Genomic DNA, 72,089 nt, shown 5'->3' with positions numbered 1-72,089 from the left:
TCAGTCAGAGACATAGATTTTCACTTGCAACTTGCTTTAACATGTTTAACAGTGCATGAAATGTTGTCTAAAACAAAAAAGAATGATGCATTTTATGGCTGGATCTGTTTTCATCACTTTCTAAATTGGACGTTGAAAATGAGCTTATCTCAGCCAGCAGATAGGTCAAATCACAGTAATGCAAACTCAGTCAGAGACATAGATTTTCACTTGCAACTTGCTTTAACATGTTTAACAGTGCATGAAATGTTGTCTAAAACAAAAAAGAAGGATGCATTTTATGGCTGGATCTGGTTTTATTACATTCTGAATTGGACGTTGAAAATGAGCTTATCTCAGCCAGCAGAGAGGTCAAATCACAGTAATGCAAACTCAGTCAGAGACATAGATTTTCACTTGCAACTTGCTTTAACATGTTTAACAGTGCATGAAATGTTGTCTAAAACAAAAAAGAATGATGCATTTTATGGCTGGATCTGGTTTTATTACATTCTGAATTGGACGTTGAAAATGAGCTTATCTCAGCCAGCAGAGAGGTCAAATCACAGTAATGCAAACTCAGTCAGAGACATAGATTTTCACTTGCAACTTGCTTTAACATGTTTAACAGTGCATGAAATGTTGTCTAAAACAAAAAAGAATGATGCATTTTATGGCTGGATCTGGTTTTATTACATTCTGAATTGGACGTTGAAAATGAGCTTATCTCAGCCAGCAGAGAGGTCAAATCACAGTAATGCAAACTCAGTCAGAGACATAGATTTTCACTTGCAACTTGCTTTAACATGTTTAACAGTGCATGAAATGTTGTCTAAAACAAAAAAGAATGATGCATTTTATGGCTGGATCTGTTTTTATCACTTTCTGAATTGGACGTTGAAAATGAGCTTATCTCAGCCAGCAGAGAGGTCAAATCACAGTTATGCAAACTCAGTCAGAGACATAGATTTTCACTTGCAACTTGCTTTAACATGTTTAACAGTGCATGAAATGTTGTCTAAAACAAAAAAGAATGATGCATTTTATAGCTGGATCAAGTTTTATTACATTCTGAATTGGACGTTGAAAATGAGCTTATCTCAGCCAGCAGAGAGGTCAAATCACAGTAATGCAAACTCAGTCAGAGACATAGATTTTCACTTGCAACTTGCTTTAACATGTTTAACAGTGCATGAAATGTTGTCTAAAACAAAAAAGAATTATGCATTTTATGGCTGGATCTGGTTTTATTACATTCTTAATTGGACGTTGAAAATGAGCTTATCTCAGCCAGCAGAGAGGTCAAATCACAGTAATGCAAACTCAGTCAGAGACATAGATTTTCACTTGCAACTTGCTTTAACATGTTTAACAGTGCATGAAATGTTGTCTAAAACAAAAAAGAATGATGCATTTTATGGCTGGATCTGGTTTTATTACATTCTGAATTGGACGTTGAAAATGAGCTTATCTCAGCCAGCAGAGAGGTCAAATCACAGTAATGCAAACTCAGTCAGAGACATAGATTTTCACTTGCAACTTGCTTTAACATGTTTAACAGTGCATGAAATGTTGTCTAAAACAAAAAAGAATGATGCATTTTATAGCTGGATCAGGTTTTATTACATTCTGAATTGGACGTTGAAAATGAGCTTATCTCAGCCAGCAGAGAGGTCAAATCACAGTAATGCAAACTCAGTCAGAGACATAGATTTTCACTTGCAACTTGCTTTAACATGTTTAACAGTGCATGAAATGTTGTCTAAAACAAAAAAGAATGATGCATTTTATGGCTGGATCTGGTTTTATTACATTCTGAATTGGACGTTGAAAATGAGCTTATCTCAGCCAGCAGAGAGGTCAAATCACAGTAATGCAAACTCAGTCAGAGACATAGATTTTCACTTGCAACTTGCTTTAACATGTTTAACAGTGCATGAAATGTTGTCTAAAACAAAAAAGAATGATGCATTTTATGGCTGGATCTGGTTTTATTACATTCTGAATTGGACGTTGAAAATGAGCTTATCTCAGCCAGCAGAGAGGTCAAATCACAGTAATGCAAACTCAGTCAGAGACATAGATTTTCACTTGCAACTTGCTTTAACATGTTTAACAGTGCATGAAATGTTGTCTAAAACAAAAAAGAATGATGCATTTTATGGCTGGATCTGGTTTTATTACATTCTGAATTGGACGTTGAAAATGAGCTTATCTCAGCCAGCAGAGAGGTCAAATCACAGTAATGCAAACTCAGTCAGAGACATAGATTTTCACTTGCAACTTGCTTTAACATGTTTAACAGTGCATGAAATGTTGTCTAAAACAAAAAAGAATGATGCATTTTATGGCTGGATCTGGTTTTATTACATTCTTAATTGGACGTTGAAAATGAGCTTATCTCAGCCAGCAGAGAGGTCAAATCACAGTAATGCAAACTCAGTCAGAGACATAGATTTTCACTTGCAACTTGCTTTAACATGTTTAACAGTGCATGAAATGTTGTCTAAAACAAAAAAGAATGATGCATTTTATGGCTGGATCTGGTTTTATTACATTCTGAATTGGACGTTGAAAATTAGCTTATCTCAGCCAGCAGAGAGGTCAAATCACAGTAATGCAAACTCAGTCAGAGACATAGATTTTCACTTGCAACTTGCTTTAACATGTTTAACAGTGCATGAAATGTTGTCTAAAACAAAAAAGAATGATGCATTTTATGGCTGGATCTGGTTTTATTACATTCTGAATTGGACGTTGAAAATGAGCTTATCTCAGCCAGCAGAGAGGTCAAATCACAGTAATGCAAACTCAGTTAGAGACATAGATTTTCACTTGCAACTTGCTTTAACATGTTTAACAGTGCATGAAATGTTGTCTAAAACAAAAAAGAATGATGCATTTTATAGCTGGATCAGGTTTTATTACATTCTGAATTGGTCGTTGAAAATGAGCTTATCTCAGCCAGCAGAGAGGTCAAATCACAGTAATGCAAACTCAGTCAGAGACATAGATTTTCACTTGCAACTTGCTTTAACATGTTTAACAGTGCATGAAATGTTGTCTAAAACAAAAAAGAATGATGCATTTTATGGCTGGATCTGTTTTCATCACTTTCTAAATTGGACGTTGAAAATGAGCTTATCTCAGCCAGCAGATAGGTCAAATCACAGTTATGCAAACTCAGTCAGAGACATAGATTTTCACTTGCAACTTGCTTTAACATGTTTAACAGTGCATGAAATGTTGTCTAAAACAAAAAAGAATGATGCATTTTATGGCTGGATCTGGTTTTATTACATTCTGAATTGGATGTTGAAAATGAGCTTATCTCAGCCAGCAGAGAGGTCAAATCACAGTAATGCAAACTCAGTCAGAGACATAGATTTTCACTTGCAACTTGCTTTAACATGTTTAACAGTGCATGAAATGTTGTCTAAAACAAAAAAGAATGATGCATTTTATGGCTGGATCTGGTTTTATCACTTTCTAAATTGGACGTTGAAAATGAGCTTATCTCAGCCAGCAGAGAGGTCAAATCACAGTAATGCAAACTCAGTCAGAGACATAGATTTTCACTTGCAACTTGCTTTAACATGTTTAACAGTGCATGAAATGTTGTCTAAAACAAAAAAGAATGATGCATTTTATGGCTGGATCTGTTTTTATCACTTTCTGAATTGGACGTTGAAAATGAGCTTATCTCAGCCAGCAGAGAGGTCAAATCACAGTAATGCAAACTCAGTCAGAGACATAGATTTTCACTTGCAACTTGCTTTAACATGTTTAACAGTGCATGAAATGTTGTCTAAAACAAAAAAGAATGATGCATTTTATGGCTAGATCTGGTTTTATTACATTCTGAATTGGACGTTGAAAATGAGCTTATCTCAGCCAGCAGAGAGGTCAAATCACAGTAATGCAAACTCAGTCAGAGACATAGATTTTCACTTGCAACTTGCTTTAACATGTTTAACAGTGCATGAAATGTTGTCTAAAACAAAAAAGAATGATGCATTTTATGGCTGGATCTGGTTTTATTACATTCTGAATTGGACGTTGAAAATGAGCTTATCTCAGCCAGCAGAGAGGTCAAATCACAGTAATGCAAACTCAGTCAGAGACATAGATTTTCACTTGCAACTTGCTTTAACATGTTTAACAGTGCATGAAATGTTGTCTAAAACAAAAAAGAATGATGCATTTTATGGCTGGATCTGGTTTTATTACATTCTGAATTGGACGTTGAAAATGAGCTTATCTCAGCCAGCAGAGAGGTCAAATCACAGTAATGCAAACTCAGTCAGAGACATAGATTTTCACTTGCAACTTGCTTTAACATGTTTAACAGTGCATGAAATGTTGTCTAAAACAAAAAAGAATGATGCATTTTATGGCTGGATCTGGTTTTATTACATTCTGAATTGGACGTTGAAAATGAGCTTATCTCAGCCAGCAGAGAGGTCAAATCACAGTAATGCAAACTCAGTCAGAGACATAGATTTTCACTTGCAACTTGCTTTAACATGTTTAACAGTGCATGAAATGTTGTCTAAAACAAAAAAGAATGATGCATTTTATAGCTGGATCTGGTTTTATTACATTCTGAATTGGACGTTGAAAATGAGCTTATCTCAGCCAGCAGAGAGGTCAAATCACAATAATGCAAACTCAGTCAGAGACATAGATTTTCACTTGCAACTTGCTTTAACATGTTTAACAGTGCATGAAATGTTGTCTAAAACAAAAAAGAATGATGCATTTTATGGCTGGATCTGTTTTTATCACTTTCTAAATTGGACGTTGAAAATGAGCTTATCTCAGCCAGCAGATAGGTCAAATCACAGTAATGCAAACTCAGTCAGAGACATAGATTTTCACTTGCAACTTGCTTTAACATGTTTAACAGTGCATGAAATGTTGTCTAAAACAAAAAAGAATGATGCATTTTATGGCTGGATCTGGTTTTATTACATTCTGAATTGGACGTTGAAAATGAGCTTATCTCAGCCAGCAGAGAGGTCAAACCACAGTAATGCAAACTCAGTCAGAGACATAGATTTTCACTTGCAACTTGCTTTAACATGTTTAACAGTGCATGAAATGTTGTCTAAAACAAAAAAGAATGATGCATTTTATGGCTGGATCTGGTTTTATTACATTCTGAATTGGACGTTGAAAATGAGCTTATCTCAGCCAGCAGAGAGGTCAAATCACAGTAATGCAAACTCAGTCAGAGACATAGATTTTCACTTGCAACTTGCTTTAACATGTTTAACAGTGCATGAAATGTTGTCTAAAACAAAAAAAAATGATGCATTTTATGGCTGGATCTGGTTTTATTACATTCTTAATTGGACGTTGAAAATGAGCTTATCTCAGCCAGCAGAGAGGTCAAATCACAGTAATGCAAACTCAGTCAGAGACATAGATTTTCACTTGCAACTTGCTTTAACATGTTTAACAGTGCATGAAATGTTGTCTGAAACAAAAAAGAATGATGCATTTTATAGCTAGATCTGGTTTTATTACATTCTGAATTGGACGTTGAAAATGAGCTTATCTCAGCCAGCAGAGAGGTCAAATCACAGTAATGCAAACTCAGTCAGAGACATAGATTTTCACTTGCAACTTGCTTTAACATGTTTAACAGTGCATGAAATGTTGTCTAAAACAAAAAAGAATGATGCATTTTATGGCTGGATCTGGTTTTATTACATTCTGAATTGGACGTTGAAAATGAGCTTATCTCAGCCAGCAGAGAGGTCAAATCACAGTAATGCAAACTCAGTCAGAGACATAGATTTTCACTTGCAACTTGCTTTAACATGTTTAACAGTGCATGAAATGTTGTCTAAAACAAAAAAGAATGATGCATTTTATGGCTGGATCTGGTTTTATTACGTTCTGAATTGGACGTTGAAAATGAGCTTATCTCAGCCAGCAGAGAGGTCAAATCACAGTAATGCAAACTCAGTCAGAGACATAGATTTTCACTTGCAACTTGCTTTAACATGTTTAACAGTGCATGAAATGTTGTCTAAAACAAAAAAGAATGATGCATTTTATGGCTGGATCTCTTTTTATCACTTTCTGAATTGGACGTTGAAAATGAGCTTATCTCAGCCAGCAGAGAGGTCAAATCACAGTAATGCAAACTCAGTCAGAGACATAGATTTTCACTTGCAACTTGCTTTAACATGTTTAACAGTGCATGAAATGTTGTCTAAAACAAAAAAGAATGATGCATTTTATAGCTGGATCAGGTTTTATTACATTCTGAATTGGTCGTTGAAAATGAGCTTATCTCAGCAAGCAGAGAGGTCAAATCACAGTAATGCAAACTCAGTCAGAGACATAGATTTTCACTTGCAACTTGCTTTAACATGTTTAACAGTGCATGAAATGTTGTCTAAAACAAAAAAGAATGATGCATTTTATGGCTGGATCTGGTTTTATTACATTCTGAATTGGACGTTGAAAATGAGCTTATCTCAGCCAGCAGAGAGGTCAAATCACAGTAATGCAAACTCAGTCAGAGACATAGATTTTCACTTGCAACTTGCTTTAACATGTTTAACAGTGCATGAAATGTTGTCTAAAACAAAAAAGAATGATGCATTTTATAGCTGGATCTGGTTTTATTACATTCTGAATTGGACGTTGAAAATGAGCTTATCTCAGCCAGCAGAGAGGTCAAATTACAATAATGCAAACTCAGTCAGAGACATAGATTTTCACTTGCAACTTGCTTTAACATGTTTAACAGTGCATGAAATGTTGTCTAAAACAAAAAAGAATGATGCATTTTATGGCTGGATCTGTTTTTATCACTTTCTAAATTGGACGTTGAAAATGAGCTTATCTCAGCCAGCAGATAGGTCAAATCACAGTAATGCAAACTCAGTCAGAGACATAGATTTTCACTTGCAACTTGCTTTAACATGTTTAACAGTGCATGAAATGTTGTCTAAAACAAAAAAGAATGATGCATTTTATGGCTGGATCTGGTTTTATTACATTCTGAATTGGACGTTGAAAATGAGCTTATCTCAGCCAGCAGAGAGGTCAAACCACAGTAATGCAAACTCAGTCAGAGACATAGATTTTCACTTGCAACTTGCTTTAACATGTTTAACAGTGCATGAAATGTTGTCTAAAACAAAAAAGAATGATGCATTTTATGGCTGGATCTGGTTTTATTACATTCTGCATTGGACGTTAAAAATGAGCTTATCTCAGCCAGCAGATAGGTCAAATCACAGTAATGCAAACTCAGTCAGAGACATAGATTTTCACTTGCAACTTGCTTTAACATGTTTAACAGTGCATGAAATGTTGTCTAAAACAAAAAAGAATGATGCATTTTATGGCTGGATCTGGTTTTATTACATTCTGAATTGGACGTTGAAAATGAGCTTATCTCAGCCAGCAGAGAGGTCAAATCACAGTAATGCAAACTCAGTCAGAGACATAGATTTTCACTTGCAACTTGCTTTAACATGTTTAACAGTGCATGAAATGTTGTCTAAAACAAAAAAGAATGATGCATTTTATGGCTGGATCAGGTTTTATTACATTCTGTATTGGACGTTGAAAATTAGCTTATCTCAGCCAGCAGAGAGGTCAAATCACAGTAATGCAAACTCAGTCAGAGACATAGATTTTCACTTGCAACTTGCTTTAACATGTTTAACAGTGCATGAAATGTTGTCTAAAACAAAAAAGAATGATGCATTTTATGGCTGGATCTGGTTTTATTACATTCTGAATTGGACGTTGAAAATGAGCTTATCTCAGCCAGCAGAGAGGTCAAATCACAGTAATGCAAACTCAGTCAGAGACATAGATTTTCACTTGCAACTTGCTTTAACATGTTTAACAGTGCAAGAAATGTTGTCTAAAACAAAAAAGAATGATGCATTTTATAGCTGGATCTGGTTTTATTACATTCTGAATTGGACGTTAAAAATGAGCTTATCTCAGCCAGCAGAGAGGTCAAATCACAGTAATGCAAACTCAGTCAGAGACATAGATTTTCACTTGCAACTTGCTTTAACATGTTTAACAGTGCATGTAATGTTGTCTAAAACAAAAAAGAATGATGCATTTTATGGCTGGATCTGTTTTTATCACTTTCTGAATTGGACGTTGAAAATGAGCTTATCTCAGCCAGCAGAGAGGTCAAATCACAGTAATGCAAACTCAGTCAGAGACATAGATTTTCACTTGCAACTTGCTTTAACATGTTTAACAGTGCATGAAATGTTGTCTAAAACAAAAAAGAATGATGCATTTTATGGCTGGATCAGGTTTTATTACATTCTGAATTGGACGTTGAAAATGAGCTTATCTCAGCCAGCAGAGAGGTCAAATCACAGTAATGCAAACTCAGTCAGAGACATAGATTTTCACTTGCAACTTGCTTTAACATGTTTAACAGTGCATGAAATGTTGTCTAAAACAAAAAAGAATGATGCATTTTATGGCTGGATCTGGTTTTATTACATTCTGAATTGGACGTTGAAAATGAGCTTATCTCAGCCAGCAGAGAGGTCAAATCACAGTAATGTAAACTCAGTCAGAGACATAGATTTTCACTTGCAACTTGCTTTAACATGTTTAACAGTGCATGAAATGTTGTCTAAAACAAAAAAGAATGATGCATTTTATGGCTGGATCTGGTTTTATTACATTCTGAATTGGACGTTGAAAATGAGCTTATCTCAGCCAGCAGAGAGGTCAAATCACAGTAATGCAAACTCAGTCAGAGACATAGATTTTCACTTGCAACTTGCTTTAACATGTTTAACAGTGCATGAAATGTTGTCTAAAACAAAAAAAAATGATGCATTTTATAGCTGGATCAGGTTTTATTATATTCTGAATTGGACGTTGAAAATGAGCTTATCTCAGCCAGCAGAGAGGTCAAATCACAGTAATGTAAACTCAGTCAGAGACATAGATTTTCACTTGCAACTTGCTTTAACATGTTTAACAGTGCATGAAATGTTGTCTAAAACAAAAAAGAATGATGCATTTTATGGCTGGATCTGGTTTTATTACATTCTGAATTGGACGTTGAAAATGAGCTTATCTCAGCCAGCAGAGAGGTCAAATCACAGTAATGCAAACTCAGTCAGAGACATAGATTTTCACTTGCAACTTGCTTTAACATGTTTAACAGTGCATGAAATGTTGTCTAAAACAAAAAAAAAATGATGCATTTTATAGCTGGATCAGGTTTTATTATATTCTGAATTGGACGTTGAAAATGAGCTTATCTCAGCCAGCAGAGAGGTCAAATCACAGTAATGCAAACTCAGTCAGAGACATAGATTTTCACTTGCAACTTGCTTTAACATGTTTAACAGTGCATGAAATGTTGTCTAAAACAAAAAAGAATGATGCATTTTATGGCTGGATCTGGTTTTATTACATTCTGAATTGGACGTTGAAAATGAGCTTATCTCAGCCAGCAGAGAGGTCAAATCACAGTAATGCAAACTCAGTCAGAGACATAGATTTTCACTTGCAACTTGCTTTAACATGTTTAACAGTGCATGAAATGTTGTCTAAAACAAAAAAGAATGATGCATTTTATGGCTGGATCTGTTTTTATCACTTTCTGAATTGGACGTTGAAAATGAGCTTATCTCAGCCAGCAGAGAGGTCAAATCACAGTAATGCAAACTCAGTCAGAGACATAGATTTTCACTTGCAACTTGCTTTAACATGTTTAACAGTGCATGAAATGTTGTCTAAAACAAAAAAGAATGATGCATTTTATGGCTGGATCTGGTTTTATTACATTCTGAATTGGACGTTGAAAATGAGCTTATCTCAGCCAGCAGAGAGGTCAAATCACAGTAATGCAAACTCAGTCAGAGACATAGATTTTCACTTGCAACTTGCTTTAACATGTTTAACAGTGCATGAAATGTTGTCTAAAACAAAAAAGAATGATGCATTTTATAGCTGGATCAAAAGTTTTATTACATTCTGAATTGGACGTTGAAAATGAGCTTATCTCAGCCAGCAGAGAGGTCAAATCACAGTAATGCAAACTCAGTCAGAGACATAGATTTTCACTTGCAACTTGCTTTAACATGTTTAACAGTGCATGAAATGTTGTCTAAAACAAAAAAAATGATGCATTTTATAGCTGGATCAGGTTTTATTATATTCTGAATTGGACGTTGAAAATGAGCTTATCTCAGCCAGCAGAGAGGTCAAATCACAGTAATGCAAACTCAGTCAGAGACATAGATTTTCACTTGCAACTTGCTTTAACATGTTTAACAGTGCATGAAATGTTGTCTAAAACAAAAAAAATGATGCATTTTATAGCTGGATCAGGTTTTATTATATTCTGAATTGGACGTTGAAAATGAGCTTATCTCAGCCAGCAGAGAGGTCAAATCACAGTAATGCAAACTCAGTCAGAGACATAGATTTTCACTTGCAACTTGCTTTAACATGTTTAACAGTGCATGAAATGTTGTCTAAAACAAAAAAGAATGATGCATTTTATAGCTGGATCAGGTTTTATTACATTCTGAATTGGACGTTGAAAATGAGCTTATCTCAGCCAGCAGAGAGGTCAAATCACAGTAATGCAAACTCAGTCAGAGACATAGATTTTCACTTGCAACTTGCTTTAACATGTTTAACAGTGCATGAAATGTTGTCTAAAACAAAAAAGAATGATGCATTTTATGGCTGGATCTGTTTTTATCACTTTCTGAATTGGACGTTGAAAATGAGCTTATCTCAGCCAGCAGAGAGGTCAAATCACAGTAATGCAAACTCAGTCAGAGACATAGATTTTCACTTGCAACTTGCTTTAACATGTTTAACAGTGCATGAAATGTTGTCTAAAACAAAAAGGAATGATGCATTTTATGGCTGGATCTGTTTTTATCACTTTCTAAATTGGACGTTGAAAATGAGCTTATCTCAGCCAGCAGATAGGTCAAATCACAGTAATGCAAACTCAGTCAGAGACATAGATTTTCACTTGCAACTTGCTTTAACATGTTTAACAGTGCATGAAATGTTGTCTAAAACAAAAAAGAATGATGCATTTTATGGCTGGATCTGGTTTTATTACATTCTGAATTGGACGTTGAAAATGAGCTTATCTCAGCCAGCAGAGAGGTCAAACCACAGTAATGCAAACTCAGTCAGAGACATAGATTTTCACTTGCAACTTGCTTTAACATGTTTAACAGTGCATGAAATGTTGTCTAAAACAAAAAAGAATGATGCATTTTATGGCTGGATCTGGTTTTATTACATTCTGAATTGGACGTTGAAAATGAGCTTATCTCAGCCAGCAGAGAGGTCAAATCACAGTAATGCAAACTCAGTCAGAGACATAGATTTTCACTTGCAACTTGCTTTAACATGTTTAACAGTGCATGAAATGTTGTCTAAAACAAAAAAGAATGATGCATTTTATGGCTGGATCTGGTTTTATTACATTCTTAATTGGACGTTGAAAATGAGCTTATCTCAGCCAGCAGAGAGGTCAAATCACAGTAATGCAAACTCAGTCAGAGACATAGATTTTCACTTGCAACTTGCTTTAACATGTTTAACAGTGCATGAAATGTTGTCTGAAACAAAAAAGAATGATGCATTTTATAGCTAGATCTGGTTTTATTACATTCTGAATTGGACGTTGAAAATGAGCTTATCTCAGCCAGCAGAGAGGTCAAATCACAGTAATGCAAACTCAGTCAGAGACATAGATTTTCACTTGCAACTTGCTTTAACATGTTTAACAGTGCATGAAATGTTGTCTAAAACAAAAAAGAATGATGCATTTTATGGCTGGATCTAGTTTTATCACTTTCTAAATTGGACGTTGAAAATGAGCTTATCTCAGCCAGCAGAGAGGTCAAATCACAGTAATGCAAACTCAGTCAGAGACATAGATTTTCACTTGCAACTTGCTTTAACATGTTTAACAGTGCATGAAATGTTGTCTAAAACAAAAAAGAATGATGCATTTTATGGCTGGATCTGTTTTTATCACTTTCTGAATTGGACGTTGAAAATGAGCTTATCTCAGCCAGCAGAGAGGTCAAATCACAGTAATGCAAACTCAGTCAGAGACATAGATTTTCACTTGCAACTTGCTTTAACATGTTTAACAGTGCATGAAATGTTGTCTAAAACAAAAAAGAATGATGCATTTTATGGCTGGATCTGGTTTTATTACATTCTGAATTGGACGTTGAAAATGAGCTTATCTCAGCCAGCAGAGAGGTCAAATCACAGTAATGCAAACTCAGTCAGAGACATAGATTTTCACTTGCAACTTGCTTTAACATGTTTAACAGTGCATGAAATGTTGTCTAAAACAAAAAAGAATGATGCATTTTATGGCTGGATCTGGTTTTATTACATTCTGAATTGGACGTTGAAAATGAGCTTATCTCAGCCAGCAGAGAGGTCAAATCACAGTAATGCAAACTCAGTCAGAGACATAGATTTTCACTTGCAACTTGCTTTAACATGTTTAACAGTGCATGAAATGTTGTCTAAAACAAAAAAGAATGATGCATTTTATGGCTGGATCTGGTTTTATTACATTCTGAATTGGACGTTGAAAATGAGCTTATCTCAGCCAGCAGAGAGGTCAAATCACAGTAATGCAAACTCAGTCAGAGACATAGATTTTCACTTGCAACTTGCTTTAACATGTTTAACAGTGCATGAAATGTTGTCTAAAACAAAAAAGAATGATGCATTTTATGGCTGGATCTGGTTTTATTACATTCTGAATTGGACGTTGAAAATGAGCTTATCTCAGCCAGCAGAGAGGTCAAATCACAGTAATGCAAACTCAGTCAGAGACATAGATTTTCACTTGCAACTTGCTTTAACATGTTTAACAGTGCATGAAATGTTGTCTAAAACAAAAAAGAATGATGCATTTTATAGCTGGATCTGGTTTTATTACATTCTGAATTGGACGTTGAAAATGAGCTTATCTCAGCCAGCAGAGAGGTCAAATCACAATAATGCAAACTCAGTCAGAGACATAGATTTTCACTTGCAACTTGCTTTAACATGTTTAACAGTGCATGAAATGTTGTCTAAAACAAAAAAGAATGATGCATTTTATGGCTGGATCTGTTTTTATCACTTTCTAAATTGGACGTTGAAAATGAGCTTATCTCAGCCAGCAGAGAGGTCAAATCACAGTAATGCAAACTCAGTCAGAGACATAGATTTTCACTTGCAACTTGCTTTAACATGTTTAACAGTGCATGAAATGTTGTCTAAAACAAAAAAGAATGATGCATTTTATGGCTGGATCTGGTTTTATTACATTCTGAATTGGACGTTGAAAATGAGCTTATCTCAGCCAGCAGAGAGGTCAAATCACAGTAATGCAAACTCAGTCAGAGACATAGATTTTCACTTGCAACTTGCTTTAACATGTTTAACAGTGCATGAAATGTTGTCTAAAACAAAAAAGAATGATGCATTTTATAGCTGGATCAAAAGTTTTATTACATTCTGAATTGGACGTTGAAAATGAGCTTATCTCAGCCAGCAGAGAGGTCAAATCACAGTAATGCAAACTCAGTCAGAGACATAGATTTTCACTTGCAACTTGCTTTAACATGTTTAACAGTGCATGAAATGTTGTCTAAAACAAAAAAGAATGATGCATTTTATAGCTGGATCTGGTTTTATTACATTCTGAAATGGACGTTGAAAATGAGCTTATCTCAGCCAGCAGAGAGGTCAAATCACAGTAATGCAAACTCAGTCAGAGACATAGATTTTCACTTGCAACTTGCTTTAACATGTTTAACAGTGCATGAAATGTTGTCTAAAACAAAAAAAATGATGCATTTTATAGCTGGATCAGGTTTTATTATATTCTGAATTGGACGTTGAAAATGAGCTTATCTCAGCCAGCAGAGAGGTCAAATCACAGTAATGCAAACTCAGTCAGAGACATAGATTTTCACTTGCAACTTGCTTTAACATGTTTAACAGTGCATGAAATGTTGTCTAAAACAAAAAAGAATGATGCATTTTATAGCTGGATCAGGTTTTATTACATTCTGAATTGGACGTTGAAAATGAGCTTATCTCAGCCAGCAGAGAGGTCAAATCACAGTAATGCAAACTCAGTCAGAGACATAGATTTTCACTTGCAACTTGCTTTAACATGTTTAACAGTGCATGAAATGTTGTCTAAAACAAAAAAGAATGATGCATTTTATGGCTGGATCTGTTTTTATCACTTTCTGAATTGGACGTTGAAAATGAGCTTATCTCAGCCAGCAGAGAGGTCAAATCACAGTAATGCAAACTCAGTCAGAGACATAGATTTTCACTTGCAACTTGCTTTAACATGTTTAACAGTGCATGAAATGTTGTCTAAAACAAAAAGGAATGATGCATTTTATGGCTGGATCTGTTTTTATCACTTTCTAAATTGGACGTTGAAAATGAGCTTATCTCAGCCAGCAGATAGGTCAAATCACAGTAATGCAAACTCAGTCAGAGACATAGATTTTCACTTGCAACTTGCTTTAACATGTTTAACAGTGCATGAAATGTTGTCTAAAACAAAAAAGAATGATGCATTTTATGGCTGGATCTGGTTTTATTACATTCTGAATTGGACGTTGAAAATGAGCTTATCTCAGCCAGCAGAGAGGTCAAACCACAGTAATGCAAACTCAGTCAGAGACATAGATTTTCACTTGCAACTTGCTTTAACATGTTTAACAGTGCATGAAATGTTGTCTAAAACAAAAAAGAATGATGCATTTTATGGCTGGATCTGGTTTTATTACATTCTGAATTGGACGTTGAAAATGAGCTTATCTCAGCCAGCAGAGAGGTCAAATCACAGTAATGCAAACTCAGTCAGAGACATAGATTTTCACTTGCAACTTGCTTTAACATGTTTAACAGTGCATGAAATGTTGTCTAAAACAAAAAAGAATGATGCATTTTATGGCTGGATCTGGTTTTATTACATTCTTAATTGGACGTTGAAAATGAGCTTATCTCAGCCAGCAGAGAGGTCAAATCACAGTAATGCAAACTCAGTCAGAGACATAGATTTTCACTTGCAACTTGCTTTAACATGTTTAACAGTGCATGAAATGTTGTCTGAAACAAAAAAGAATGATGCATTTTATAGCTAGATCTGGTTTTATTACATTCTGAATTGGACGTTGAAAATGAGCTTATCTCAGCCAGCAGAGAGGTCAAATCACAGTAATGCAAACTCAGTCAGAGACATAGATTTTCACTTGCAACTTGCTTTAACATGTTTAACAGTGCATGAAATGTTGTCTAAAACAAAAAAGAATGATGCATTTTATGGCTGGATCTAGTTTTATCACTTTCTAAATTGGACGTTGAAAATGAGCTTATCTCAGCCAGCAGAGAGGTCAAATCACAGTAATGCAAACTCAGTCAGAGACATAGATTTTCACTTGCAACTTGCTTTAACATGTTTAACAGTGCATGAAATGTTGTCTAAAACAAAAAAGAATGATGCATTTTATGGCTGGATCTGTTTTTATCACTTTCTGAATTGGACGTTGAAAATGAGCTTATCTCAGCCAGCAGAGAGGTCAAATCACAGTAATGCAAACTCAGTCAGAGACATAGATTTTCACTTGCAACTTGCTTTAACATGTTTAACAGTGCATGAAATGTTGTCTAAAACAAAAAAGAATGATGCATTTTATGGCTGGATCTGGTTTTATTACATTCTGAATTGGACGTTGAAAATGAGCTTATCTCAGCCAGCAGAGAGGTCAAATCACAGTAATGCAAACTCAGTCAGAGACATAGATTTTCACTTGCAACTTGCTTTAACATGTTTAACAGTGCATGAAATGTTGTCTAAAACAAAAAAGAATGATGCATTTTATGGCTGGATCTGGTTTTATTACATTCTGAATTGGACGTTGAAAATGAGCTTATCTCAGCCAGCAGAGAGGTCAAATCACAGTAATGCAAACTCAGTCAGAGACATAGATTTTCACTTGCAACTTGCTTTAACATGTTTAACAGTGCATGAAATGTTGTCTAAAACAAAAAAGAATGATGCATTTTATGGCTGGATCTGGTTTTATTACATTCTGAATTGGACGTTGAAAATGAGCTTATCTCAGCCAGCAGAGAGGTCAAATCACAGTAATGCAAACTCAGTCAGAGACATAGATTTTCACTTGCAACTTGCTTTAACATGTTTAACAGTGCATGAAATGTTGTCTAAAACAAAAAAGAATGATGCATTTTATGGCTGGATCTGGTTTTATTACATTCTGAATTGGACGTTGAAAATGAGCTTATCTCAGCCAGCAGAGAGGTCAAATCACAGTAATGCAAACTCAGTCAGAGACATAGATTTTCACTTGCAACTTGCTTTAACATGTTTAACAGTGCATGAAATGTTGTCTAAAACAAAAAAGAATGATGCATTTTATAGCTGGATCTGGTTTTATTACATTCTGAATTGGACGTTGAAAATGAGCTTATCTCAGCCAGCAGAGAGGTCAAATCACAATAATGCAAACTCAGTCAGAGACATAGATTTTCACTTGCAACTTGCTTTAACATGTTTAACAGTGCATGAAATGTTGTCTAAAACAAAAAAGAATGATGCATTTTATGGCTGGATCTGTTTTTATCACTTTCTAAATTGGACGTTGAAAATGAGCTTATCTCAGCCAGCAGATAGGTCAAATCACAGTAATGCAAACTCAGTCAGAGACATAGATTTTCACTTGCAACTTGCTTTAACATGTTTAACAGTGCATGAAATGTTGTCTAAAACAAAAAAGAATGATGCATTTTATGGCTGGATCTGGTTTTATTACATTCTGAATTGGACGTTGAAAATGAGCTTATCTCAGCCAGCAGAGAGGTCAAACCACAGTAATGCAAACTCAGTCAGAGACATAGATTTTCACTTGCAACTTGCTTTAACATGTTTAACAGTGCATGAAATGTTGTCTGAAACAAAAAAGAATGATGCATTTTATGGCTGGATCTGGTTTTATTACATTCTGAATTGGACGTTGAAAATGAGCTTATCTCAGCCAGCAGAGAGGTCAAATCACAGTAATGCAAACTCAGTCAGAGACATAGATTTTCACTTGCAACTTGCTTTAACATGTTTAACAGTGCATGAAATGTTGTCTAAAACAAAAAAGAATGATGCATTTTATGGCTGGATCTGGTTTTATTACATTCTGAATTGGACGTTGAAAATGAGCTTATCTCAGCCAGCAGAGAGGTCAAATCACAGTAATGCAAACTCAGTCAGAGACATAGATTTTCACTTGCAACTTGCTTTAACATGTTTAACAGTGCATGAAATGTTGTCTGAAACAAAAAAGAATGATGCATTTTATAGCTAGATCTGGTTTTATTACATTCTGAATTGGACGTTGAAAATGAGCTTATCTCAGCCAGCAGAGAGGTCAAATCACAGTAATGCAAACTCAGTCAGAGACATAGATTTTCACTTGCAACTTGCTTTAACATGTTTAACAGTGCATGAAATGTTGTCTAAAACAAAAAAGAATGATGCATTTTATGGCTGGATCTGGTTTTATTACATTCTGAATTGGACGTTGAAAATGAGCTTATCTCAGCCAGCAGAGAGGTCAAATCACAGTAATGCAAACTCAGTCAGAGACATAGATTTTCACTTGCAACTTGCTTTAACATGTTTAACAGTGCATGAAATGTTGTCTAAAACAAAAAAGAATGATGCATTTTATGGCTGGATCTGGTTTTATTACGTTCTGAATTGGACGTTGAAAATGAGCTTATCTCAGCCAGCAGAGAGGTCAAATCACAGTAATGCAAACTCAGTCAGAGACATAGATTTTCACTTGCAACTTGCTTTAACATGTTTAACAGTGCATGAAATGTTGTCTAAAACAAAAAAGAATGATGCATTTTATGGCTGGATCTCTTTTTATCACTTTCTGAATTGGACGTTGAAAATGAGCTTATCTCAGCCAGCAGAGAGGTCAAATCACAGTAATGCAAACTCAGTCAGAGACATAGATTTTCACTTGCAACTTGCTTTAACATGTTTAACAGTGCATGAAATGTTATCTAAAACAAAAAAGAATGATGCATTTTATGGCTGGATCTGGTTTTATTACATTTTGAATTGGACGTTTAAAATGAGCTTATCTCAGCCAGCAGAGAGGTCAAATCACAGTAATGCAAACTCAGTCAGAGACATAGATTTTCACTTGCAACTTGCTTTAACATGTTTAACAGTGCATGAAATGTTGTCTAAAACAAAAAAGAATGATGCATTTTATGGCTGGATCTGGTTTTATTACATTCTGAATTGGACGTTGAAAATGAGCTTATCTCAGCCAGCAGAGAGGTCAAATCACAGTAATGCAAACTCAGTCAGAGACATAGATTTTCACTTGCAACTTGCTTTAACATGTTTAACAGTGCATGAAATGTTGTCTAAAACAAAAAAGAATGATGCATTTTATAGCTGGATCAGGTTTTATTACATTCTGAATTGGTCGTTGAAAATGAGCTTATCTCAGCAAGCAGAGAGGTCAAATCACAGTAATGCAAACTCAGTCAGAGACATAGATTTTCACTTGCAACTTGCTTTAACATGTTTAACAGTGCATGAAATGTTGTCTAAAACAAAAAAGAATGATGCATTTTATGGCTGGATCTGGTTTTATTACATTCTGAATTGGACGTTGAAAATGAGCTTATCTCAGCCAGCAGAGAGGTCAAATCACAGTAATGCAAACTCAGTCAGAGACATAGATTTTCACTTGCAACTTGCTTTAACATGTTTAACAGTGCATGAAATGTTGTCTAAAACAAAAAAGAATGATGCATTTTATAGCTGGATCTGGTTTTATTGCATTCTGAATTGGACGTTGAAAATGAGCTTATCTCAGCCAGCAGAGAGGTCAAATTACAATAATGCAAACTCAGTCAGAGACATAGATTTTCACTTGCAACTTGCTTTAACATGTTTAACAGTGCATGAAATGTTGTCTAAAACAAAAAAGAATGATGCATTTTATGGCTGGATCTGTTTTTATCACTTTCTAAATTGGACGTTGAAAATGAGCTTATCTCAGCCAGCAGATAGGTCAAATCACAGTAATGCAAACTCAGTCAGAGACATAGATTTTCACTTGCAACTTGCTTTAACATGTTTAACAGTGCATGAAATGTTGTCTAAAACAAAAAAGAATGATGCATTTTATGGCTGGATCTGGTTTTATTACATTCTGAATTGGACGTTGAAAATGAGCTTATCTCAGCCAGCAGAGAGGTCAAACCACAGTAATGCAAACTCAGTCAGAGACATAGATTTTCACTTGCAACTTGCTTTAACATGTTTAACAGTGCATGAAATGTTGTCTAAAACAAAAAAGAATGATGCATTTTATGGCTGGATCTGGTTTTATTACATTCTGCATTGGACGTTAAAAATGAGCTTATCTCAGCCAGCAGATAGGTCAAATCACAGTAATGCAAACTCAGTCAGAGACATAGATTTTCACTTGCAACTTGCTTTAACATGTTTAACAGTGCATGAAATGTTGTCTAAAACAAAAAAGAATGATGCATTTTATGGCTGGATCTGGTTTTATTACATTCTGAATTGGACGTTGAAAATGAGCTTATCTCAGCCAGCAGAGAGGTCAAATCACAGTAATGCAAACTCAGTCAGAGACATAGATTTTCACTTGCAACTTGCTTTAACATGTTTAACAGTGCATGAAATGTTGTCTAAAACAAAAAAGAATGATGCATTTTATGGCTGGATCAGGTTTTATTACATTCTGAATTGGACGTTGAAAATTAGCTTATCTCAGCCAGCAGAGAGGTCAAATCACAGTAATGCAAACTCAGTCAGAGACATAGATTTTCACTTGCAACTTGCTTTAACATGTTTAACAGTGCATGAAATGTTGTCTAAAACAAAAAAGAATGATGCATTTTATGGCTGGATCTGGTTTTATTACATTCTGAATTGGACGTTGAAAATGAGCTTATCTCAGCCAGCAGAGAGGTCAAATCACAGTAATGCAAACTCAGTCAGAGACATAGATTTTCACTTGCAACTTGCTTTAACATGTTTAACAGTGCATGAAATGTTGTCTAAAACAAAAAAGAATGATGCATTTTATGGCTGGATCTGTTTTTATCACTTTCTGAATTGGACGTTGAAAATGAGCTTATCTCAGCCAGCAGAGAGGTCAAATCACAGTAATGCAAACTCAGTCAGAGACATAGATTTTCACTTGCAACTTGCTTTAACATGTTTAACAGTGCATGAAATGTTGTCTAAAACAAAAAAGAATGATGCATTTTATGGCTGGATCAGGTTTTATTACATTCTGAATTGGACGTTGAAAATGAGCTTATCTCAGCCAGCAGAGAGGTCAAATCACAGTAATGCAAACTCAGTCAGAGACATAGATTTTCACTTGCAACTTGCTTTAACATGTTTAACAGTGCATGAAATGTTGTCTAAAACAAAAAAGAATGATGCATTTTATGGCTGGATCTGGTTTTATTACATTCTGAATTGGACGTTGAAAATGAGCTTATCTCAGCCAGCAGAGAGGTCAAATCACAGTAATGTAAACTCAGTCAGAGACATAGATTTTCACTTGCAACTTGCTTTAACATGTTTAACAGTGCATGAAATGTTGTCTAAAACAAAAAAGAATGATGCATTTTATGGCTGGATCTGGTTTTATTACATTCTGAATTGGACGTTGAAAATGAGCTTATCTCAGCCAGCAGAGAGGTCAAATCACAGTAATGCAAACTCAGTCAGAGACATAGATTTTCACTTGCAACTTGCTTTAACATGTTTAACAGTGCATGAAATGTTGTCTAAAACAAAAAAAAATGATGCATTTTATAGCTGGATCAGGTTTTATTATATTCTGAATTGGACGTTGAAAATGAGCTTATCTCAGCCAGCAGAGAGGTCAAATCACAGTAATGCAAACTCAGTCAGAGACATAGATTTTCACTTGCAACTTGCTTTAACATGTTTAACAGTGCATGAAATGTTGTCTAAAACAAAAAAGAATGATGCATTTTATGGCTGGATCTGGTTTTATAACATTCTGAATTGGACGTTGAAAATGAGCTTATCTCAGCCAGCAGAGAGGTCAAATCACAGTAATGCAAACTCAGTCAGAGACATAGATTTTCACTTGCAACTTGCTTTAACATGTTTAACAGTGCATGAAATGTTGTCTAAAACAAAAAAGAATGATGCATTTTATGGCTGGATCTGTTTTTATCACTTTCTGAATTGGACGTTGAAAATGAGCTTATCTCAGCCAGCAGAGAGGTCAAATCACAGTAATGCAAACTCAGTCAGAGACATAGATTTTCACTTGCAACTTGCTTTAACATGTTTAACAGTGCATGAAATGTTGTCTAAAACAAAAAAGAATGATGCATTTTATGGCTGGATCTGGTTTTATTACATTCTGAATTGGACGTTGAAAATGAGCTTATCTCAGCCAGCAGAGAGGTCAAATCACAGTAATGCAAACTCAGTCAGAGACATAGATTTTCACTTGCAACTTGCTTTAACATGTTTAACAGTGCATGAAATGTTGTCTAAAACAAAAAAGAATGATGCATTTTATAGCTGGATCAAAAGTTTTATTACATTCTGAATTGGACGTTGAAAATGAGCTTATCTCAGCCAGCAGAGAGGTCAAATCACAGTAATGCAAACTCAGTCAGAGACATAGATTTTCACTTGCAACTTGCTTTAACATGTTTAACAGTGCATGAAATGTTGTCTAAAACAAAAAAGAATGATGCATTTTATAGCTGGATCTGGTTTTATTACATTCTGAAATGGACGTTGAAAATGAGCTTATCTCAGCCAGCAGAGAGGTCAAATCACAGTAATGCAAACTCAGTCAGAGACATAGATTTTCACTTGCAACTTGCTTTAACATGTTTAACAGTGCATGAAATGTTGTCTAAAACAAAAAAAATGATGCATTTTATAGCTGGATCAGGTTTTATTATATTCTGAATTGGACGTTGAAAATGAGCTTATCTCAGCCAGCAGAGAGGTCAAATCACAGTAATGCAAACTCAGTCAGAGACATAGATTTTCACTTGCAACTTGCTTTAACATGTTTAACAGTGCATGAAATGTTGTCTAAAACAAAAAAGAATGATGCATTTTATAGCTGGATCAGGTTTTATTACATTCTGAATTGGACGTTGAAAATGAGCTTATCTCAGCCAGCAGAGAGGTCAAATCACAGTAATGCAAACTCAGTCAGAGACATAGATTTTCACTTGCAACTTGCTTTAACATGTTTAACAGTGCATGAAATGTTGTCTAAAACAAAAAAGAATGATGCATTTTATGGCTGGATCTGGTTTTATCACTTTCTGAATTGGACGTTGAAAATGAGCTTATCTCAGCCAGCAGAGAGGTCAAATCACAGTAATGCAAACTCAGTCAGAGAGATAGATTTTCACTTGCAACTTGCTTTAACATGTTTAACAGTGCATGAAATGTTGTCTAAAACAAAAAGGAATGATGCATTTTATGGCTGGATCTGTTTTTATCACTTTCTAAATTGGACGTTGAAAATGAGCTTATCTCAGCCAGCAGATAGGTCAAATCACAGTAATGCAAACTCAGTCAGAGACATAGATTTTCACTTGCAACTTGCTTTAACATGTTTAACAGTGCATGAAATGTTGTCTAAAACAAAAAAGAATGATGCATTTTATGGCTGGATCTGGTTTTATTACATTCTGAATTGGACGTTGAAAATGAGCTTATCTCAGCCAGCAGAGAGGTCAAACCACAGTAATGCAAACTCAGTCAGAGACATAGATTTTCACTTGCAACTTGCTTTAACATGTTTAACAGTGCATGAAATGTTGTCTAAAACAAAAAAGAATGATGCATTTTATGGCTGGATCTGGTTTTATTACATTCTGAATTGGACGTTGAAAATGAGCTTATCTCAGCCAGCAGAGAGGTCAAATCACAGTAATGCAAACTCAGTCAGAGACATAGATTTTCACTTGCAACTTGCTTTAACATGTTTAACAGTGCATGAAATGTTGTCTAAAACAAAAAAGAATGATGCATTTTATGGCTGGATCTGGTTTTATTACATTCTTAATTGGACGTTGAAAATGAGCTTATCTCAGCCAGCAGAGAGGTCAAATCACAGTAATGCAAACTCAGTCAGAGACATAGATTTTCACTTGCAACTTGCTTTAACATGTTTAACAGTGCATGAAATGTTGTCTGAAACAAAAAAGAATGATGCATTTTATAGCTAGATCTGGTTTTATTACATTCTGAATTGGACGTTGAAAATGAGCTTATCTCAGCCAGCAGAGAGGTCAAATCACAGTAATGCAAACTCAGTCAGAGACATAGATTTTCACTTGCAACTTGCTTTAACATGTTTAACAGTGCATGAAATGTTGTCTAAAACAAAAAAGAATGATGCATTTTATGGCTGGATCTGGTTTTATTACATTCTGAATTGGACGTTGAAAATGAGCTTATCTCAGCCAGCAGAGAGGTCAAATCACAGTAATGCAAACTCAGTCAGAGACATAGATTTTCACTTGCAACTTGCTTTAACATGTTTAACAGTGCATGAAATGTTGTCTAAAACAAAAAAGAATGATGCATTTTATGGCTGGATCTGGTTTTATTACGTTCTGAATTGGACGTTGAAAATGAGCTTATCTCAGCCAGCAGAGAGGTCAAATCACAGTAATGCAAACTCAGTCAGAGACATAGATTTTCACTTGCAACTTGCTTTAACATGTTTAACAGTGCATGAAATGTTGTCTAAAACAAAAAAGAATGATGCATTTTATGGCTGGATCTGTTTTTATCACTTTCTGAATTGGACGTTGAAAATGAGCTTATCTCAGCCAGCAGAGAGGTCAAATCACAGTAATGCAAACTCAGTCAGAGACATAGATTTTCACTTGCAACTTGCTTTAACATGTTTAACAGTGCATGAAATGTTGTCTAAAACAAAAAAGAATGATGCATTTTATGGCTGGATCTGGTTTTATTACATTTTGAATTGGACGTTGAAAATGAGCTTATCTCAGCCAGCAGAGAGGTCAAATCACAGTAATGCAAACTCAGTCAGAGACATAGATTTTCACTTGCAACTTGCTTTAACATGTTTAACAGTGCATGAAATGTTGTCTAAAACAAAAAAGAATGATGCATTTTATGGCTGGATCTGGTTTTATTACATTCTGAATTGGACGTTGAAAATGAGCTTATCTCAGCCAGCAGAGAGGTCAAATCACAGTAATGCAAACTCAGTCAGAGACATAGATTTTCACTTGCAACTTGCTTTAACATGTTTAACAGTGCATGAAATGTTGTCTAAAACAAAAAAGAATGATGCATTTTATGGCTGGATCTGGTTTTATTACATTCTGAATTGGACGTTGAAAATGAGCTTATCTCAGCCAGCAGAGAGGTCAAATCACAGTAATGCAAACTCAGTCAGAGACATAGATTTTCACTTGCAACTTGCTTTAACATGTTTAACAGTGCATGAAATGTTGTCTAAAACAAAAAAGAATGATGCATTTTATAGCTGGATCAGGTTTTATTACATTCTGAATTGGACGTTGAAAATGAGCTTATCTCAGCCAGCAGAGAGGTCAAATCACAGTAATGCAAACTCAGTCAGAGACATAGATTTTCACTTGCAACTTGCTTTAACATGTTTAACAGTGCATGAAATGTTGTCTAAAACAAAAAAGAATGATGCATTTTATGGCTGGATCTGTTTTTATCACTTTCTGAATTGGACGTTGAAAATGAGCTTATCTCAGCCAGCAGAGAGGTCAAATCACAGTAATGCAAACTCAGTCAGAGACATAGATTTTCACTTGCAACTTGCTTTAACATGTTTAACAGTGCATGAAATTTTGTCTAAAACAAAAAGGAATGATGCATTTTATGGCTGGATCTGTTTTTATCACTTTCTAAATTGGACGTTGAAAATGAGCTTATCTCAGCCAGCAGATAGGTCAAATCACAGTAATGCAAACTCAGTCAGAGACATAGATTTTCACTTGCAACTTGCTTTAACATGTTTAACAGTGCATGAAATGTTGTCTAAAACAAAAAAGAATGATGCATTTTATGGCTGGATCTGGTTTTATTACATTCTGAATTGGACGTTGAAAATGAGCTTATCTCAGCCAGCAGAGAGGTCAAACCACAGTAATGCAAACTCAGTCAGAGACATAGATTTTCACTTGCAACTTGCTTTAACATGTTTAACAGTGCATGAAATGTTGTCTAAAACAAAAAAGAATGATGCATTTTATGGCTGGATCTGGTTTTATTACATTCTGAATTGGACGTTGAAAATGAGCTTATCTCAGCCAGCAGAGAGGTCAAATCACAGTAATGCAAACTCAGTCAGAGACATAGATTTTCACTTGCAACTTGCTTTAACATGTTTAACAGTGCATGAAATGTTGTCTAAAACAAAAAAGAATGATGCATTTTATGGCTGGATCTGGTTTTATTACATTCTTAATTGGACGTTGAAAATGAGCTTATCTCAGCCAGCAGAGAGGTCAAATCACAGTAATGCAAACTCAGTCAGAGACATAGATTTTCACTTGCAACTTGCTTTAACATGTTTAACAGTGCATGAAATGTTGTCTGAAACAAAAAAGAATGATGCATTTTATAGCTAGATCTGGTTTTATTACATTCTGAATTGGACGTTGAAAATGAGCTTATCTCAGCCAGCAGAGAGGTCAAATCACAGTAATGCAAACTCAGTCAGAGACATAGATTTTCACTTGCAACTTGCTTTAACATGTTTAACAGTGCATGAAATGTTGTCTAAAACAAAAAAGAATGATGCATTTTATGGCTGGATCTGGTTTTATTACATTCTGAATTGGACGTTGAAAATGAGCTTATCTCAGCCAGCAGAGAGGTCAAATCACAGTAATGCAAACTCAGTCAGAGACATAGATTTTCACTTGCAACTTGCTTTAACATGTTTAACAGTGCATGAAATGTTGTCTAAAACAAAAAAGAATGATGCATTTTATGGCTGGATCTGGTTTTATTACGTTCTGAATTGGACGTTGAAAATGAGCTTATCTCAGCCAGCAGAGAGGTCAAATCACAGTAATGCAAACTCAGTCAGAGACATAGATTTTCACTTGCAACTTGCTTTAACATGTTTAACAGTGCATGAAATGTTGTCTAAAACAAAAAAGAATGATGCATTTTATGGCTGGATCTGTTTTTATCACTTTCTGAATTGGACGTTGAAAATGAGCTTATCTCAGCCAGCAGAGAGGTCAAATCACAGTAATGCAAACTCAGTCAGAGACATAGATTTTCACTTGCAACTTGCTTTAACATGTTTAACAGTGCATGAAATGTTGTCTAAAACAAAAAAGAATGATGCATTTTATGGCTGGATCTGGTTTTATTACATTTTGAATTGGACGTTGAAAATGAGCTTATCTCAGCCAGCAGAGAGGTCAAATCACAGTAATGCAAACTCAGTCAGAGACATAGATTTTCACTTGCAACTTGCTTTAACATGTTTAACAGTGCATGAAATGTTGTCTAAAACAAAAAAGAATGATGCATTTTATGGCTGGATCTGGTTTTATTACATTCTGAATTGGACGTTGAAAATGAGCTTATCTCAGCCAGCAGAGAGGTCAAATCACAGTAATGCAAACTCAGTCAGAGACATAGATTTTCACTTGCAACTTGCTTTAACATGTTTAACAGTGCATGAAATGTTGTCTAAAACAAAAAAGAATGATGCATTTTATGGCTGGATCTGGTTTTATTACATTCTGAATTGGACGTTGAAAATGAGCTTATCTCAGCCAGCAGAGAGGTCAAATCACAGTAATGCAAACTCAGTCAGAGACATAGATTTTCACTTGCAACTTGCTTTAACATGTTTAACAGTGCATGAAATGTTGTCTAAAACAAAAAAGAATGATGCATTTTATAGCTGGATCAGGTTTTATTACATTCTGAATTGGTCGTTGAAAATGAGCTTATCTCAGCAAGCAGAGAGGTCAAATCACAGTAATGCAAACTCAGTCAGAGACATAGATTTTCACTTGCAACTTGCTTTAACATGTTTAACAGTGCATGAAATGTTGTCTAAAACAAAAAAGAATGATGCATTTTATGGCTGGATCTGGTTTTATTACATTCTGAATTGGACGTTGAAAATGAGCTTATCTCAGCCAGCAGAGAGGTCAAATCACAGTAATGCAAACTCAGTCAGAGACATAGATTTTCACTTGCAACTTGCTTTAACATGTTTAACAGTGCATGAAATGTTGTCTAAAACAAAAAAGAATGATGCATTTTATAGCTGGATCTGGTTTTATTACATTCTGAATTGGACGTTGAAAATGAGCTTATCTCAGCCAGCAGAGAGGTCAAATCACAATAATGCAAACTCAGTCAGAGACATATATTTTCACTTGCAACTTGCTTTAACATGTTTAACACTGCATGAAATGTTGTCTAAAACAAAAAAGAATGATGCATTTTATAGCTGGATCAGGTTTTATTACATTCTGAATTGGACGTTGAAAATGAGCTTATCTCAGCCAGCAGAGAGGTCAAATCACAGTAATGCAAACTCAGTCAGAGACATAGATTTTCACTTGCAACTTGCTTTAACATGTTTAACAGTGCATGAAATGTTGTCTAAAACAAAAAAGAATGATGCATTTTATGGCTGGATCTGGTTTTAGTACATTCTGAATTGGACGTTGAAAATGAGCTTATCTCAGCCAGCAGAGAGGTCAAATCACAGTAATGCAAACTCAGTCAGAGACATAGATTTTCACTTGCAACTTGCTTTAACATGTTTAACAGTGCATGAAATGTTGTCTAAAACAAAAAAAAATGATGCATTTTATGGCTGGATCTGGTTTTATTACATTCTGAATTGGACGTTGAAAATGAGCTTATCTCAGCCAGCAGAGAGGTCAAATCACAGTAATGCAAACTCAGTCAGAGACATAGATTTTCACTTGCAACTTGCTTTAACATGTTTAACAGTGCATGAAATGTTGTCTAAAACAAAAAAGAATGATGCATTTTATGGCTGGATCTGTTTTTATCACTTTCTGAATTGGACGTTGAAAATGAGCTTATCTCAGCCAGCAGAGAGGTCAAATCACAGTAATGCAAACTCAGTCAGAGACATAGATTTTCACTTGCAACTTGCTTTAACATGTTTAACAGTGCATGAAATGTTGTCTAAAACAAAAAAGAATGATGCATTTTATAGCTGGATCAGGTTTTATTACATTCTGAATTGGACGTTGAAAATGAGCTTATCTCAGCCAGCAGAGAGGTCAAATCACAGTAATGCAAACTCAGTCAGAGACATAGATTTTCACTTGCAACTTGCTTTAACATGTTTAACAGTGCATGAAATGTTGTCTAAAACAAAAAAGAATGATGCATTTTATGGCTGGATCTGGTTTTATTACATTCTGAATTGGACGTTGAAAATGAGCTTATCTCAGCCAGCAGAGAGGTCAAATCACAGTAATGCAAACTCAGTCAGAGACATAGATTTTCACTTGCAACTTGCTTTAACATGTTTAACAGTGCAAGAAATGTCGTCTAAAAAAAAAAGAATGATGCATTTTATAGCTGGATCTGGTTTTATTACATTCTGAATTGGACGTTGAAAATAAGCTTATCTCAGCCAGCAGAGAGGTCAAATCACAGTAATGCAACCTCAGTCAGAGACATAGATTTTCACTTGCAACTTGCTTTAACATATTTAACAGTGCATGAAATGTTGTCTAAAACAAAAAAGAATGATGCATTTTATGGCTGGATCTGTTTTTATCACTTTCTGAATTGGACGTTGAAAATGAGCTTATCTCAGCCAGCAGAGAGGTCAAATCACAGTAATGCAAACTCAGTCAGAGACATAGATTTTCACTTGCAACTTGCTTTAACATGTTTAACAGTGCATGAAATGTTGTCTAAAACAAAAAAGAATGATGCATTTTATGGCTGGATCTGGTTTTATTACATTCTGAATTGGACGTTGAAAATGAGCTTATCTCAGCCAGCAGAGAGGTCAAATCACAGTAATGCAAACTCAGTCAGAGACATAGATTTTCACTTGCAACTTGCTTTAACATGTTTAACAGTGCATGAAATGTTGTCTAAAACAAAAAAGAATGATGCATTTTATGGCTGGATCTGGTTTTATTACATTCTGAATTGGACGTTGAAAATGAGCTTATCTCAGCCAGCAAAGAGGTCAAATCACAGTAATGTAAACTCAGTCAGAGACATCGATTTTCACTTGCAACTTGCTTTAACATGTTTAACAGTGCATGAAATGTTGTCTAAAACAAAAAAGAATGATGCATTTTATGGCTGGATCTGGTTTTATTACATTCTGAATTGGACGTTGAAAATGAGCTTATCTCAGCCAGCAGAGAGGTCAAATCACAGTAATGCAAACTCAGTCAGAGACATAGATTTTCACTTGCAACTTGCTTTAACATGTTTAACAGTGCAAGAAATGTCGTCTAAAAAAAAAAAGAATGATGCATTTTATAGCTGGATCTGGTTTTATTACATTCTGAATTGGACGTTGAAAATAAGCTTATCTCAGCCAGCAGAGAGGTCAAATCACAGTAATGCAACCTCAGTCAGAGACATAGATTTTCACTTGCAACTTGCTTTAACATGTTTAACAGTGCATGAAATGTTGTCTAAAACAAAAAAGAATGATGCATTTTATGGCTGGATCTGTTTTTATCACTTTCTGAATTGGACGTTGAAAATGAGCTTATCTCAGCCAGCAGAGAGGTCAAATCACAGTAATGCAAACTCAGTCAGAGACATAGATTTTCACTTGCAACTTGCTTTAACATGTTTAACAGTGCATGAAATGTTGTCTAAAACAAAAAAGAATGATGCATTTTATGGCTGGATCTGGTTTTATTACATTCTGAATTGGACGTTGAAAATGAGCTTATCTCAGCCAGCAGAGAGGTCAAATCACAGTAATGCAAACTCAGTCAGAGACATAGATTTTCACTTGCAACTTGCTTTAACATGTTTAACAGTGCATGAAATGTTGTCTAAAACAAAAAAGAATGATGCATTTTATGGCTGGATCTGGTTTTATTACATTCTGAATTGGACGTTGAAAATGAGCTTATCTCAGCCAGCAGAGAGGTCAAATCACAGTAATGCAAACTCAGTCAGAGACATAGATTTTCACTTGCAACTTGCTTTAACATGTTTAACAGTGCAAGAAATGTTGTCTAAAAAAAAAAAGAATGATGCATTTTATAGCTGGATCTGGTTTTATTACATTCTGAATTGGACGTTGAAAATAAGCTTATCTCAGCCAGCAGAGAGGTCAAATCACAGTAATGCAACCTCAGTCAGAGACATAGATTTTCACTTGCAACTTGCTTTAACATGTTTAACAGTGCATGAAATGTTGTCTAAAACAAAAAAGAATAATGCATTTTATGGCTGGATCTGTTTTTTTCACTTTCTGAATTGGACGTTGAAAATGAGCTTATCTCAGCCAGCAGATAGGTCAAATCACAGTAATGCAAACTCAGTCAGAGACATAGATTTTCACTTGCAACTTGCTTTAACATGTTTAACAGTGCATGAAATGTTGTCTAAAACAAAAAAGAATGATGCATTTTATGGCTGGATCTGGTTTTATTACATTCTGAATTGGACGTTGAAAATGAGCTTATCTCAGCCAGCAGAGAGGTCAAATCACAGTAATGCAAACTCAGTCAGAGACATAGATTTTCACTTGCAACTTGCTTTAACATGTTTAACAGTGCATGAAATGTTGTCTAAAACAAAAAAGAATGATGCATTTTATAGCTGAATCAGGTTTTATTACATTCTGAATTGGACGTTGAAAATGAGCTTATCTCAGCCAGCAGAGAGGTCAAATCACAGTAATGCAAACTCAGTCAGAGACATAGATTTTCACTTGCAACTTGCTTTAACATGTTTAACAGTGCATGAAACGTTGTCTAAAACAAAAAAGAATGATGCATTTTATAGCTGGATCAGGTTTTATTACATTCTGAATTGGACGTTGAAAATGAGCTTATCTCAGCCAGCAGAGAGGTCAAATCACAGTAATGCAAACTCAGTCAGAGACATAGATTTTCACTTGCAACTTGCTTTAACATGTTTACCAGTGCATGAAACGTTGTCTAAAACAAAAAAAGAATGATGCATTTTATGGCTGGATCTGGTTTTATTACATTCTGAATTGGACGTTGAAAATGAGCTTATCTCAGCCAGCAGAGAGGTCAAATCACAGTAATGCAAACTCAGTCAGAGACATAGATTTTCACTTGCAACTTGCTTTAACATGTTTAACAGTGCATGAAATGTTGTCTAAAACAATAAAGAATGATGCATTTTATAGCTGGATCAAGTTTTATTACATTCTGAATTGGACGTTGAAAATGAGCTTATCTCAGCCAGCAGAGAGGTCAAATCACAGTAATGCAAACTCAGTCAGAGACATAGATTTTCACTTGCAACTTGCTTTAACATGTTTAACAGTGCATGAAATGTTGTCTAAAACAAAAAAGAATGATGCATTTTATGGCTGGATCTGGTTTTATTACATTCTGAATTGGACGTTGAAAATGAGCTTATCTCAGCCAGCAGAGAGGTCAAATCACAGTAATGCAAACTCAGTCAGAGACATAGATTTTCACTTGCAACTTGCTTTAACATGTTTAACAGTGCATGAAATGTTGTCTAAAACAAAAAAGAATGATGCATTTTATGGCTGGATCTGGTTTTATTACATTCTGAATTGGACGTTGAAAATGAGCTTATCTCAGCCAGCAGAGAGGTCAAATCACAGTAATGCAAACTCAGTCAGAGACATAGATTTTCACTTGCAACTTGCTTTAACATGTTTAACAGTGCATGAAATGTTGTCTAAAACAAAAAAGAATGATGCATTTTATGGCTGGATCTGGTTTTATTACATTCTGAAATGGACGTTGAAAATGAGCTTATCTCAGCCAGCAGAGAGGTCAAATCACAGTAATGCAAACTCAGTCAGAGACATAGATTTTTACTTGCAACTTGCTTTAACATGTTTAACAGTGCATGAAATGTTGTCTAAAACAAAAAAGAATGATGCATTTTATGGCTGGATCTGGTTTTATTACATTCTGAATTGGACGTTGAAAATGAGCTTATCTCAGCCAGCAGAGAGGTCAAATCACAGTAATGCAAACTCAGGCAGAGACATAGATTTTCACTTGCAACTTGCTTTAACATGTTTAACAGTGCATGAAATGTTGTCTAAAACAAAAAAGAATGATGCATTTTATGGCTGGATCTGTTTTTATCACTTTCTGAATTGGACGTTGAAAATGAGCTTATCTCAGCCAGCAGAGAGGTCAAATCACAGTAATGCAAACTCAGTCAGAGACATAGATTTTCACTTGCAACTTGCTTTAACATGTTTAACAGTGCATGAAATGTTGTCTAAAACAAAAAAGAATGATGCATTTTATGGCTGGATCTGGTTTTAGTACATTCTGAATTGGACGTTGAAAATGAGCTTATCTCAGCCAGCAGAGAGGTCAAATCACAGTAATGCAAACTCAGTCAGAGACATAGATTTTCACTTGCAACTTGCTTTAACATGTTTAACAGTGCATGAAATGTTGTCTAAAACAAAAAAAAATGATGCATTTTATGGCTGGATCTGGTTTTATTACATTCTGAATTGGACGTTGAAAATGAGCTTATCTCAGCCAGCAGAGAGGTCAAATCACAGTAATGCAAACTCAGTCAGAGACATAGATTTTCACTTGCAACTTGCTTTAACATGTTTAACAGTGCATGAAATGCATGAAATGTTGTCTAAAACAAAAAAGAATGATGCATTTTATGGCTGGATCTGTTTTTATCACTTTCTGAATTGGACGTTGAAAATGAGCTTATCTCAGCCAGCAGAGAGGTCAAATCACAGTAATGCAAACTCAGTCAGAGACATAGATTTTCACTTGCAACTTGCTTTAACATGTTTAACAGTGCATGAAATGTTGTCTAAAACAAAAAGGAATGATGCATTTTATGGCTGGATCTGGTTTTATTACATTCTGTATTGGACGTTGAAAATGAGCTTATCTCAGCCAGCAGAGAGGTCAAATCACAGTAATGCAAACTCAGTCAGAGACATAGATTTTCACTTGCAACTTGCTTTAACATGTTTAACAGTGCATGAAATGTTGTCTAAAACAAAAAAGAATGATGCATTTTATAGCTGGATCAAGTTTTATTACATTCTGAATTGGACGTTGAAAATGAGCTTATCTCAGCCAGCAGAGAGGTCAAATCACAGTAATGCAAACTCAGTCAGAGACATAGATTTTAACTTGCAACTTGCTTTAACATGTTTAACAGTGCATGAAATGTTGTCTAAAACAAAAAAGAATGATGCATTTTACGGCTGGATCTGTTTTTATCACTTTCTGAATTGGACGTTGAAAATGAGCTTATCTCAGCCAGCAGAGAGGTCAAATCACAGTAATGCAAACTCAGTCAGAGACATAGATTTTCACTTGCAACTTGCTTTAACATGTTTAACAGTGCATGAAATGTTGTCTAAAACAAAAAAGAATGATGCATTTTATAGCTGGATCTGGTTTTATTACATTCTGAATTGGACGTTGAAAATGAGCTTATCTCAGCCAGCAGAGAGGTCAAATTACAATAATGCAAACTCAGTCAGAGACATAGATTTTCACTTGCAACTTGCTTTAACATGTTTAACAGTGCATGAAATGTTGTCTAAAACAAAAAAGAATGATGCATTTTATGGCTGGATCTGTTTTTATCACTTTCTAAATTGGACGTTGAAAATGAGCTTATCTCAGCCAGCAGATAGGTCAAATCACAGTAATGCAAACTCAGTCAGAGACATAGATTTTCACTTGCAACTTGCTTTAACATGTTTAACAGTGCATGAAATGTTGTCTAAAACAAAAAAGAATGATGCATTTTATGGCTGGATCTGGTTTTATTACATTCTGAATTGGACGTTGAAAATGAGCTTATCTCAGCCAGCAGAGAGGTCAAACCACAGTAATGCAAACTCAGTCAGAGACATAGATTTTCACTTGCAACTTGCTTTAACATGTTTAACAGTGCATGAAATGTTGTCTAAAACAAAAAAGAATGATGCATTTTATGGCTGGATCTGGTTTTATTACATTCTGCATTGGACGTTAAAAATGAGCTTATCTCAGCCAGCAGATAGGTCAAATCACAGTAATGCAAACTCAGTCAGAGACATAGATTTTCACTTGCAACTTGCTTTAACATGTTTAACAGTGCATGAAATGTTGTCTAAAACAAAAAAGAATGATGCATTTTATGGCTGGATCTGGTTTTATTACATTCTGAATTGGACGTTGAAAATGAGCTTATCTCAGCCAGCAGAGAGGTCAAATCACAGTAATGCAAACTCAGTCAGAGACATAGATTTTCACTTGCAACTTGCTTTAACATGTTTAACAGTGCATGAAATGTTGTCTAAAACAAAAAAGAATGATGCATTTTATGGCTGGATCAGGTTTTATTACATTCTGTATTGGACGTTGAAAATTAGCTTATCTCAGCCAGCAGAGAGGTCAAATCACAGTAATGCAAACTCAGTCAGAGACATAGATTTTCACTTGCAACTTGCTTTAACATGTTTAACAGTGCATGAAATGTTGTCTAAAACAAAAAAGAATGATGCATTTTATGGCTGGATCTGGTTTTATTACATTCTGAATTGGACGTTGAAAATGAGCTTATCTCAGCCAGCAGAGAGGTCAAATCACAGTAATGCAAACTCAGTCAGAGACATAGATTTTCACTTGCAACTTGCTTTAACATGTTTAACAGTGCAAGAAATGTTGTCTAAAACAAAAAAGAATGATGCATTTTATAGCTGGATCTGGTTTTATTACATTCTGAATTGGACGTTAAAAATGAGCTTATCTCAGCCAGCAGAGAGGTCAAATCACAGTAATGCAAACTCAGTCAGAGACATAGATTTTCACTTGCAACTTGCTTTAACATGTTTAACAGTGCATGTAATGTTGTCTAAAACAAAAAAGAATGATGCATTTTATGGCTGGATCTGTTTTTATCACTTTCTGAATTGGACGTTGAAAATGAGCTTATCTCAGCCAGCAGAGAGGTCAAATCACAGTAATGCAAACTCAGTCAGAGACATAGATTTTCACTTGCAACTTGCTTTAACATGTTTAACAGTGCATGAAATGTTGTCTAAAACAAAAAAGAATGATGCATTTTATGGCTGGATCAGGTTTTATTACATTCTGAATTGGACGTTGAAAATGAGCTTATCTCAGCCAGCAGAGAGGTCAAATCACAGTAATGCAAACTCAGTCAGAGACATAGATTTTCACTTGCAACTTGCTTTAACATGTTTAACAGTGCATGAAATGTTGTCTAAAACAAAAAAGAATGATGCATTTTATGGCTGGATCTGGTTTTATTACATTCTGAATTGGACGTTGAAAATGAGCTTATCTCAGCCAGCAGAGAGGTCAAATCACAGTAATGTAAACTCAGTCAGAGACATAGATTTTCACTTGCAACTTGCTTTAACATGTTTAACAGTGCATGAAATGTTGTCTAAAACAAAAAAGAATGATGCATTTTATGGCTGGATCTGGTTTTATTACATTCTGAATTGGACGTTGAAAATGAGCTTATCTCAGCCAGCAGAGAGGTCAAATCACAGTAATGCAAACTCAGTCAGAGACATAGATTTTCACTTGCAACTTGCTTTAACATGTTTAACAGTGCATGAAATGTTGTCTAAAACAAAAAAAAATGATGCATTTTATAGCTGGATCAGGTTTTATTATATTCTGAATTGGACGTTGAAAATGAGCTTATCTCAGCCAGCAGAGAGGTCAAATCACAGTAATGTAAACTCAGTCAGAGACATAGATTTTCACTTGCAACTTGCTTTAACATGTTTAACAGTGCATGAAATGTTGTCTAAAACAAAAAAGAATGATGCATTTTATGGCTGGATCTGGTTTTATTACATTCTGAATTGGACGTTGAAAATGAGCTTATCTCAGCCAGCAGAGAGGTCAAATCACAGTAATGCAAACTCAGTCAGAGACATAGATTTTCACTTGCAACTTGCTTTAACATGTTTAACAGTGCATGAAATGTTGTCTAAAACAAAAAAAAATGATGCATTTTATAGCTGGATCAGGTTTTATTATATTCTGAATTGGACGTTGAAAATGAGCTTATCTCAGCCAGCAGAGAGGTCAAATCACAGTAATGCAAACTCAGTCAGAGACATAGATTTTCACTTGCAACTTGCTTTAACATGTTTAACAGTGCATGAAATGTTGTCTAAAACAAAAAAGAATGATGCATTTTATGGCTGGATCTGGTTTTATTACATTCTGAATTGGACGTTGAAAATGAGCTTATCTCAGCCAGCAGAGAGGTCAAATCACAGTAATGCAAACTCAGTCAGAGACATAGATTTTCACTTGCAACTTGCTTTAACATGTTTAACAGTGCATGAAATGTTGTCTAAAACAAAAAAGAATGATGCATTTTATGGCTGGATCTGTTTTTATCACTTTCTGAATTGGACGTTGAAAATGAGCTTATCTCAGCCAGCAGAGAGGTCAAATCACAGTAATGCAAACTCAGTCAGAGACATAGATTTTCACTTGCAACTTGCTTTAACATGTTTAACAGTGCATGAAATGTTGTCTAAAACAAAAAAGAATGATGCATTTTATGGCTGGATCTGGTTTTATTACATTCTGAATTGGACGTTGAAAATGAGCTTATCTCAGCCAGCAGAGAGGTCAAATCACAGTAATGCAAACTCAGTCAGAGACATAGATTTTCACTTGCAACTTGCTTTAACATGTTTAACAGTGCATGAAATGTTGTCTAAAACAAAAAAGAATGATGCATTTTATAGCTGGATCAAAAGTTTTATTACATTCTGAATTGGACGTTGAAAATGAGCTTATCTCAGCCAGCAGAGAGGTCAAATCACAGTAATGCAAACTCAGTCAGAGACATAGATTTTCACTTGCAACTTGCTTTAACATGTTTAACAGTGCATGAAATGTTGTCTAAAACAAAAAAGAATGATGCATTTTATAGCTGGATCTGGTTTTATTACATTCTGAAATGGACGTTGAAAATGAGCTTATCTCAGCCAGCAGAGAGGTCAAATCACAGTAATGCAAACTCAGTCAGAGACATAGATTTTCACTTGCAACTTGCTTTAACATGTTTAACAGTGCATGAAATGTTGTCTAAAACAAAAAAAATGATGCATTTTATAGCTGGATCAGGTTTTATTATATTCTGAATTGGACGTTGAAAATGAGCTTATCTCAGCCAGCAGAGAGGTCAAATCACAGTAATGCAAACTCAGTCAGAGACATAGATTTTCACTTGCAACTTGCTTTAACATGTTTAACAGTGCATGAAATGTTGTCTAAAACAAAAAAGAATGATGCATTTTATGGCTGGATCTGGTTTTATTACATTCTGAATTGGACGTTGAAAATGAGCTTATCTCAGCCAGCAGAGAGGTCAAATCACAGTAATGTAAACTCAGTCAGAGACATAGATTTTCACTTGCAACTTGCTTTAACATGTTTAACAGTGCATGAAATGTTGTCTAAAACAAAAAAGAATGATGCATTTTATGGCTGGATCTGGTTTTATTACATTCTGAATTGGACGTTGAAAATGAGCTTATCTCAGCCAGCAGAGAGGTCAAATCACAGTAATGCAAACTCAGTCAGAGACATAGATTTTCACTTGCAACTTGCTTTAACATGTTTAACAGTGCATGAAATGTTGTCTAAGACAAAAAAAAATGATGCATTTTATAGCTGGATCAGGTTTCATTATATTCTGAATTGGACGTTGAAAATGAGCTTATCTCAGCCAGCAGAGAGGTCAAATCACAGTAATGTAAACTCAGTCAGAGACATAGATTTTCACTTGCAACTTGCTTTAACATGTTTAACAGTGCATGAAATGTTGTCTAAAACAAAAAAGAATGATGCATTTTATGGCTGGATCTGGTTTTATTACATTCTGAATTGGACGTTGAAAATGAGCTTATCTCAGCCAGCAGAGAGGTCAAATCACAGTAATGCAAACTCAGTCAGAGACATAGATTTTCACTTGCAACTTGCTTTAACATGTTTAACAGTGCATGAAATGTTGTCTAAAACAAAAAAAAATGATGCATTTTATAGCTGGATCAGGTTTTATTATATTCTGAATTGGACGTTGAAAATGAGCTTATCTCAGCCAGCAGAGAGGTCAAATCACAGTAATGCAAACTCAGTCAGAGACATAGATTTTCACTTGCAACTTGCTTTAACATGTTTAACAGTGCATGAAATGTTGTCTAAAACAAAAAAGAATGATGCATTTTATGGCTGGATCTGGTTTTATTACATTCTGAATTGGACGTTGAAAATGAGCTTATCTCAGCCAGCAGAGAGGTCAAATCACAGTAATGCAAACTCAGTCAGAGACATAGATTTTCACTTGCAACTTGCTTTAACATGTTTAACAGTGCATGAAATGTTGTCTAAAACAAAAAAGAATGATGCATTTTATGGCTGGATCTGTTTTTATCACTTTCTGAATTGGACGTTGAAAATGAGCTTATCTCAGCCAGCAGAGAGGTCAAATCACAGTAATGCAAACTCAGTCAGAGACATAGATTTTCACTTGCAACTTGCTTTAACATGTTTAACAGTGCATGAAATGTTGTCTAAAACAAAAAAGAATGATGCATTTTATGGCTGGATCTGGTTTTATTACATTCTGAATTGGACGTTGAAAATGAGCTTATCTCAGCCAGCAGAGAGGTCAAATCACAGTAATGCAAACTCAGTCAGAGACATAGATTTTCACTTGCAACTTGCTTTAACATGTTTAACAGTGCATGAAATGTTGTCTAAAACAAAAAAGAATGATGCATTTTATAGCTGGATCAAAAGTTTTATTACATTCTGAATTGGACGTTGAAAATGAGCTTATCTCAGCCAGCAGAGAGGTCAAATCACAGTAATGCAAACTCAGTCAGAGACATAGATTTTCACTTGCAACTTGCTTTAACATGTTTAACAGTGCATGAAATGTTGTCTAAAACAAAAAAGAATGATGCATTTTATAGCTGGATCTGGTTTTATTACATTCTGAAATGGACGTTGAAAATGAGCTTATCTCAGCCAGCAGAGAGGTCAAATCACAGTAATGCAAACTCAGTCAGAGACATAGATTTTCACTTGCAACTTGCTTTAACATGTTTAACAGTGCATGAAATGTTGTCTAAAACAGAAAAAATGATGCATTTTATAGCTGGATCAGGTTTTATTATATTCTGAATTGGACGTTGAAAATGAGCTTATCTCAGCCAGCAGAGAGGTCAAATCACAGTAATGCAAACTCAGTCAGAGACATAGATTTTCACTTGCAACTTGCTTTAACATGTTTAACAGTGCATGAAATGTTGTCTAAAACAAAAAAGAATGATGCATTTTATAGCTGGATCAGGTTTTATTACATTCTGAATTGGACGTTGAAAATGAGCTTATCTCAGCCAGCAGAGAGGTCAAATCACAGTAATGCAAACTCAGTCAGAGACATAGATTTTCACTTGCAACTTGCTTTAACATGTTTAACAGTGCATGAAATGTTGTCTAAAACAAAAAAGAATGATGCATTTTATGGCTGGATCTGTTTTTATCACTTTCTGAATTGGACGTTGAAAATGAGCTTATCTCAGCCAGCAGAGAGGTCAAATCACAGTAATGCAAACTCAGTCAGAGACATAGATTTTCACTTGCAACTTGCTTTAACATGTTTAACAGTGCATGAAATGTTGTCTAAAACAAAAAAGAATGATGCATTTTATGGCTGGATCAGGTTTTATTACATTCTGAATTGGACGTTGAAAATGAGCTTATCTCAGCCAGCAGAGAGGTCAAATCACAGTAATGCAAACTCAGTCAGAGACATAGATTTTCACTTGCAACTTGCTTTAACATGTTTAACAGTGCATGAAATGTTGTCTAAAACAAAAAAGAATGATGCATTTTATGGCTGGATCTGGTTTTATTACATTCTGAATTGGACGTTGAAAATGAGCTTATCTCAGCCAGCAGAGAGGTCAAATCACAGTAATGTAAACTCAGTCAGAGACATAGATTTTCACTTGCAACTTGCTTTAACATGTTTAACAGTGCATGAAATGTTGTCTAAAACAAAAAAGAATGATGCATTTTATGGCTGGATCTGGTTTTATTACATTCTGAATTGGACGTTGAAAATGAGCTTATCTCAGCCAGCAGAGAGGTCAAATCACAGTAATGCAAACTCAGTCAGAGACATAGATTTTCACTTGCAACTTGCTTTAACATGTTTAACAGTGCATGAAATGTTGTCTAAAACAAAAAAAAATGATGCATTTTATAGCTGGATCAGGTTTTATTATATTCTGAATTGGACGTTGAAAATGAGCTTATCTCAGCCAGCAGAGAGGTCAAATCACAGTAATGTAAACTCAGTCAGAGACATAGATTTTCACTTGCAACTTGCTTTAACATGTTTAACAGTGCATGAAATGTTGTCTAAAACAAAAAAGAATGATGCATTTTATGGCTGGATCTGGTTTTATTACATTCTGAATTGGACGTTGAAAATGAGCTTATCTCAGCCAGCAGAGAGGTCAAATCACAGTAATGCAAACTCAGTCAGAGACATAGATTTTCACTTGCAACTTGCTTTAACATGTTTAACAGTGCATGAAATGTTGTCTAAAACAAAAAAAAATGATGCATTTTATAGCTGGATCAGGTTTTATTATATTCTGAATTGGACGTTGAAAATGAGCTTATCTCAGCCAGCAGAGAGGTCAAATCACAGTAATGCAAACTCAGTCAGAGACATAGATTTTCACTTGCAACTTGCTTTAACATGTTTAACAGTGCATGAAATGTTGTCTAAAACAAAAAAGAATGATGCATTTTATGGCTGGATCTGGTTTTATTACATTCTGAATTGGACGTTGAAAATGAGCTTATCTCAGCCAGCAGAGAGGTCAAATCACAGTAATGCAAACTCAGTCAGAGACATAGATTTTCACTTGCAACTTGCTTTAACATGTTTAACAGTGCATGAAATGTTGTCTAAAACAAAAAAGAATGATGCATTTTATGGCTGGATCTGTTTTTATCACTTTCTGAATTGGACGTTGAAAATGAGCTTATCTCAGCCAGCAGAGAGGTCAAATCACAGTAATGCAAACTCAGTCAGAGACATAGATTTTCACTTGCAACTTGCTTTAACATGTTTAACAGTGCATGAAATGTTGTCTAAAACAAAAAAGAATGATGCATTTTATGGCTGGATCTGGTTTTATTACATTCTGAATTGGACGTTGAAAATGAGCTTATCTCAGCCAGCAGAGAGGTCAAATCACAGTAATGCAAACTCAGTCAGAGACATAGATTTTCACTTGCAACTTGCTTTAACATGTTTAACAGTGCATGAAATGTTGTCTAAAACAAAAAAGAATGATGCATTTTATAGCTGGATCAAAAGTTTTATTACATTCTGAATTGGACGTTGAAAATGAGCTTATCTCAGCCAGCAGAGAGGTCAAATCACAGTAATGCAAACTCAGTCAGAGACATAGATTTTCACTTGCAACTTGCTTTAACATGTTTAACAGTGCATGAAATGTTGTCTAAAACAAAAAAGAATGATGCATTTTATAGCTGGATCTGGTTTTATTACATTCTGAAATGGACGTTGAAAATGAGCTTATCTCAGCCAGCAGAGAGGTCAAATCACAGTAATGCAAACTCAGTCAGAGACATAGATTTTCACTTGCAACTTGCTTTAACATGTTTAACAGTGCATGAAATGTTGTCTAAAACAAAAAAAATGATGCATTTTATAGCTGGATCAGGTTTTATTATATTCTGAATTGGACGTTGAAAATGAGCTTATCTCAGCCAGCAGAGAGGTCAAATCACAGTAATGCAAACTCAGTCAGAGACATAGATTTTCACTTGCAACTTGCTTTAACATGTTTAACAGTGCATGAAATGTTGTCTAAAACAAAAAAGAATGATGCATTTTATGGCTGGATCTGGTTTTATTACATTCTGAATTGGACGTTGAAAATGAGCTTATCTCAGCCAGCAGAGAGGTCAAATCACAGTAATGTAAACTCAGTCAGAGACATAGATTTTCACTTGCAACTTGCTTTAACATGTTTAACAGTGCATGAAATGTTGTCTAAAACAAAAAAGAATGATGCATTTTATGGCTGGATCTGGTTTTATTACATTCTGAATTGGACGTTGAAAATGAGCTTATCTCAGCCAGCAGAGAGGTCAAATCACAGTAATGCAAACTCAGTCAGAGACATAGATTTTCACTTGCAACTTGCTTTAACATGTTTAACAGTGCATGAAATGTTGTCTAAAACAAAAAAAAATGATGCATTTTATAGCTGGATCAGGTTTTATTATATTCTGAATTGGACGTTGAAAATGAGCTTATCTCAGCCAGCAGAGAGGTCAAATCACAGTAATGTAAACTCAGTCAGAGACATAGATTTTCACTTGCAACTTGCTTTAACATGTTTAACAGTGCATGAAATGTTGTCTAAAACAAAAAAGAATGATGCATTTTATGGCTGGATCTGGTTTTATTACATTCTGAATTGGACGTTGAAAATGAGCTTATCTCAGCCAGCAGAGAGGTCAAATCACAGTAATGCAAACTCAGTCAGAGACATAGATTTTCACTTGCAACTTGCTTTAACATGTTTAACAGTGCATGAAATGTTGTCTAAAACAAAAAAAAATGATGCATTTTATAGCTGGATCAGGTTTTATTATATTCTGAATTGGACGTTGAAAATGAGCTTATCTCAGCCAGCAGAGAGGTCAAATCACAGTAATGCAAACTCAGTCAGAGACATAGATTTTCACTTGCAACTTGCTTTAACATGTTTAACAGTGCATGAAATGTTGTCTAAAACAAAAAAGAATGATGCATTTTATGGCTGGATCTGGTTTTATTACATTCTGAATTGGACGTTGAAAATGAGCTTATCTCAGCCAGCAGAGAGGTCAAATCACAGTAATGCAAACTCAGTCAGAGACATAGATTTTCACTTGCAACTTGCTTTAACATGTTTAACAGTGCATGAAATGTTGTCTAAAACAAAAAAGAATGATGCATTTTATGGCTGGATCTGTTTTTATCACTTTCTGAATTGGACGTTGAAAATGAGCTTATCTCAGCCAGCAGAGAGGTCAAATCACAGTAATGCAAACTCAGTCAGAGACATAGATTTTCACTTGCAACTTGCTTTAACATGTTTAACAGTGCATGAAATGTTGTCTAAAACAAAAAAGAATGATGCATTTTATGGCTGGATCTGGTTTTATTACATTCTGAATTGGACGTTGAAAATGAGCTTATCTCAGCCAGCAGAGAGGTCAAATCACAGTAATGCAAACTCAGTCAGAGACATAGATTTTCACTTGCAACTTGCTTTAACATGTTTAACAGTGCATGAAATGTTGTCTAAAACAAAAAAGAATGATGCATTTTATAGCTGGATCAAAAGTTTTATTACATTCTGAATTGGACGTTGAAAATGAGCTTATCTCAGCCAGCAGAGAGGTCAAATCACAGTAATGCAAACTCAGTCAGAGACATAGATTTTCACTTGCAACTTGCTTTAACATGTTTAACAGTGCATGAAATGTTGTCTAAAACAAAAAAGAATGATGCATTTTATAGCTGGATCTGGTTTTATTACATTCTGAAATGGACGTTGAAAATGAGCTTATCTCAGCCAGCAGAGAGGTCAAATCACAGTAATGCAAACTCAGTCAGAGACATAGATTTTCACTTGCAACTTGCTTTAACATGTTTAACAGTGCATGAAATGTTGTCTAAAACAAAAAAAATGATGCATTTTATAGCTGGATCAGGTTTTATTATATTCTGAATTGGACGTTGAAAATGAGCTTATCTCAGCCAGCAGAGAGGTCAAATCACAGTAATGCAAACTCAGTCAGAGACATAGATTTTCACTTGCAACTTGCTTTAACATGTTTAACAGTGCATGAAATGTTGTCTAAAACAAAAAAGAATGATGCATTTTATAGCTGGATCAGGTTTTATTACATTCTGAATTGGACGTTGAAAATGAGCTTATCTCAGCCAGCAGAGAGGTCAAATCACAGTAATGCAAACTCAGTCAGAGACATAGATTTTCACTTGCAACTTGCTTTAACATGTTTAACAGTGCATGAAATGTTGTCTAAAACAAAAAAGAATGATGCATTTTATGGCTGGATCTGTTTTTATCACTTTCTGAATTGGACGTTGAAAATGAGCTTATCTCAGCCAGCAGAGAGGTCAAATCACAGTAATGCAAACTCAGTCAGAGACATAGATTTTCACTTGCAACTTGCTTTAACATGTTTAACAGTGCATGAAATGTTGTCTAAAACAAAAAGGAATGATGCATTTTATGGCTGGATCTGTTTTTATCACTTTCTAAATTGGACGTTGAAAATGAGCTTATCTCAGCCAGCAGATAGGTCAAATCACAGTAATGCAAACTCAGTCAGAGACATAGATTTTCACTTGCAACTTGCTTTAACATGTTTAACAGTGCATGAAATGTTGTCTAAAACAAAAAAGAATGATGCATTTTATGGCTGGATCTGGTTTTATTACATTCTGAATTGGACGTTGAAAATGAGCTTATCTCAGCCAGCAGAGAGGTCAAATCACAGTAATGCAAACTCAGTCAGAGACATAGATTTTCACTTGCAACTTGCTTTAACATGTTTAACAGTGCATGAAATGTTGTCTAAAACAAAAAAGAATGATGCATTTTATGGCTGGATCTGGTTTTATTACATTCTTAATTGGACGTTGAAAATGAGCTTATCTCAGCCAGCAGAGAGGTCAAATCACAGTAATGCAAACTCAGTCAGAGACATAGATTTTCACTTGCAACTTGCTTTAACATGTTTAACAGTGCATGAAATGTTGTCTGAAACAAAAAAGAATGATGCATTTTATAGCTAGATCTGGTTTTATTACATTCTGAATTGGACGTTGAAAATGAGCTTATCTCAGCCAGCAGAGAGGTCAAATCACAGTAATGCAAACTCAGTCAGAGACATAGATTTTCACTTGCAACTTGCTTTAACATGTTTAACAGTGCATGAAATGTTGTCTAAAACAAAAAAGAATGATGCATTTTATGGCTGGATCTGGTTTTATTACATTCTGAATTGGACGTTGAAAATGAGCTTATCTCAGCCAGCAGAGAGGTCAAATCACAGTAATGCAAACTCAGTCAGAGACATAGATTTTCACTTGCAACTTGCTTTAACATGTTTAACAGTGCATGAAATGTTGTCTAAAACAAAAAAGAATGATGCATTTTATGGCTGGATCTGGTTTTATTACGTTCTGAATTGGACGTTGAAAATGAGCTTATCTCAGCCAGCAGAGAGGTCAAATCACAGTAATGCAAACTCAGTCAGAGACATAGATTTTCACTTGCAACTTGCTTTAACATGTTTAACAGTGCATGAAATGTTGTCTAAAACAAAAAAGAATGATGCATTTTATGGCTGGATCTGTTTTTATCACTTTCTGAATTGGACGTTGAAAATGAGCTTATCTCAGCCAGCAGAGAGGTCAAATCACAGTAATGCAAACTCAGTCAGAGACATAGATTTTCACTTGCAACTTGCTTTAACATGTTTAACAGTGCATGAAATGTTGTCTAAAACAAAAAAGAATGATGCATTTTATGGCTGGATCTGGTTTTATTACATTTTGAATTGGACGTTGAAAATGAGCTTATCTCAGCCAGCAGAGAGGTCAAATCACAGTAATGCAAACTCAGTCAGAGACATAGATTTTCACTTGCAACTTGCTTTAACATGTTTAACAGTGCATGAAATGTTGTCTAAAACAAAAAAGAATGATGCATTTTATGGCTGGATCTGGTTTTATTACATTCTGAATTGGACGTTGAAAATGAGCTTATCTCAGCCAGCAGAGAGGTCAAATCACAGTAATGCAAACTCAGTCAGAGACATAGATTTTCACTTGCAACTTGCTTTAACATGTTTAACAGTGCATGAAATGTTGTCTAAAACAAAAAAGAATGATGCATTTTATGGCTGGATCTGGTTTTATTACATTCTGAATTGGACGTTGAAAATGAGCTTATCTCAGCCAGCAGAGAGGTCAAATCACAGTAATGCAAACTCAGTCAGAGACATAGATTTTCACTTGCAACTTGCTTTAACATGTTTAACAGTGCATGAAATGTTGTCTAAAACAAAAAAAAATGATGCATTTTATAGCTGGATCAGGTTTTATTACATTCTGAATTGGACGTTGAAAATGAGCTTATCTCAGCCAGCAGAGAGGTCAAATCACAGTAATGCAAACTCAGTCAGAGACATAGATTTTCACTTGCAACTTGCTTTAACATGTTTAACAGTGCATGAAATGTTGTCTAAAACAAAAAAGAATGATGCATTTTATGGCTGGATCTGTTTTTATCACTTTCTGAATTGGACGTTGAAAATGAGCTTATCTCAGCCAGCAGAGAGGTCAAATCACAGTAATGCAAACTCAGTCAGAGACATAGATTTTCACTTGCAACTTGCTTTAACATGTTTAACAGTGCATGAAATGTTGTCTAAAACAAAAAGGAATGATGCATTTTATGGCTGGATCTGTTTTTATCACTTTCTAAATTGGACGTTGAAAATGAGCTTATCTCAGCCAGCAGATAGGTCAAATCACAGTAATGCAAACTCAGTCAGAGACATAGATTTTCACTTGCAACTTGCTTTAACATGTTTAACAGTGCATGAAATGTTGTCTAAAACAAAAAAGAATGATGCATTTTATGGCTGGATCTGGTTTTATTACATTCTGAATTGGACGTTGAAAATGAGCTTATCTCAGCCAGCAGAGAGGTCAAACCACAGTAATGCAAACTCAGTCAGAGACATAGATTTTCACTTGCAACTTGCTTTAACATGTTTAACAGTGCATGAAATGTTGTCTAAAACAAAAAAGAATGATGCATTTTATGGCTGGATCTGGTTTTATTACATTCTGAATTGGACGTTGAAAATGAGCTTATCTCAGCCAGCAGAGAGGTCAAATCACAGTAATGCAAACTCAGTCAGAGACATAGATTTTCACTTGCAACTTGCTTTAACATGTTTAACAGTGCATGAAATGTTGTCTAAAACAAAAAAGAATGATGCATTTTATGGCTGGATCTGGTTTTATTACATTCTTAATTGGACGTTGAAAATGAGCTTATCTCAGCCAGCAGAGAGGTCAAATCACAGTAATGCAAACTCAGTCAGAGACATAGATTTTCACTTGCAACTTGCTTTAACATGTTTAACAGTGCATGAAATGTTGTCTGAAACAAAAAAGAATGATGCATTTTATAGCTAGATCTGGTTTTATTACATTCTGAATTGGACGTTGAAAATGAGCTTATCTCAGCCAGCAGAGAGGTCAAATCACAGTAATGCAAACTCAGTCAGAGACATAGATTTTCACTTGCAACTTGCTTTAACATGTTTAACAGTGCATGAAATGTTGTCTAAAACAAAAAAGAATGATGCATTTTATGGCTGGATCTGGTTTTATTACATTCTGAATTGGACGTTGAAAATGAGCTTATCTCAGCCAGCAGAGAGGTCAAATCACAGTAATGCAAACTCAGTCAGAGACATAGATTTTCACTTGCAACTTGCTTTAACATGTTTAACAGTGCATGAAATGTTGTCTAAAACAAAAAAGAATGATGCATTTTATGGCTGGATCTGGTTTTATTACGTTCTGAATTGGACGTTGAAAATGAGCTTATCTCAGCCAGCAGAGAGGTCAAATCACAGTAATGCAAACTCAGTCAGAGACATAGATTTTCACTTGCAACTTGCTTTAACATGTTTAACAGTGCATGAAATGTTGTCTAAAACAAAAAAGAATGATGCATTTTATGGCTGGATCTGTTTTTATCACTTTCTGAATTGGACGTTGAAAATGAGCTTATCTCAGCCAGCAGAGAGGTCAAATCACAGTAATGCAAACTCAGTCAGAGACATAGATTTTCACTTGCAACTTGCTTTAACATGTTTAACAGTGCATGAAATGTTGTCTAAAACAAAAAAGAATGATGCATTTTATGGCTGGATCTGGTTTTATTACATTTTGAATTGGACGTTGAAAATGAGCTTATCTCAGCCAGCAGAGAGGTCAAATCACAGTAATGCAAACTCAGTCAGAGACATAGATTTTCACTTGCAACTTGCTTTAACATGTTTAACAGTGCATGAAATGTTGTCTAAAACAAAAAAGAATGATGCATTTTATGGCTGGATCTGGTTTTATTACATTCTGAATTGGACGTTGAAAATGAGCTTATCTCAGCCAGCAGAGAGGTCAAATCACAGTAATGCAAACTCAGTCAGAGACATAGATTTTCACTTGCAACTTGCTTTAACATGTTTAACAGTGCATGAAATGTTGTCTAAAACAAAAAAGAATTATGCATTTTATGGCTGGATCTGGTTTTATTACATTCTTAATTGGACGTTGAAAATGAGCTTATCTCAGCCAGCAGAGAGGTCAAATCACAGTAATGCAAACTCAGTCAGAGACATAGATTTTCACTTGCAACTTGCTTTAACATGTTTAACAGTGCATGAAATGTTGTCTAAAACAAAAAAGAATGATGCATTTTATGGCTGGATCTGGTTTTATTACATTCTGAATTGGACGTTGAAAATGAGCTTATCTCAGCCAGCAGAGAGGTCAAATCACAGTAATGCAAACTCAGTCAGAGACATAGATTTTCACTTGCAACTTGCTTTAACATGTTTAACAGTGCATGAAATGTTGTCTAAAACAAAAAAGAATGATGCATTTTATAGCTGGATCAGGTTTTATTACATTCTGAATTGGACGTTGAAAATGAGCTTATCTCAGCCAGCAGAGAGGTCAAATCACAGTAATGCAAACTCAGTCAGAGACATAGATTTTCACTTGCAACTTGCTTTAACATGTTTAACAGTGCATGAAATGTTGTCTAAAACAAAAAAGAATGATGCATTTTATGGCTGGATCTGGTTTTATTACATTCTGAATTGGACGTTGAAAATGAGCTTATCTCAGCCAGCAGAGAGGTCAAATCACAGTAATGCAAACTCAGTTAGAGACATAGATTTTCACTTGCAACTTGCTTTAACATGTTTAACAGTGCATGAAATGTTGTCTAAAACAAAAAAGAATGATGCATTTTATAGCTGGATCAGGTTTTATTACATTCTGAATTGGTCGTTGAAAATGAGCTTATCTCAGCCAGCAGAGAGGTCAAATCACAGTAATGCAAACTCAGTCAGAGACATAGATTTTCACTTGCAACTTGCTTTAACATGTTTAACAGTGCATGAAATGTTGTCTAAAACAAAAAAGAATGATGCATTTTATGGCTGGATCTGTTTTCATCACTTTCTAAATTGGACGTTGAAAATGAGCTTATCTCAGCCAGCAGATAGGTCAAATCACAGTTATGCAAACTCAGTCAGAGACATAGATTTTCACTTGCAACTTGCTTTAACATGTTTAACAGTGCATGAAATGTTGTCTAAAACAAAAAAGAATGATGCATTTTATGGCTGGATCTGGTTTTATTACATTCTGAATTGGATGTTGAAAATGAGCTTATCTCAGCCAGCAGAGAGGTCAAATCACAGTAATGCAAACTCAGTCAGAGACATAGATTTTCACTTGCAACTTGCTTTAACATGTTTAACAGTGCATGAAATGTTGTCTAAAACAAAAAAGAATGATGCATTTTATGGCTGGATCTGGTTTTATCACTTTCTAAATTGGACGTTGAAAATGAGCATATCTCAGCCAGCAGAGAGGTCAAATCACAGTAATGCAAACTCAGTCAGAGACATAGATTTTCACTTGCAACTTGCTTTAACATGTTTAACAGTGCATGAAATGTTGTCTAAAACAAAAAAGAATGATGCATTTTATGGCTGGATCTGTTTTTATCACTTTCTGAATTGGACGTTGAAAATGAGCTTATCTCAGCCAGCAGAGAGGTCAAATCACAGTAATGCAAACTCAGTCAGAGACATAGATTTTCACTTGCAACTTGCTTTAACATGTTTAACAGTGCATGAAATGTTGTCTAAAACAAAAAAGAATGATGCATTTTATGGCTGGATCTGGTTTTATTACATTCTGAATTGGACGTTGAAAATGAGCTTATCTCAGCCAGCAGAGAGGTCAAATCACAGTAATGCAAACTCAGTCAGAGACATAGATTTTCACTTGCAACTTGCTTTAACATGTTTAACAGTGCATGAAATGTTGTCTAAAACAAAAAAGAATGATGCATTTTATGGCTGGATCTGGTTTTATTACATTCTGAATTGGACGTTGAAAATGAGCTTATCTCAGCCAGCAGAGAGGTCAAATCACAGTAATGCAAACTCAGTCAGAGACATAGATTTTCACTTGCAACTTGCTTTAACATGTTTAACAGTGCATGAAATGTTGTCTAAAACAAAAAAGAATGATGCATTTTATGGCTGGATCTGGTTTTATTACATTCTGAATTGGACGTTGAAAATGAGCTTATCTCAGCCAGCAGAAATGTCAAATCACAGTAATGCAAACTCAGTCAGAGACATAGATTTTCACTTGCAACTTGCTTTAACATGTTTAACAGTGCATGAAATGTTGTCTAAAACAAAAAAGAATGATGCATTTTATGGCTGGATCTGTTTTCATCACTTTCTAAATTGGACGTTGAAAATGAGCTTATCTCAGCCAGCAGATAGGTCAAATCACAGTTATGCAAACTCAGTCAGAGACATAGATTTTCACTTGCAACTTGCTTTAACATGTTTAACAGTGCATGAAATGTTGTCTAAAACAAAAAAGAATGATGCATTTTATGGCTGGATCTGGTTTTATTACATTCTGAATTGGATGTTGAAAATGAGCTTATCTCAGCCAGCAGAGAGGTCAAATCACAGTAATGCAAACTCAGTCAGAGACATAGATTTTCACTTGCAACTTGCTTTAACATGTTTAACAGTGCATGAAATGTTGTCTAAAACAAAAAAGAATGATGCATTTTATGGCTGGATCTGGTTTTATCACTTTCTAAATTGGACGTTGAAAATGAGCATATCTCAGCCAGCAGAGAGGTCAAATCACAGTAATGCAAACTCAGTCAGAGACATAGATTTTCACTTGCAACTTGCTTTAACATGTTTAACAGTGCATGAAATGTTGTCTAAAACAAAAAAGAATGATGCATTTTATGGCTGGATCTGTTTTTATCACTTTCTGAATTGGACGTTGAAAATGAGCTTATCTCAGCCAGCAGAGAGGTCAAATCACAGTAATGCAAACTCAGTCAGAGACATAGATTTTCACTTGCAACTTGCTTTAACATGTTTAACAGTGCATGAAATGTTGTCTAAAACAAAAAAGAATGATGCATTTTATGGCTGGATCTGGTTTTATTACATTCTGAATTGGACGTTGAAAATGAGCTTATCTCAGCCAGCAGAGAGGTCAAATCACAGTAATGCAAACTCAGTCAGAGACATAGATTTTCACTTGCAACTTGCTTTAACATGTTTAACAGTGCATGAAATGTTGTCTAAAACAAAAAAGAATGATGCATTTTATGGCTGGATCTGGTTTTATTACATTCTGAATTGGACGTTGAAAATGAGCTTATCTCAGCCAGCAGAGAGGTCAAATCACAGTAATGCAAACTCAGTCAGAGACATAGATTTTCACTTGCAACTTGCTTTAACATGTTTAACAGTGCATGAAATGTTGTCTAAAACAAAAAAGAATGATGCATTTTATGGCTGGATCTGGTTTTATTACATTCTGAATTGGACGTTGAAAATGAGCTTATCTCAGCCAGCAGAGAGGTCAAATCACAGTAATGCAAACTCAGTCAGAGACATAGATTTTCACTTGCAACTTGCTTTAACATGTTTAACAGTGCATGAAATGTTGTCTAAAACAAAAAAGAATGATGCATTTTATGGCTGGATCTGGTTTTATTACATTCTGAATTGGACGTTGAAAATGAGCTTATCTCAGCCAGCAGAGAGGTCAAATCACAGTAATGCAAACTCAGTCAGAGACATAGATTTTCACTTGCAACTTGCTTTAACATGTTTAACAGTGCATGAAATGTTGTCTAAAACAAAAAAGAATGATGCATTTTATAGCTGGATCTGGTTTTATTACATTCTGAATTGGACGTTGAAAATGAGCTTATCTCAGCCAGCAGAGAGGTCAAATCACAATAATGCAAACTCAGTCAGAGACATAGATTTTCACTTGCAACTTGCTTTAACATGTTTAACAGTGCATGAAATGTTGTCTAAAACAAAAAAGAATGATGCATTTTATGGCTGGATCTGTTTTTATCACTTTCTAAATTGGACGTTGAAAATGAGCTTATCTCAGCCAGCAGATAGGTCAAATCACAGTAATGCAAACTCAGTCAGAGACATAGATTTTCACTTGCAACTTGCTTTAACATGTTTAACAGTGCATGAAATGTTGTCTAAAACAAAAAAGAATGATGCATTTTATGGCTGGATCTGGTTTTATTACATTCTGAATTGGACGTTGAAAATGAGCTTATCTCAGCCAGCAGAGAGGTCAAACCACAGTAATGCAAACTCAGTCAGAGACATAGATTTTCACTTGCAACTTGCTTTAACATGTTTAACAGTGCATGAAATGTTGTCTAAAACAAAAAAGAATGATGCATTTTATGGCTGGATCTGGTTTTATTACATTCTGAATTGGACGTTGAAAATGAGCTTATCTCAGCCAGCAGAGAGGTCAAATCACAGTAATGCAAACTCAGTCAGAGACATAGATTTTCACTTGCAACTTGCTTTAACATGTTTAACAGTGCATGAAATGTTGTCTAAAACAAAAAAGAATGATGCATTTTATGGCTGGATCTGGTTTTATTACATTCTGAATTGGACGTTGAAAATGAGCTTATCTCAGCCAGCAGAGAGGTCAAATCACAGTAATGCAAACTCAGTCAGAGACATAGATTTTCACTTGCAACTTGCTTTAACATGTTTAACAGTGCATGAAATGTTGTCTGAAACAAAAAAGAATGATGCATTTTATAGCTAGATCTGGTTTTATTACATTCTGAATTGGACGTTGAAAATGAGCTTATCTCAGCCAGCAGAGAGGTCAAATCACAGTAATGCAAACTCAGTCAGAGACATAGATTTTCACTTGCAACTTGCTTTAACATGTTTAACAGTGCATGAAATGTTGTCTAAAACAAAAAAGAATGATGCATTTTATGGCTGGATCTGGTTTTATTACATTCTGAATTGGACGTTGAAAATGAGCTTATCTCAGCCAGCAGAGAGGTCAAATCACAGTAATGCAAACTCAGTCAGAGACATAGATTTTCACTTGCAACTTGCTCTAACATGTTTAACAGTGCATGAAATGTTGTCTAAAACAAAAAAGAATGATGCATTTTATGGCTGGATCTGGTTTTATTACGTTCTGAATTGGACGTTGAAAATGAGCTTATCTCAGCCAGCAGAGAGGTCAAATCACAGTAATGCAAACTCAGTCAGAGACATAGATTTTCACTTGCAACTTGCTTTAACATGTTTAACAGTGCATGAAATGTTGTCTAAAACAAAAAAGAATGATGCATTTTATGGCTGGATCTCTTTTTATCACTTTCTGAATTGGACGTTGAAAATGAGCTTATCTCAGCCAGCAGAGAGGTCAAATCACAGTAATGCAAACTCAGTCAGAGACATAGATTTTCACTTGCAACTTGCTTTAACATGTTTAACAGTGCATGAAATGTTGTCTAAAACAAAAAAGAATGATGCATTTTATGGCTGGATCTGGTTTTATTACATTTTGAATTGGACGTTTAAAATGAGCTTATCTCAGCCAGCAGAGAGGTCAAATCACAGTAATGCAAACTCAGTCAGAGACATAGATTTTCACTTGCAACTTGCTTTAACATGTTTAACAGTGCATGAAATGTTGTCTAAAACAAAAAAGAATGATGCATTTTATGGCTGGATCTGGTTTTATTACATTCTGAATTGGACGTTGAAAATGAGCTTATCTCAGCCAGCAGAGAGGTCAAATCACAGTAATGCAAACTCAGTCAGAGACATAGATTTTCACTTGCAACTTGCTTTAACATGTTTAACAGTGCATGAAATGTTGTCTAAAACAAAAAAGAATGATGCATTTTATAGCTGGATCAGGTTTTATTACATTCTGAATTGGTCGTTGAAAATGAGCTTATCTCAGCAAGCAGAGAGGTCAAATCACAGTAATGCAAACTCAGTCAGAGACATAGATTTTCACTTGCAACTTGCTTTAACATGTTTAACAGTGCATGAAATGTTGTCTAAAACAAAAAAGAATGATGCATTTTATGGCTGGATCTGGTTTTATTACATTCTGAATTGGACGTTGAAAATGAGCTTATCTCAGCCAGCAGAGAGGTCAAATCACAGTAATGCAAACTCAGTCAGAGACATAGATTTTCACTTGCAACTTGCTTTAACATGTTTAACAGTGCATGAAATGTTGTCTAAAACAAAAAAGAATGATGCATTTTATAGCTGGATCTGGTTTTATTGCATTCTGAATTGGACGTTGAAAATGAGCTTATCTCAGCCAGCAGAGAGGTCAAATTACAATAATGCAAACTCAGTCAGAGACATAGATTTTCACTTGCAACTTGCTTTAACATGTTTAACAGTGCATGAAATGTTGTCTAAAACAAAAAAGAATGATGCATTTTATGGCTGGATCTGTTTTTATCACTTTCTAAATTGGACGTTGAAAATGAGCTTATCTCAGCCAGCAGATAGGTCAAATCACAGTAATGCAAACTCAGTCAGAGACATAGATTTTCACTTGCAACTTGCTTTAACATGTTTAACAGTGCATGAAATGTTGTCTAAAACAAAAAAGAATGATGCATTTTATGGCTGGATCTGGTTTTATTACATTCTGAATTGGACGTTGAAAATGAGCTTATCTCAGCCAGCAGAGAGGTCAAACCACAGTAATGCAAACTCAGTCAGAGACATAGATTTTCACTTGCAACTTGCTTTAACATGTTTAACAGTGCATGAAATGTTGTCTAAAACAAAAAAGAATGATGCATTTTATGGCTGGATCTGGTTTTATTACATTCTGCATTGGACGTTAAAAATGAGCTTATCTCAGCCAGCAGAGAGGTCAAATCACAGTAATGCAAACTCAGTCAGAGACATAGATTTTCACTTGCAACTTGCTTTAACATGTTTAACAGTGCATGAAATGTTGTCTAAAACAAAAAAGAATGATGCATTTTATGGCTGGATCAGGTTTTATTACATTCTGAATTGGACGTTGAAAATTAGCTTATCTCAGCCAGCAGAGAGGTCAAATCACAGTAATGCAAACTCAGTCAGAGACATAGATTTTCACTTGCAACTTGCTTTAACATGTTTAACAGTGCATGAAATGTTGTCTAAAACAAAAAAGAATGATGCATTTTATGGCTGGATCTGGTTTTATTACATTCTGAATTGGACGTTGAAAATGAGCTTATCTCAGCCAGCAGAGAGGTCAAATCACAGTAATGCAAACTCAGTCAGAGACATAGATTTTCACTTGCAACTTGCTTTAACATGTTTAACAGTGCATGAAATGTTGTCTAAAACAAAAAAGAATGATGCATTTTATGGCTGGATCTGTTTTTATCACTTTCTGAATTGGACGTTGAAAATGAGCTTATCTCAGCCAGCAGAGAGGTCAAATCACAGTAATGCAAACTCAGTCAGAGACATAGATTTTCACTTGCAACTTGCTTTAACATGTTTAACAGTGCATGAAATGTTGTCTAAAACAAAAAAGAATGATGCATTTTATGGCTGGATCAGGTTTTATTACATTCTGAATTGGACGTTGAAAATGAGCTTATCTCAGCCAGCAGAGAGGTCAAATCACAGTAATGCAAACTCAGTCAGAGACATAGATTTTCACTTGCAACTTGCTTTAACATGTTTAACAGTGCATGAAATGTTGTCTAAAACAAAAAAGAATGATGCATTTTATGGCTGGATCTGGTTTTATTACATTCTGAATTGGACGTTGAAAATGAGCTTATCTCAGCCAGCAGAGAGGTCAAATCACAGTAATGTAAACTCAGTCAGAGACATAGATTTTCACTTGCAACTTGCTTTAACATGTTTAACAGTGCATGAAATGTTGTCTAAAACAAAAAAGAATGATGCATTTTATGGCTGGATCTGGTTTTATTACATTCTGAATTGGACGTTGAAAATGAGCTTATCTCAGCCAGCAGAGAGGTCAAATCACAGTAATGCAAACTCAGTCAGAGACATAGATTTTCACTTGCAACTTGCTTTAACATGTTTAACAGTGCATGAAATGTTGTCTAAAACAAAAAAAAATGATGCATTTTATAGCTGGATCAGGTTTTATTATATTCTGAATTGGACGTTGAAAATGAGCTTATCTCAGCCAGCAGAGAGGTCAAATCACAGTAATGCAAACTCAGTCAGAGACATAGATTTTCACTTGCAACTTGCTTTAACATGTTTAACAGTGCATGAAATGTTGTCTAAAACAAAAAAGAATGATGCATTTTATGGCTGGATCTGGTTTTATTACATTCTGAATTGGACGTTGAAAATGAGCTTATCTCAGCCAGCAGAGAGGTCAAATCACAGTAATGCAAACTCAGTCAGAGACATAGATTTTCACTTGCAACTTGCTTTAACATGTTTAACAGTGCATGAAATGTTGTCTAAAACAAAAAAGAATGATGCATTTTATGGCTGGATCTGTTTTTATCACTTTCTGAATTGGACGTTGAAAATGAGCTTATCTCAGCCAGCAGAGAGGTCAAATCACAGTAATGCAAACTCAGTCAGAGACATAGATTTTCACTTGCAACTTGCTTTAACATGTTTAACAGTGCATGAAATGTTGTCTAAAACAAAAAAGAATGATGCATTTTATGGCTGGATCTGGTTTTATTACATTCTGAATTGGACGTTGAAAATGAGCTTATCTCAGCCAGCAGAGAGGTCAAATCACAGTAATGCAAACTCAGTCAGAGACATAGATTTTCACTTGCAACTTGCTTTAACATGTTTAACAGTGCATGAAATGTTGTCTAAAACAAAAAAGAATGATGCATTTTATAGCTGGATCAAAAGTTTTATTACATTCTGAATTGGACGTTGAAAATGAGCTTATCTCAGCCAGCAGAGAGGTCAAATCACAGTAATGCAAACTCAGTCAGAGACATAGATTTTCACTTGCAACTTGCTTTAACATGTTTAACAGTGCATGAAATGTTGTCTAAAACAAAAAAGAATGATGCATTTTATAGCTGGATCTGGTTTTATTACATTCTGAAATGGACGTTGAAAATGAGCTTATCTCAGCCAGCAGAGAGGTCAAATCACAGTAATGCAAACTCAGTCAGAGACATAGATTTTCACTTGCAACTTGCTTTAACATGTTTAACAGTGCATGAAATGTTGTCTAAAACAAAAAAAATGATGCATTTTATAGCTGGATCAGGTTTTATTATATTCTGAATTGGACGTTGAAAATGAGCTTATCTCAGCCAGCAGAGAGGTCAAATCACAGTAATGCAAACTCAGTCAGAGACATAGATTTTCACTTGCAACTTGCTTTAACATGTTTAACAGTGCATGAAATGTTGTCTAAAACAAAAAAGAATGATGCATTTTATAGCTGGATCAGGTTTTATTACATTCTGAATTGGACGTTGAAAATGAGCTTATCTCAGCCAGCAGAGAGGTCAAATCACAGTAATGCAAACTCAGTCAGAGACATAGATTTTCACTTGCAACTTGCTTTAACATGTTTAACAGTGCATGAAATGTTGTCTAAAACAAAAAAGAATGATGCATTTTATGGCTGGATCTGTTTTTATCACTTTCTGAATTGGACGTTGAAAATGAGCTTATCTCAGCCAGCAGAGAGGTCAAATCACAGTAATGCAAACTCAGTCAGAGACATAGATTTTCACTTGCAACTTGCTTTAACATGTTTAACAGTGCATGAAATGTTGTCTAAAACAAAAAGGAATGATGCATTTTATGGCTGGATCTGTTTTTATCACTTTCTAAATTGGACGTTGAAAATGAGCTTATCTCAGCCAGCAGATAGGTCAAATCACAGTAATGCAAACTCAGTCAGAGACATAGATTTTCACTTGCAACTTGCTTTAACATGTTTAACAGTGCATGAAATGTTGTCTAAAACAAAAAAGAATGATGCATTTTATAGCTGGATCTGGTTTTATTACATTCTGAATTGGACGTTGAAAATGAGCTTATCTCAGCCAGCAGAGAGGTCAAATCACAATAATGCAAACTCAGTCAGAGACATAGATTTTCACTTGCAACTTGCTTTAACATGTTTAACAGTGCATGAAATGTTGTCTAAAACAAAAAAGAATGATGCATTTTATGGCTGGATCTGTTTTTATCACTTTCTAAATTGGACGTTGAAAATGAGCTTATCTCAGCCAGCAGATAGGTCAAATCACAGTAATGCAAACTCAGTCAGAGACATAGATTTTCACTTGCAACTTGCTTTAACATGTTTAACAGTGCATGAAATGTTGTCTAAAACAAAAAAGAATGATGCATTTTATGGCTGGATCTGGTTTTATTACATTCTGAATTGGACGTTGAAAATGAGCTTATCTCAGCCAGCAGAGAGGTCAAACCACAGTAATGCAAACTCAGTCAGAGACATAGATTTTCACTTGCAACTTGCTTTAACATGTTTAACAGTGCATGAAATGTTGTCTAAAACAAAAAAGAATGATGCATTTTATGGCTGGATCTGGTTTTATTACATTCTGAATTGGACGTTGAAAATGAGCTTATCTCAGCCAGCAGAGAGGTCAAATCACAGTAATGCAAACTCAGTCAGAGACATAGATTTTCACTTGCAACTTGCTTTAACATGTTTAACAGTGCATGAAATGTTGTCTAAAACAAAAAAGAATGATGCATTTTATGGCTGGATCTGGTTTTATTACATTCTGAATTGGACGTTGAAAATGAGCTTATCTCAGCCAGCAGAGAGGTCAAATCACAGTAATGCAAACTCAGTCAGAGACATAGATTTTCACTTGCAACTTGCTTTAACATGTTTAACAGTGCATGAAATGTTGTCTGAAACAAAAAAGAATGATGCATTTTATAGCTAGATCTGGTTTTATTACATTCTGAATTGGACGTTGAAAATGAGCTTATCTCAGCCAGCAGAGAGGTCAAATCACAGTAATGCAAACTCAGTCAGAGACATAGATTTTCACTTGCAACTTGCTTTAACATGTTTAACAGTGCATGAAATGTTGTCTAAAACAAAAAAGAATGATGCATTTTATGGCTGGATCTGGTTTTATTACATTCTGAATTGGACGTTGAAAATGAGCTTATCTCAGCCAGCAGAGAGGTCAAATCACAGTAATGCAAACTCAGTCAGAGACATAGATTTTCACTTGCAACTTGCTCTAACATGTTTAACAGTGCATGAAATGTTGTCTAAAACAAAAAAGAATGATGCATTTTATGGCTGGATCTGGTTTTATTACGTTCTGAATTGGACGTTGAAAATGAGCTTATCTCAGCCAGCAGAGAGGTCAAATCACAGTAATGCAAACTCAGTCAGAGACATAGATTTTCACTTGCAACTTGCTTTAACATGTTTAACAGTGCATGAAATGTTGTCTAAAACAAAAAAGAATGATGCATTTTATGGCTGGATCTCTTTTTATCACTTTCTGAATTGGACGTTGAAAATGAGCTTATCTCAGCCAGCAGAGAGGTCAAATCACAGTAATGCAAACTCAGTCAGAGACATAGATTTTCACTTGCAACTTGCTTTAACATGTTTAACAGTGCATGAAATGTTGTCTAAAACAAAAAAGAATGATGCATTTTATGGCTGGATCTGGTTTTATTACATTTTGAATTGGACGTTTAAAATGAGCTTATCTCAGCCAGCAGAGAGGTCAAATCACAGTAATGCAAACTCAGTCAGAGACATAGATTTTCACTTGCAACTTGCTTTAACATGTTTAACAGTGCATGAAATGTTGTCTAAAACAAAAAAGAATGATGCATTTTATGGCTGGATCTGGTTTTATTACATTCTGAATTGGACGTTGAAAATGAGCTTATCTCAGCCAGCAGAGAGGTCAAATCACAGTAATGCAAACTCAGTCAGAGACATAGATTTTCACTTGCAACTTGCTTTAACATGTTTAACAGTGCATGAAATGTTGTCTAAAACAAAAAAGAATGATGCATTTTATAGCTGGATCAGGTTTTATTACATTCTGAATTGGTCGTTGAAAATGAGCTTATCTCAGCAAGCAGAGAGGTCAAATCACAGTAATGCAAACTCAGTCAGAGACATAGATTTTCACTTGCAACTTGCTTTAACATGTTTAACAGTGCATGAAATGTTGTCTAAAACAAAAAAGAATGATGCATTTTATGGCTGGATCTGGTTTTATTACATTCTGAATTGGACGTTGAAAATGAGCTTATCTCAGCCAGCAGAGAGGTCAAATCACAGTAATGCAAACTCAGTCAGAGACATAGATTTTCACTTGCAACTTGCTTTAACATGTTTAACAGTGCATGAAATGTTGTCTAAAACAAAAAAGAATGATGCATTTTATAGCTGGATCTGGTTTTATTGCATTCTGAATTGGACGTTGAAAATGAGCTTATCTCAGCCAGCAGAGAGGTCAAATTACAATAATGCAAACTCAGTCAGAGACATAGATTTTCACTTGCAACTTGCTTTAACATGTTTAACAGTGCATGAAATGTTGTCTAAAACAAAAAAGAATGATGCATTTTATGGCTGGATCTGTTTTTATCACTTTCTAAATTGGACGTTGAAAATGAGCTTATCTCAGCCAGCAGATAGGTCAAATCACAGTAATGCAAACTCAGTCAGAGACATAGATTTTCACTTGCAACTTGCTTTAACATGTTTAACAGTGCATGAAATGTTGTCTAAAACAAAAAAGAATGATGCATTTTATGGCTGGATCTGGTTTTATTACATTCTGAATTGGACGTTGAAAATGAGCTTATCTCAGCCAGCAGAGAGGTCAAACCACAGTAATGCAAACTCAGTCAGAGACATAGATTTTCACTTGCAACTTGCTTTAACATGTTTAACAGTGCATGAAATGTTGTCTAAAACAAAAAAGAATGATGCATTTTATGGCTGGATCTGGTTTTATTACATTCTGCATTGGACGTTAAAAATGAGCTTATCTCAGCCAGCAGAGAGGTCAAATCACAGTAATGCAAACTCAGTCAGAGACATAGATTTTCACTTGCAACTTGCTTTAACATGTTTAACAGTGCATGAAATGTTGTCTAAAACAAAAAAGAATGATGCATTTTATGGCTGGATCAGGTTTTATTACATTCTGAATTGGACGTTGAAAATTAGCTTATCTCAGCCAGCAGAGAGGTCAAATCACAGTAATGCAAACTCAGTCAGAGACATAGATTTTCACTTGCAACTTGCTTTAACATGTTTAACAGTGCATGAAATGTTGTCTAAAACAAAAAAGAATGATGCATTTTATGGCTGGATCTGGTTTTATTACATTCTGAATTGGACGTTGAAAATGAGCTTATCTCAGCCAGCAGAGAGGTCAAATCACAGTAATGCAAACTCAGTCAGAGACATAGATTTTCACTTGCAACTTGCTTTAACATGTTTAACAGTGCATGAAATGTTGTCTAAAACAAAAAAGAATGATGCATTTTATGGCTGGATCTGTTTTTATCACTTTCTGAATTGGACGTTGAAAATGAGCTTATCTCAGCCAGCAGAGAGGTCAAATCACAGTAATGCAAACTCAGTCAGAGACATAGATTTTCACTTGCAACTTGCTTTAACATGTTTAACAGTGCATGAAATGTTGTCTAAAACAAAAAAGAATGATGCATTTTATGGCTGGATCAGGTTTTATTACATTCTGAATTGGACGTTGAAAATGAGCTTATCTCAGCCAGCAGAGAGGTCAAATCACAGTAATGCAAACTCAGTCAGAGACATAGATTTTCACTTGCAACTTGCTTTAACATGTTTAACAGTGCATGAAATGTTGTCTAAAACAAAAAAGAATGATGCATTTTATGGCTGGATCTGGTTTTATTACATTCTGAATTGGACGTTGAAAATGAGCTTATCTCAGCCAGCAGAGAGGTCAAATCACAGTAATGTAAACTCAGTCAGAGACATAGATTTTCACTTGCAACTTGCTTTAACATGTTTAACAGTGCATGAAATGTTGTCTAAAACAAAAAAGAATGATGCATTTTATGGCTGGATCTGGTTTTATTACATTCTGAATTGGACGTTGAAAATGAGCTTATCTCAGCCAGCAGAGAGGTCAAATCACAGTAATGCAAACTCAGTCAGAGACATAGATTTTCACTTGCAACTTGCTTTAACATGTTTAACAGTGCATGAAATGTTGTCTAAAACAAAAAAAAATGATGCATTTTATAGCTGGATCAGGTTTTATTATATTCTGAATTGGACGTTGAAAATGAGCTTATCTCAGCCAGCAGAGAGGTCAAATCACAGTAATGCAAACTCAGTCAGAGACATAGATTTTCACTTGCAACTTGCTTTAACATGTTTAACAGTGCATGAAATGTTGTCTAAAACAAAAAAGAATGATGCATTTTATGGCTGGATCTGGTTTTATTACATTCTGAATTGGACGTTGAAAATGAGCTTATCTCAGCCAGCAGAGAGGTCAAATCACAGTAATGCAAACTCAGTCAGAGACATAGATTTTCACTTGCAACTTGCTTTAACATGTTTAACAGTGCATGAAATGTTGTCTAAAACAAAAAAGAATGATGCATTTTATGGCTGGATCTGTTTTTATCACTTTCTGAATTGGACGTTGAAAATGAGCTTATCTCAGCCAGCAGAGAGGTCAAATCACAGTAATGCAAACTCAGTCAGAGACATAGATTTTCACTTGCAACTTGCTTTAACATGTTTAACAGTGCATGAAATGTTGTCTAAAACAAAAAAGAATGATGCATTTTATGGCTGGATCTGGTTTTATTACATTCTGAATTGGACGTTGAAAATGAGCTTATCTCAGCCAGCAGAGAGGTCAAATCACAGTAATGCAAACTCAGTCAGAGACATAGATTTTCACTTGCAACTTGCTTTAACATGTTTAACAGTGCATGAAATGTTGTCTAAAACAAAAAAGAATGATGCATTTTATAGCTGGATCAAAAGTTTTATTACATTCTGAATTGGACGTTGAAAATGAGCTTATCTCAGCCAGCAGAGAGGTCAAATCACAGTAATGCAAACTCAGTCAGAGAAATAGATTTTCACTTGCAACTTGCTTTAACATGTTTAACAGTGCATGAAATGTTGTCTAAAACAAAAAAGAATGATGCATTTTATAGCTGGATCTGGTTTTATTACATTCTGAAATGGACGTTGAAAATGAGCTTATCTCAGCCAGCAGAGAGGTCAAATCACAGTAATGCAAACTCAGTCAGAGACATAGATTTTCACTTGCAACTTGCTTTAACATGTTTAACAGTGCATGAAATGTTGTCTAAAACAAAAAAAATGATGCATTTTATAGCTGGATCAGGTTTTATTATATTCTGAATTGGACGTTGAAAATGAGCTTATCTCAGCCAGCAGAGAGGTCAAATCACAGTAATGCAAACTCAGTCAGAGACATAGATTTTCACTTGCAACTTGCTTTAACATGTTTAACAGTGCATGAAATGTTGTCTAAAACAAAAAAGAATGATGCATTTTATAGCTGGATCAGGTTTTATTACATTCTGAATTGGACGTTGAAAATGAGCTTATCTCAGCCAGCAGAGAGGTCAAATCACAGTAATGCAAACTCAGTCAGAGACATAGATTTTCACTTGCAACTTGCTTTAACATGTTTAACAGTGCATGAAATGTTGTCTAAAACAAAAAAGAATGATGCATTTTATGGCTGGATCTGTTTTTATCACTTTCTGAATTGGACGTTGAAAATGAGCTTATCTCAGCCAGCAGAGAGGTCAAATCACAGTAATGCAAACTCAGTCAGAGACATAGATTTTCACTTGCAACTTGCTTTAACATGTTTAACAGTGCATGAAATGTTGTCTAAAACAAAAAGGAATGATGCATTTTATGGCTGGATCTGTTTTTATCACTTTCTAAATTGGACGTTGAAAATGAGCTTATCTCAGCCAGCAGATAGGTCAAATCACAGTAATGCAAACTCAGTCAGAGACATAGATTTTCACTTGCAACTTGCTTTAACATGTTTAACAGTGCATGAAATGTTGTCTAAAACAAAAAAGAATGATGCATTTTATGGCTGGATCTGGTTTTATTACATTCTGAATTGGACGTTGAAAATGAGCTTATCTCAGCCAGCAGAGAGGTCAAACCACAGTAATGCAAACTCAGTCAGAGACATAGATTTTCACTTGCAACTTGCTTTAACATGTTTAACAGTGCATGAAATGTTGTCTAAAACAAAAAAGAATGATGCATTTTATGGCTGGATCTGGTTTTATTACATTCTGAATTGGACGTTGAAAATGAGCTTATCTCAGCCAGCAGAGAGGTCAAATCACAGTAATGCAAACTCAGTCAGAGACATAGATTTTCACTTGCAACTTGCTTTAACATGTTTAACAGTGCATGAAATGTTGTCTAAAACAAAAAAGAATGATGCATTTTATGGCTGGATCTGGTTTTATTACATTCTTAATTGGACGTTGAAAATGAGCTTATCTCAGCCAGCAGAGAGGTCAAATCACAGTAATGCAAACTCAGTCAGAGACATAGATTTTCACTTGCAACTTGCTTTAACATGTTTAACAGTGCATGAAATGTTGTCTGAAACAAAAAAGAATGATGCATTTTATAGCTAGATCTGGTTTTATTACATTCTGAATTGGACGTTGAAAATGAGCTTATCTCAGCCAGCAGAGAGGTCAAATCACAGTAATGCAAACTCAGTCAGAGACATAGATTTTCACTTGCAACTTGCTTTAACATGTTTAACAGTGCATGAAATGTTGTCTAAAACAAAAAAGAATGATGCATTTTATGGCTGGATCTGGTTTTATTACATTCTGAATTGGACGTTGAAAATGAGCTTATCTCAGCCAGCAGAGAGGTCAAATCACAGTAATGCAAACTCAGTCAGAGACATAGATTTTCACTTGCAACTTGCTTTAACATGTTTAACAGTGCATGAAATGTTGTCTAAAACAAAAAAGAATGATGCATTTTATGGCTGGATCTGGTTTTATTACGTTCTGAATTGGACGTTGAAAATGAGCTTATCTCAGCCAGCAGAGAGGTCAAATCACAGTAATGCAAACTCAGTCAGAGACATAGATTTTCACTTGCAACTTGCTTTAACATGTTTAACAGTGCATGAAATGTTGTCTAAAACAAAAAAGAATGATGCATTTTATGGCTGGATCTGTTTTTATCACTTTCTGAATTGGACGTTGAAAATGAGCTTATCTCAGCCAGCAGAGAGGTCAAATCACAGTAATGCAAACTCAGTCAGAGACATAGATTTTCACTTGCAACTTGCTTTAACATGTTTAACAGTGCATGAAATGTTGTCTAAAACAAAAAAGAATGATGCATTTTATGGCTGGATCTGGTTTTATTACATTTTGAATTGGACGTTGAAAATGAGCTTATCTCAGCCAGCAGAGAGGTCAAATCACAGTAATGCAAACTCAGTCAGAGACATAGATTTTCACTTGCAACTTGCTTTAACATGTTTAACAGTGCATGAAATGTTGTCTAAAACAAAAAAGAATGATGCATTTTATGGCTGGATCTGGTTTTATTACATTCTGAATTGGACGTTGAAAATGAGCTTATCTCAGCCAGCAGAGAGGTCAAATCACAGTAATGCAAACTCAGTCAGAGACATAGATTTTCACTTGCAACTTGCTTTAACATGTTTAACAGTGCATGAAATGTTGTCTAAAACAAAAAAGAATGATGCATTTTATGGCTGGATCTGGTTTTATTACATTCTGAATTGGACGTTGAAAATGAGCTTATCTCAGCCAGCAGAGAGGTCAAATCACAGTAATGCAAACTCAGTCAGAGACATAGATTTTCACTTGCAACTTGCTTTAACATGTTTAACAGTGCATGAAATGTTGTCTAAAACAAAAAAGAATGATGCATTTTATAGCTGGATCAGGTTTTATTACATTCTGAATTGGACGTTGAAAATGAGCTTATCTCAGCCAGCAGAGAGGTCAAATCACAGTAATGCAAACTCAGTCAGAGACATAGATTTTCACTTGCAACTTGCTTTAACATGTTTAACAGTGCATGAAATGTTGTCTAAAACAAAAAAGAATGATGCATTTTATGGCTGGATCTGTTTTTATCACTTTCTGAATTGGACGTTGAAAATGAGCTTATCTCAGCCAGCAGAGAGGTCAAATCACAGTAATGCAAACTCAGTCAGAGACATAGATTTTCACTTGCAACTTGCTTTAACATGTTTAACAGTGCATGAAATGTTGTCTAAAACAAAAAGGAATGATGCATTTTATGGCTGGATCTGTTTTTATCACTTTCTAAATTGGACGTTGAAAATGAGCTTATCTCAGCCAGCAGATAGGTCAAATCACAGTAATGCAAACTCAGTCAGAGACATAGATTTTCACTTGCAACTTGCTTTAACATGTTTAACAGTGCATGAAATGTTGTCTAAAACAAAAAAGAATGATGCATTTTATGGCTGGATCTGGTTTTATTACATTCTGAATTGGACGTTGAAAATGAGCTTATCTCAGCCAGCAGAGAGGTCAAACCACAGTAATGCAAACTCAGTCAGAGACATAGATTTTCACTTGCAACTTGCTTTAACATGTTTAACAGTGCATGAAATGTTGTCTAAAACAAAAAAGAATGATGCATTTTATGGCTGGATCTGGTTTTATTACATTCTGAATTGGACGTTGAAAATGAGCTTATCTCAGCCAGCAGAGAGGTCAAATCACAGTAATGCAAACTCAGTCAGAGACATAGATTTTCACTTGCAACTTGCTTTAACATGTTTAACAGTGCATGAAATGTTGTCTAAAACAAAAAAGAATGATGCATTTTATGGCTGGATCTGGTTTTATTACATTCTTAATTGGACGTTGAAAATGAGCTTATCTCAGCCAGCAGAGAGGTCAAATCACAGTAATGCAAACTCAGTCAGAGACATAGATTTTCACTTGCAACTTGCTTTAACATGTTTAACAGTGCATGAAATGTTGTCTGAAACAAAAAAGAATGATGCATTTTATAGCTAGATCTTGTTTTATTACATTCTGAATTGGACGTTGAAAATGAGCTTATCTCAGCCAGCAGAGAGGTCAAATCACAGTAATGCAAACTCAGTCAGAGACATAGATTTTCACTTGCAACTTGCTTTAACATGTTTAACAGTGCATGAAATGTTGTCTAAAACAAAAAAGAATGATGCATTTTATGGCTGGATCTGGTTTTATTACATTCTGAATTGGACGTTGAAAATGAGCTTATCTCAGCCAGCAGAGAGGTCAAATCACAGTAATGCAAACTCAGTCAGAGACATAGATTTTCACTTGCAACTTGCTTTAACATGTTTAACAGTGCATGAAATGTTGTCTAAAACAAAAAAGAATGATGCATTTTATGGCTGGATCTGGTTTTATTACGTTCTGAATTGGACGTTGAAAATGAGCTTATCTCAGCCAGCAGAGAGGTCAAATCACAGTAATGCAAACTCAGTCAGAGACATAGATTTTCACTTGCAACTTGCTTTAACATGTTTAACAGTGCATGAAATGTTGTCTAAAACAAAAAAGAATGATGCATTTTATGGCTGGATCTGTTTTTATCACTTTCTGAATTGGACGTTGAAAATGAGCTTATCTCAGCCAGCAGAGAGGTCAAATCACAGTAATGCAAACTCAGTCAGAGACATAGATTTTCACTTGCAACTTGCTTTAACATGTTTAACAGTGCATGAAATGTTGTCTAAAACAAAAAAGAATGATGCATTTTATGGCTGGATCTGGTTTTATTACATTTTGAATTGGACGTTGAAAATGAGCTTATCTCAGCCAGCAGAGAGGTCAAATCACAGTAATGCAAACTCAGTCAGAGACATAGATTTTCACTTGCAACTTGCTTTAACATGTTTAACAGTGCATGAAATGTTGTCTAAAACAAAAAAGAATGATGCATTTTATGGCTGGATCTGGTTTTATTACATTCTGAATTGGACGTTGAAAATGAGCTTATCTCAGCCAGCAGAGAGGTCAAATCACAGTAATGCAAACTCAGTCAGAGACATAGATTTTCACTTGCAACTTGCTTTAACATGTTTAACAGTGCATGAAATGTTGTCTAAAACAAAAAAGAATGATGCATTTTATGGCTGGATCTGGTTTTATTACATTCTGAATTGGACGTTGAAAATGAGCTTATCTCAGCCAGCAGAGAGGTCAAATCACAGTAATGCAAACTCAGTCAGAGACATAGATTTTCACTTGCAACTTGCTTTAACATGTTTAACAGTGCATGAAATGTTGTCTAAAACAAAAAAGAATGATGCATTTTATAGCTGGATCAGGTTTTATTACATTCTGAATTGGTCGTTAAAAATGAGCTTATCTCAGCAAGCAGAGAGGTCAAATCACAGTAATGCAAACTCAGTCAGAGACATAGATTTTCACTTGCAACTTGCTTTAACATGTTTAACAGTGCATGAAATGTTGTCTAAAACAAAAAAGAATGATGCATTTTATGGCTGGATCTGGTTTTATTACATTCTGAATTGGACGTTGAAAATGAGCTTATCTCAGCCAGCAGAGAGGTCAAATCACAGTAATGCAAACTCAGTCAGAGACATAGATTTTCACTTGCAACTTGCTTTAACATGTTTAACAGTGCATGAAATGTTGTCTAAAACAAAAAAGAATGATGCATTTTATAGCTGGATCTGGTTTTATTACATTCTGAATTGGACGTTGAAAATGAGCTTATCTCAGCCAGCAGAGAGGTCAAATCACAATAATGCAAACTCAGTCAGAGACATATATTTTCACTTGCAACTTGCTTTAACATGTTTAACACTGCATGAAATGTTGTCTAAAACAAAAAAGAATGATGCATTTTATAGCTGGATCAGGTTTTATTACATTCTGAATTGGACGTTGAAAATGAGCTTATCTCAGCCAGCAGAGAGGTCAAATCACAGTAATGCAAACTCAGTCAGAGACATAGATTTTCACTTGCAACTTGCTTTAACATGTTTAACAGTGCATGAAATGTTGTCTAAAACAAAAAAGAATGATGCATTTTATGGCTGGATCTGGTTTTAGTACATTCTGAATTGGACGTTGAAAATGAGCTTATCTCAGCCAGCAGAGAGGTCAAATCACAGTAATGCAAACTCAGTCAGAGACATAGATTTTCACTTGCAACTTGCTTTAACATGTTTAACAGTGCATGAAATGTTGTCTAAAACAAAAAAAAATGATGCATTTTATGGCTGGATCTGGTTTTATTACATTCTGAATTGGACGTTGAAAATGAGCTTATCTCAGCCAGCAGAGAGGTCAAATCACAGTAATGCAAACTCAGTCAGAGACATAGATTTTCACTTGCAACTTGCTTTAACATGTTTAACAGTGCATGAAATGTTGTCTAAAACAAAAAAGAATGATGCATTTTATGGCTGGATCTGTTTTTATCACTTTCTGAATTGGACGTTGAAAATGAGCTTATCTCAGCCAGCAGAGAGGTCAAATCACAGTAATGCAAACTCAGTCAGAGACATAGATTTTCACTTGCAACTTGCTTTAACATGTTTAACAGTGCATGAAATGTTGTCTAAAACAAAAAAGAATGATGCATTTTATAGCTGGATCAGGTTTTATTACATTCTGAATTGGACGTTGAAAATGAGCTTATCTCAGCCAGCAGAGAGGTCAAATCACAGTAATGCAAACTCAGTCAGAGACATAGATTTTCACTTGCAACTTGCTTTAACATGTTTAACAGTGCATGAAATGTTGTCTAAAACAAAAAAGAATGATGCATTTTATGGCTGGATCTGGTTTTATTACATTCTGAATTGGACGTTGAAAATGAGCTTATCTCAGCCAGCAGAGAGGTCAAATCACAGTAATGCAAACTCAGTCAGAGACATAGATTTTCACTTGCAACTTGCTTTAACATGTTTAACAGTGCAAGAAATGTCGTCTAAAAAAAAAAAGAATGATGCATTTTATAGCTGGATCTGGTTTTATTACATTCTGAATTGGACGTTGAAAATAAGCTTATCTCAGCCAGCAGAGAGGTCAAATCACAGTAATGCAACCTCAGTCAGAGACATAGATTTTCACTTGCAACTTGCTTTAACATGTTTAACAGTGCATGAAATGTTGTCTAAAACAAAAAAGAATGATGCATTTTATGGCTGGATCTGTTTTTATCACTTTCTGAATTGGACGTTGAAAATGAGCTTATCTCAGCCAGCAGAGAGGTCAAATCACAGTAATGCAAACTCAGTCAGAGACATAGATTTTCACTTGCAACTTGCTTTAACATGTTTAACAGTGCATGAAATGTTGTCTAAAACAAAAAAGAATGATGCATTTTATGGCTGGATCTGGTTTTATTACATTCTGAATTGGACGTTGAAAATGAGCTTATCTCAGCCAGCAGAGAGGTCAAATCACAGTAATGCAAACTCAGTCAGAGACATAGATTTTCACTTGCAACTTGCTTTAACATGTTTAACAGTGCATGAAATGTTGTCTAAAACAAAAAAGAATGATGCATTTTATGGCTGGATCTGGTTTTATTACATTCTGAATTGGACGTTGAAAATGAGCTTATCTCAGCCAGCAAAGAGGTCAAATCACAGTAATGTAAACTCAGTCAGAGACATCGATTTTCACTTGCAACTTGCTTTAACATGTTTAACAGTGCATGAAATGTTGTCTAAAACAAAAAAGAATGATGCATTTTATGGCTGGATCTGGTTTTATTACATTCTGAATTGGACGTTGAAAATAAGCTTATCTCAGCCAGCAGAGAGGTCAAATCACAGTAATGCAAACTCAGTCAGAGACATAGATTTTCACTTGCAACTTGCTTTAACATGTTTAACAGTGCATGAAATGTTGTCTAAAACAAAAAAAAATGATGCATTTTATGGCTGGATCAGGTTTTATTATATTCTGAATTGGACGTTGAAAATGAGCTTATCTCAGCCAGCAGAGAGGTCAAATCACAGTAATGCAAACTCAGTCAGAGACATAGATTTTCACTTGCAACTTGCTTTAACATGTTTAACAGTGCATGAAATGTTGTCTAAAACAAAAAAGAATGATGCATTTTATGGCTGGATCTGGTTTTATTACATTCTGAATTGGACGTTGAAAATGAGCTTATCTCAGCCAGCAGAGAGGTCAAATCACAGTAATGCAAACTCAGTCAGAGACATAGATTTTCACTTGCAACTTGCTTTAACATGTTTAACAGTGCATGAAATGTTGTCTAAAACAAAAAAGAATGATGC

At 35.1% G+C, this 72,089-nt stretch overlaps 1 long non-coding RNA gene across 1 annotated transcript; it reads left to right on the top strand.

Annotated features, from left to right (window-relative positions):
• The first annotated feature begins 15,638 nt into the window (after positions 1–15,638).
• LOC147841986 (uncharacterized) lies at positions 15,639–59,048 on the top strand. Its single transcript, XR_015500864.1, has 5 exons — positions 15,639–16,793; positions 20,515–20,885; positions 35,405–36,085; positions 52,459–53,376; positions 58,772–59,048. It is a non-coding gene; the product is annotated as an uncharacterized LOC147841986 (long non-coding RNA).
• Positions 59,049–72,089: the final 13,041 nt, after the last annotated feature.

The sequence above is a fragment of the Danio rerio genome, chromosome 10, assembly GCF_052040795.2.
Source record: "Danio rerio strain M-AB ecotype USA chromosome 10, GRCz13ab, whole genome shotgun sequence".
Taxonomy (NCBI): Eukaryota; Metazoa; Chordata; class Actinopteri; order Cypriniformes; family Danionidae; genus Danio; species Danio rerio.
The sequence above is the reverse complement of the archived record's forward strand: the minus strand, read 5'-3'. Positions and strand labels throughout refer to the sequence as shown.